Here is a 51309-nt window from a genome sequence, read left to right as displayed (position 1 = left end):
ACCAGCTTGTGCTTTAAGGGTATAGTTGCAGCAGAATATTTTGGAAATTTTCGCAATTATTTTATTGTATTTAAGCACTTATTTAGAAAAGTATGATGACAGATATTATGAGCAAGGGCCACAAGATAGTATTATTAATCTTATTTTGAATATTTCTAGTTCACTACGGGATCTGCTAATATATAAAGCAAAAATACAGCCAAAAATCGTGTTAGTCAACTGAAATCGCCATGGTCAAAATCATGTTTTTGCTCATAACTCAAGTTGCACACAAGCTCAAAAGTTAAAATTTCACGTGTAAAGTCTTCAAATGAACTCCTATCAAAAACACCTATCAATTAAAAAATAATTTGCCATTAAACGTTGTAAACATTTGCATAAATACAGGAAAATTACCGGTTTTAAACATTTCCCACCGTATGACCTTAAAGTCGCATGCATAACATATGTAGCGAGCGGATTTCCTTTTTAAGGTATCTGCATCTTTAATGATCGACTGCCGGTCAACGGTCAATCAACGTAATCAATGGGCAGTCAATATTGGCCGAAGAAAGAATATTTTTGCATAATCGGTTTTATCAGCTGAGCGAATACTACAGTTTTGTCAACAGACCATTCATAACTGAACATGGGTGTTGTTATAAACCCAAGTATCTTTTGTATGCAATAGAGACTGGACAAAACAGGGGTGTGATCTACTTGAAATTGCCGGTGATGAATAAAGGGATAACGGGACCGTGGAGTAACGAGATCAAATTTCAATTTTTGTAAAAACATATTTCGTCGTCTGCTGAAATCGTCTGCCGTGACTACGCCATAATTATAGACCTACTTTAATAAATGTGTACTATTGGAGAAAGGTGAGCTGGATTTAACAACATCAAACATTTTTGAATATTTGCAAATATTCAACCTTTTTGTCGGCTGCTGTGGTATTGTTTTACACGAAAGATCGACCAACCCAAATAATGGACTCATTTTCCGCCTATCTTCTTTATTATTTCATCATTTCCGATAAATGGTAAAAATTTTAATTACTCACTTCAAGTACACTTGACTTATTTACATGTTGGAGCAAGGAACGATAAATTCGATCTTGTATCGGAGATAACGCATGCAATTTTCTTCGAAATATTTTGCAAACGTCCAACATTTGTTTGTAGCCATTTCTTTCGGTTTCGGACCAAAATAATAGAATGGTTTGTACATGAATAGGACAGAGAAATTATTTCCTGGTTGAACATACGGTATTGGACTGTTGAAAAATATGCTAAATTGTGATTTGCGCATTAATGCATAAATGCTAGGTTGACTGAGAAGCAGATGGTACACTACATGCAGATTATTATTTTGTCTTCTTACACGCAGCGCAGATCATCATTATCATCAAGCTGCTGTTTTCAGGAATTAAGCGAAGAACAGATTATAATTAATAGTCTTGATCAATACTGGAGCTCTGGAACTGACCATGGACGTACTATTATAGTAAAACGTCCATGAACTGACTGTAATAAAAAAAAGTTTGCCGAAGACGACTATGTTGTATTAAATTCATCCTTTCAATGACATACAAATGATCTTCGTCGACACTACATCGCTTTTGAGAGTGAACATCGTAATAATACTGTTGAATATTCAACAAAATTGACAACATAATTTTTGAAAAAAATCAGCACAAATAAAACTCGAACAGATTTACTCACCCCGACATTTTGGACCCTGGTGTCAGCAGTTTAACTAATAGATCTTCGAACCAACATTTTCGTTGAACCGGTATTTCGGACCCTGTCTTCAGTTTTACTCATTGGAGAGTAACAAAAATGGTGAGATCTTACTTCGTTGAATATGAAATTGGTATGAGAGAACATAGGCCAGTGAAAAAACTGGAACGGTTACGGAAGCGCATCGCTTTCGACTGGGAATCTGAAGAAAAGGACAGACATTTGTCTTTATCTGAGGCACTTATGATGGCAATTCATTACGATCATATTGAGATGGTGGAATATTTGCTAAAACATAATATGGAACAAGCTACTGAAGTCTCAAAATGGTCTCGATCTCATCTTATTTGCGCTGTGGATAGAGACAAAACGGACATTGTTGAGAAGCTGTTGCAGTATACGATGACAAGTAAGGGAAAATGTGAGAGCAATGCGCTTGTGAACGAGATTAATAACTTCAATTCAGATAGAAGGTATGTTGATAGAAAAGGAGGATGTAGAAAGTTTGGTACCAGTAGATCCGCTATTCATGTAGCCTGTAAACTTGGTCGCATTCAGTGTTTAGAGCTGCTACTTCAATATGGAGCGGATCCGTCCGTTACCGACCATCTGGGCTTTACGGCACTCGGTTATACTATTATGAGACTATGTCACGGGCGCCAAATTCAAAACGTAGATGAACCGGTGTTCGACTGCATTGAATTGCTTGTTCGCGCTTTGCCAAATTTTAGATTATCACGTTATATTTTACCACGACTCTGGCAGTTTGCTGATGAAGATTTAGATGAGGAAAAAGAAAATGCGCAAGAAGAAGACGATGCAGATGATAGCGACTTGTCTACTGAAGAGGGGAAGAAAGAATTGAACAGAAAGAAGCAAGACACTGTTAGAAGGGTTCTCGGGAAAATGTCCAATGTGCGCAAACTCCAGCATTTGTGTAGACATAGCGTACGACGTCATGTTGTTGCCGCCCAAATTGGGCCAGAAATATATGACGATTTACCGCTACCAAAAATGCTGAATTCCTACGTTGAATCTGGTATAGGCTTATAACGAAGGTGACCGTGTAGAAAAGCTGTTCATCTCATATTGAATTTGAATTCCTGCAGTATACTTACCATGATTACAGGGTTGCTTTTGACGTGTCAGCCTAATGAAAAAGAAAATGACAACATTTTGGCATACAGGCTGTAGACCTATATCGTAAAAATTCGATAATAAGCAGATGTGCCTATTAACGAGTTGCTCGGACAAAAAAATTTAAGGTAGTTTTTTTTCTTTTTTTTTTCCTTTAATTTATAAATATCTGTACAGATATATGTAAATTAAAAGAAAAAAAAAATAAATAAACTATCCTAAAAATTCATTCCGACCAACTCGTTAATAGGCACATAATTTATGCTTATTATCAATTTTTTACGGTATGATGATTGTTCTTCATCGATCTGTTCTCCATCCGTTTTTAGTGTTTTTGAAATGGATCAAAAAACAAAAAAAGGAATAATTTTCATGTTATATATTATTATATATACGGTATTTGCAGCTTATTGCCAAAAATATATATGACGCTGAACCTATAATTCCCATGTCAGACGGGATAGATGCAATTTCAACGTTGTATCAACAACGCTCAATTAAACAAGGCTAACCTAATTTCAACCTAATGTTGCAAGATTGAAATAAGGTTGAAATTTCAACGCTGATGTGCCAGCTGGAGAAATACCATACATTTGTAACTTATGTTGTCATGAATACATAATTGAAGACAAAGAGATGGCATGAACAAAGAGGTTTTGAAATTGAAATAGGCCTAATGGGACTCAAACCCTTGAAAGAAACGGGCTTTGTTCCAACAATAATTTTCATTATATTTTATAGCTATATATAATCATGATAATAATGATAAGAAATGGTTTGAGATTTGAAAGCAACTGTCATGACTCATGAAAAAAGGTTTCTGGTTTAAAAAACGAAATAAGAAATAGGCCTACCATATTAATAGGCTACTGTAGGTTGTTGTGGAACGATATATGAAAATCTCTGCTTTTCCGCATGGTCAAAAGTATGTAGGTACAATAATAGCATAATAAATATAGAAAAAACAAAAAATAATATTATTTATTAATATACAGACTTGACATTTAATATGGAATACTTTTTCGCAAAATTCCAAGACTGGTCTGGTAGAGGTCTGCATAAACGGCACGGGCTAAATATTAATTGGGGTGTGTCGGGAGATGTAAAATAATTGTATGACAGTGAATGTGCTTTCCATTAGTTTACATTATGGCACTCATAATGTAGTGAATTGGCCTAAAATGGCGGATTTAAGCAGACTGGATTTGATTTTTGTGGGGGTAAAATTTCTGAATTTGACCAACATTATTCTGATATTATCAAATTCATTGGGGTTTGAGGCGATTTTACTGAACCTGAATACCAATAAGTGTTCGTCTGAACTGAAATGCACCTGTGATCTACCAGTTTTGAAAGTGGGAGGAGCTTTTAAAAATATGGCTCTTAAAAGTGATACGCACGCAGAAAGTTTGAATGGTCCCCTGGGACCAAAAGTTATACACTTACTGTACACAAAGAAACAACGTGAGTTCATTGGATAACCAGGAATCCACACAGTTGTTTTTGTACCGTAAGTTTATAACATTTGACCCCAGGGGGGCATTCAAACTTTCTGAGTACGTACAGCTTCTAAGAGCCCCGTTTTAAGCTCCTCCCCTGTTCAAAAACTTGGTACATTGTAAGTGTATTTCAGCTGTGATGAATGCCAGTTGCTGACGAAGTTTAAGAAATATTACCTCAAACCCCTAAAAATTTGATATAAACAGAACCATGTTGCATGAAGTCTGAAATTGTGTCCCCCACAAAGCTCAACTTCAGCCTCCCCAATTCCGCCATTCTAGGCAAATCCGCTACATTATGAGCACCATAATGTAAACATATGGAAAGCACATTTTCTATCAAACAATTATTTTACACCATCCCCCGATACACCCCAATTAATATTTAGCCCGTGCAGTCTATGCACACTCCGTCCAAACCAGTCTTGGAACTTTGCGAAAAATATTCCATATTAAATGTCAAGTCTGTATATACGAACATTGGATGATAACTATATTTTTGTAACAATTATATAATCGTGCCGTTTGATGAAAAGCGTATGACGTGACATGATCATGCATTAATCAATACTAATTAAGATGCAGAGAAAATGATGTTGCAACCCGATATGCATGCATGCAGTTGTAAAAACAGCCTCTGAGATTTGAAGATATTCTCGAAGAGAGACGTGTTGTTGTGCCAATAATTAATAATTAACCATGGAATGGTTAAGTGTACCGTAATTGTACTACGGAATAGTATAGTACTGAGTAATTTTTTACTCATTTGTTGAGTTCTGATCTATATGAGCTCAATGTTGAGTAATTTTTTACTCAACTGTTGAGCTGTGACCTTTTTACTCAGTGTTGAGTAAAATATTTTTTACAGTGTAAGAGTAAGAGTTAAATGTTTTACCGATGTATACAGTTTTGAGGAATCCTGAGAAAACCGTGATATTTTGAAATTCGCAGCATTACATTCTTAGTAAACACAAAAATGTTTTAATATGTTTAAAACGTTGTGAAAAAAAATATAAACATCTTTTTTATTTGGTCAAAAACGTTTAATAAACGAAAACGTTTTAAAAACGTTTTATAATGTAAAGTATGCACCGCACAAACATTTTAAAAATATTATTGTAAACCATTATTGGCAGACATTTTTGCAAAAATATTTTGTCAACATATTTAGCATAAAATTATGTTAGAATGTTTTAAAGCGAATTTTAAACAATGTTTTTAAGTGTTATTAAACGTTTTATACTCTTTTGCATGTAAATGCCTATATCAGATATATAACCCGATATTTAAACGTTTTCTACAAAACATTGTGCGTTTGTTGGGTTGTAGCTACTCAACAAATACTAAATCTTTTAAAAATGTTAACGTGTTATAAACGTGTTTTTTTTTTATCAAAACATTTTAATAACATTAAATGTCAGTTTATACAAAGGTCATGAAAACGTTTTTAAAACGTTTTATTTGAAAAAAACAAACCACTGCACCAACATTTTAAAAATGTTGTCAAAATGTTATAGTAAAATATTGTTGGCAGACACTTTTTCCAAATATTTGCCAACACTTTAATAACATTATGTTAAACTGTTTCACAGCAAGTTTTGTTTTAAATGTTATTAAAAACGTTTTATGTACCCTTTACACCCATTATATAGCGCGACATTTATAAGTTATCTGAAAACATTTTGCGTTTGCTGGTGGTCCATGCCTGCGTGTGATCACAGATATTGGAGTGTTCCAATATCTGTGATGTTATCTGTGATGTGATGCCCATGTAAGGGAATGATAGGCTGGGAACATGGACTGTAGAAATTCTCCAGTCCATGCTGGGAATATAGGCATCTCATCTGCTAGATTGGCCCTTGGTTCCCGATCTGTCAACCACAAAGAAGTATATAGTATGATTTTTGTGTAGAGGCCAAAGCCAAATTGGGTGTCGTCCCCATTTGTCAATTGTTTTTGTCCCATTTTTAGTCATTTTAAGTGCACTTTACTTTTTGCCGTCCCCATTTTATTGCTGAAAAATATCTGGGGGGGGGCAATGTTCCCCACCGGCTCCCCCTGGCCACGCCCCTGTTTTGGATCCGGCCAAAATGTAGATGAGCTGTATATGATAACGTCTGTACACACTTTAAAATATTTTACTCAACTGGAGTAAAAAGGTCACAACTCAACAAATTGAGTAAAATATTACTCAAATTGAGTAAATAATACCTAACATTGAGCTCATATTGATAATTAATATAACCTTAATGTTGGGTAATATTTATCAATATGAGCTCAATGTTTGGGTATTATTTACTCAATTTGAGTAATTTTTTTACTCAATTTGTTGAGTTGTGACCTTTTTATTACTCAATGTTGAGTAAAATATTTTTAAGAGTGTAGTATCACAAATCATGTAAATATAAATATAGATTACTTTTATGAAAGAATAATAATTATATAGCCTAAAGATTTAAGGGGGTACTACACCCCTGGCCAATTGTGCCTATTTTTGCATTTTTTTCCCAAAAATTATAGGACTTTGGTGACAAGTAAGATATATATATTATAGGGGCAAAGACTGCAACTACTGTACTGAAAATTCAGCAACTCAAAGCAAGTAGTTATTGATTTATTGATCAAATATTGGTTTCCCTCATTTTTGACTGTAACTCCACAACTGTTGTCTGTGCTGAAATAAAATTTCCAGTGCAGTAGTTGTAGTCCGTGCCCCTATAATATACATATCTTACTTGTCCCCAATGGGCTATAATTTTTGAGAAAAATGCAAAAATAGGCACAAAATTGGGCATGGGTACCCCCTTAACTAGAGCATTTTAAACTTGATCCTAACGTAAATTTTGAACCGATCTATATAGTTGCTATTCTTACAAATATTATATGTGATGTATTATAATAATTTATGATGCTTATAAAGTTTATTCATATCAATGCAATATAATAATATAATATAATTTACATAATGACATATAATAACTATCATATCGAGTGACAAAAATGTGTAATGCTTTGCCGGAAAATGTGATGAGTGGGAGTTAATGTTTATCCATATCGATGCAATATAATAATTATACATAATTATTTTAAACAAGTAATTATCATTAGTGATAAAAACATCACAGTGCTTTGTCGTCAAAGTCTGTGTGTGTGTGTGTGGGGGTGTGGGGGGGCGTGTTAGTGTGGTTTTTTTTTTAAATTCTAATTGTTAAATCTAATTTTTCATATTTGCTGTATGTACAGTTAATTTCAAGTAGAATTTCAAATAAAGTAGGTTTCAAATAAAGTTCTGAATATTGTAATAATGTAAATAACAATAGTTTTGTGATTTATTGAAAGTGTAGGCGCCTTTTCTTGTGAAATGAGAAATTTCAATGTGAGGATGGTCGGATCGGGGTGGAGGCTCATACCATAGACCCTGGAAACTTTTTCCAGTGTCTATGCGCATACCCTACAATTCATCAATTCGCCATACTCGGCAAATTACGCCCAGTTATAAATCTACTCCTATAGAACAACTTTCCATGCACATTATAAATAAATGGCAATAAATGAAGGAAATTTCGTGCATTCAAACTAACAGATTCTTTCACTTTTTCAATAATTTTGTGGGATTTCTTGAGCATGTTGAGGAAATGCCCGCTTTTGCCATTGTTACCTTTTTTTTTAACACCAAAGACGTTTAAAAAAATGGGTCTAAAACTGGTTCAAATCCACTGGGCTGTATATTTTTGCGGGGGTACCCCACAAGCAGAGGATGATTTAAGCACTTCCCACCACGCCACTGTGTTGACTTGCGGTTAGCACAGCTGAACATGACACTACTGCTCGCACATTGCATTGACGCACAGTGTCATCGACCCTATATCTTCATGGCAGAAATCGCCATGGTAGGTTGAATCCACAGCCACGATTGGCCATTTGGTTCAGACCTTTGAAGCTCTTTGAGACGAATAATTAGTCGAGGGACATGACTAAGGCTACTCACAATAGCCGGGTAATTGATCTTGGTTGTGCGTGAATAAGCTTGTATACCCCATTGAGGTCAATGGTCATCGACTTTTATACTGCCTAGTAGTGAGTGCAGCTGTACTACACGATGTAGTCCATACAGGACCAACGCAATATAAAATTAGAGTTTGGTCCGATTTTGAGTTCAAAGCGCACGGCCAATTTTCAAAGCGCATTCTAGCGACCATCATATCTGTTCAACACGCATTTTCAAGTGTATGAGACCACATCTGGTTTCTTGAGAAAAATTCATTTACGGGAGATATTCATCATTTTCTAACCCGGTATCCGAAGATTTTCGTCTGATATCAAAATCGTGCATAGCAATTCACGTGTATCGATCCCGTGTATTCATTATAGTGTCTCTGCTGCACCAAATAATTATTAGCCAGGCGGTGTCGGTGTGTGACGGGCATGGTTAAATTTGAATTTGGACTGATATATTTACAATAAAAACGCATTCACAATGCTGGTCGATTTCACATTTTATGTTACCTACACTGCAAAAACAAGTGTTTATATTTAAACACCATATTGTGTTTATTAGAGCAACACTTAATAAACACATAATTCTTGTTAATGGTCTAACACTAATGTTCATAAATTAACACTTGTTGTTATATTACAAACATTAGTGTTTGTAATATAACACCAAGTGTTAATTTATGAACATTAGTGTTAGAACCATTAACATTAGTGTTAGACCATTAACATGAATTATGTGTTTATTAAGTGTTGCTCTAATAAACACAATATGGTGTTTAAATATAAACACTTGTTTTTGCAGTGTACAGAAGGTGTGAATTATCCTTCATGCATACATCACTTTAGATCTGAAATCGACCAAATAATAATGACACACGCACAATTCTTAAACAACATCTTTTGCACAGAATTCAATGGGATTTGAAAAGTCAAGTGGCAGTTGAAACTCTGGTGATAACACGTTTGCAGTGCATGATGGGGCTTCCTTAAATCATCCTGCCCCACAAGTAACTATTAGACAAGATCTGCAACTCATTATTTGACAAGATTATCCATTTCATTCCTCGGAGAAAAGGTCTTTTTAACAGGAATCAGTGGCGTAGCGTCATAGTGCAACGGCGGCGAAACCGGCGGGGAGGGGCAGGGGACCACTGGCCCCTCCACTTTTTGACCAGCGGGGCCTGCCCCCCCCCCCCCTTTAACCCATAGTGTGCTGTGTGTAACATGCATCTGGGTGAACATAAATTAAATCAAATCTCTATTCTAGACCCTTAACATGCTTAAAGAAAGTTTTAAAAAAATGATGCACGAAATGGCTTCAATTGGACCTTCATTTTGCAAAATTTTCGAACTCCCCTGTGTTGGGTGTGTAGGCCTATGGAAAAACAAATTCCACTTTTCGCTTCTGCTTTGGACACCCAACACTACAAGCAATAATTTATACAATAATAGTGAAAACTTATCCACGAATGGCTTCAGTTTGGGTCTTCATTTAACCCAAGTTTTGGATTTTTCAAACTAAAATAGCCTAAAATTGTAATAATCATGCATGATAATAATGGTCCACCAAATGGCTTCAATTGGCATGATTGGGCCTTCAGTTTGCAAAAGTCTCTCACTTCTGAGGGGGCACAACCCCCCCTTAGACACCCCCCTGCTTTCGCCCCTTTTCTACTTTGGACACCCGACACTTAATGTTTACAGTAGGCCTAATAATTTATACATTTAATAATAGTGAGAACTTGTCCACGAATGGCTTTACTAGCTCATTTCACCAATTTTCGGCTTTTCAAATTCAAAATGTACACAATAATAGTACCAAAATGGCCTTCATTTTGCAAAAGTTCTGAGGGGCCATAATTTCGATTTTTTACATTACCCTGACTCCCCCCCCCCCCCCACTTTCAAAATCGTTCCGCCGCCACTGGTGTACCTTAGAAAAATATGCCATTCATAAAATGATTTGCTCAGAAACACAAAGTAACTCGTCTAGTTTGACCCAAAGATGGAAACGTAAGTTGGTATATTTGAAAAAAAAACCCATGAAAACCCCCATAGAATAAAGTAAATTTCAATATTCCTTGAGCATAAAACATTAATGAAGGTGTGAGAAGGCGATCCAAAATGTAGATCTTTTTTCCTTCCAAAAAAGTAACGAATTTGGCTAAAGTTCTGAGTATTTTTCTCTCCTGTTTTGGGTCATGCCCCTGTTTGCTTGGAATTAGGGGGCTATCATTTTCTTCCGGAGGGGATGGGTCATGAATATACTGGGGGGGGTCAATGGTCATAGACTCTAAGACCATTTTAACACCCAAGGTTATAGAATTATTAAGGGCTGGTGACTCAAAATTGTTGCATGCGCATTCTTGAACTTAACAATCAGAATGTGCGCACAATCTTTAATTATATAATGCTAAATTTAATAGTGCACGTTCCGCGCGCCATCGTTACACTTACGATCGAAATTTTAACGCACCGTCCGCACACTTTCTTCACTAAAAACTTCAAGTTTTGGCGCACTCCGAGCCTAGTGCCAGCAATGAATAATTTGTCTAGAGCTGAAAGGGGGGGGGGGGTGAAGAAGCACTGAGCCCGGCCCCCAACTCAACACAAAAGTTGACAACTATATGAGAGTTACCAAATCTTTCAAAAGCCCCCTTTGCAATGATTTTTCATCCAATTTACCCCCCCTTTTTTCATGCAAAATCGAGGACAAAATCAAGTTGGCCAAAAACAACCCCTTTTTGTGGTTTTCAATGACTAGAATTTCAAACACCTCTTATCAATGACACTAAATAATGGCCTACCCCTTTTTATCCAAATTTCGCAGACAGTGCAAATTTTAATTTAAAAATACACCCCTATTTTGCTGATTTCACTGTGTCAAATTTCACGGACAGTGGAAATTAAATACCCCTATTTTGCCAATTTCGAGGTCCTTGCTACTGGTAAAAAAATAACCCCTTTTCCACGCAATTTGGTAAATCTCATGGTTGTCAAATTTTGTGTTGAGTTGGGGGCCCGGGGCAATGACAAGATGACAGCTAAAATCAGTAAAATGACATCCCTTTAATTGCCCATGTATGTGACAATTCCCTTTTAAAGGGAGTTCTTATTTATTTACTTCAACGACTTATTGCGCTTGCGTGCTGACCTTACCAAAGCTCATCTCGTGACCTTATCGTCCATCTTCCAAAAACACCGAACTAATCATGTCGGGAGGTAAAGATAAAATACCGGTTTTCCCTTCAAGAATGTAAGTATTTATAAAGATAATTGATAATAAATTAATACCAGGGATCTAATAGAGAACATCAGGAATGTGTAGAGGTGTTTAGCTTGCCAAGCAGATGTTTTGAAGGACGAAAACATCAACCGATTCCCTGGGCCGAATCCTATGCCTGTCATGCCTGTATACCTAGTCACTGTTATCGGTTTTCCCTATAGCCGTGTACTCCGAGCGGACTCCCTAAAGTCCTAGTGAGTAGATTTTCTTGCAATATTTGGCCTATTTACCTTCAAATGTGATCCCTACATGTACTTTGATTCCAGTAGAATATGCAGCGTAGTAAAAAATCAATTTTTGGCGTTTCTGATCGTCAAGATGAAACAATTTTCAGGACAAAATCCGTCGTCCCGTTCTCGGTCGCATTTGTTTAGTCGTCGGTAAGATGGGAGGAGCTTACGGTGTACTTAATTGATGGGAATGTTCTATTATGCGTGGGGAGAAAGATTTATATTGTTGTGTTTCGCAAACATGGCTTATTTTTTAATGTGCTATGTGCATATGTATATATAAAGAAATACAGAACTGTATAAATTATTCTTGAAGGAATCTGAAAACACTTTATATCTCTGAAATGTGTATATCTGTTTTGTATTTTTCCCCTATGGTTACGATATCGTTGATGCTGGCATATGCTATCCATTATGCTATTTTCGTGACACAAGTATGTCAACAATGACATGAATTAGCCAAGTGACTTGCAATCTAGAAGATATAGAAATAGTAATGCTAAAAGATTTTATTTAATTATAATAATATTATTGATATTTTTGGTGGTACCGATTAATAATGATATTGGTGTGTTTTCGATATGTGAAAATTAGGTGGCCATCAATTTTAGCGTTTATATTTTCAATGCGTGACCTTGTTGTTAATCTAATTACCAGTCGTTCAAATCCGTATTTATTGCTGGCATTTTGGGCTTATTTATTGTTGCATTGGCAACCCTGGATATTCCTTGTTGTCGTCTCACTCCCTATGCCGTTAACGCACTGTATGTGTGATCTTCCCGCATCACGTATGTCACCCACTGAATTATGAAGTGTTGCTAGTTTATCTCACCATTTTGGGCGCTGACCTCAATGCTTACCAATTAGTGCGACTGGTAAATGCAGGCTACAGCGCATGCGCAATAGCATTTGTTACATTTCACTGATTTCAGTTCGTGATCATTTTTGTGGGGCAGGGTGAGAGAGACGGCGTCAGTAAATCATCTTTATTTGCGAAATTGAAATGATATTGCGTTTCAAGAAGTAGGTAAGAATACCTCCAATGGTTAGATCCCAGTATGAGTACAGTTTTATATGCATAGTCCAAATTTCAAAGAAATTTTTAAAATGGAATAGCGTAAGCAAAGTCTAAAAGCGTATTTCTCCATAGAGATAGCGTGTAAATCAAATTTACACACAAAATGGGAAATACGAGGCCATGGACATAGGAACGGCGTCCATGAGCCTCAGCGAGTCTATGTATACCTGATCTCATGTACCAATACCTTGTGTATTGGTACATGATTCGGCGGGTATACTTCAGCAATAGCGAATAAGTGGTCGTTTTTTACTCTTTTCAAAACGTCACATGTACACCAAATACAGCCCCCGAAATGGTCTACTTTTAGCGTGCCTTAACTCCGAAACAGTTTAGTCAAAGTTAAAAATGCGATCCCCAACCCTTTGCTAGGTATGTGAGCATTCCTCACCTGAGCATGCGCAATATTCAGCCTCTCTCAGCATAGGGAAATCGCGCACCCGGCGCCATTTTGGAAATTCATTACCGGTAGTAAATTTTACGGCGATGTTTTTGAAAATATTTTTGGGGGAATTAGATCGAGTTAGAAACAGTTCCAAAGCTTACAAGGCCAAGTCAAAAGGTTAAACTTGATCATAACCCGGAAGAGGTCAGATGATTCATGCACGTGGTCGCGGCAAATTTTGGCGACTTTCTAGTGGGTTTGAAAGTGACGATTTCGATCTAATTTTTTCGAAATTACTCTCCAAATATCTAAATAACGGAATTGAGCGGTAAGTTAAATGGAGCACACGGTGAATAAAGGTATCTTTTTGTACATAAAAATGTTTGGTTTGATGAGATTTGATGGATGCCTTGCGCAAAAAGTGAGTGAACTGGGGACTTTGTGTAGTACAATTCGGCGACTTTTGCCAGTGAGTGAACATGTTTAACCCGGCATGGTTTGCGTATACTAATTGAATGGGCTCAATGCTGTGAATGCTGGGATAGATTCTCATTCTGTGCCGACTATGAGTCGGGGGAAGAAGCAAATTTGGACCTTTCCTATTCCTATCCCATCATGCATAGCGCTAGCAGATTTTTGCTATGATAGATGTTGAATGACTGGGGTGGGCACATCGGGTATGATGGCGGGGGACCACAGGCCGCTTTTTTTGGCAATTTTCCTATTTGATTTTCTAAATGTTCAAATTGATGGGGGCGTACTCCTATGATGCTACGTCATGGGGGGGGGGGTAACTTGAGCAGGAGTGACCCCATTCTGATGATCAAGTGAACTGGCCCTCGAGTTTCCGCACTGTGATCTTCGGAATAGGGAGCATGCGCCAGCCAGTGCTCCAAAGGGTGCCTGCTCAAAGACAAAACTTAAAGCTGGGGGAAGGGGCAGGGGGGTTCATACTTGAGCAGGAGTGACCCCATTCTGATGATCAAGTGAACTGGCCCTCGAGTTTCCATAATGATCTTCGGAATAGGGAGCATGCACCAGCCAGTGCTCCAAAGGGTGCCTGCTCAAAGACAAAACTTAAGCTGGGGGAAGGGGGCAATGGGGTTCATACTTGAGCAGGAGTGACCTCATTCTGATGATCAAGTGAACTGGCCCTTGAGTTTCCGCAATGATCTTCGGAATAGGGAGCATGCGCCAGCCAGTGCTCCAAAGGGTGCCTGCTCAAAGACAAAACTTAAGCTGGGGGAAGGGGGCAATGGGGTTCATACTTGAGCAGGAGTGACCCCATTCTGATGATCAAGTGAACTGGCCCTCGAGTTTCCATAATGATCTTCGGAATAGGGAGCATGCGCCAGCCAGTGCTCCAAAGGGTGCCTGCTCAAAGACAAAACTTAAGCTGGGGGAAGGGGGCAATGGGGTTCATACTTGAGCAGGATTACCCCATTCTGATGATCAAGTGAACTGGCCCTTGAGTTTCCGCAATGGTCTTCGGAATAGGGAGCATGCGCCAGCCAGTGCTCCAAAGGGTGCCTGCTCAAAACATTTTCCTGGGGAGGGGGGGGGGGGTGAATGCATCAGCTAGTGCTTATAATAATTAATTACCCCCCTTGTATCAGTGAAAAGGTGTACTCGGGTGGGTATACCGTGAGTTTTTCAATGACAAAACAAAAACAAAATAAGACACTTGAACACAAATTTCAGTTTTTCTTTATTTTTGCATGATGTTGGCCCTCTCTGTGGTTTCCCAGGGACTGCCTTTTGAGGAGAGGGAGAGCAATCGCTCTCTACTGCTCTTTTAATTTAATGCTCTCCTGCAAATTCCAAAAGACAGTCCCTGGTTACCATCCTCTGTCAAAGCTGGAATCTGCATCAGAAAACAGAAATAAAACAAAATGTTACTCATACATGTTCATTTGTATATTAGGGGGATATCATTTTCTGCGGAAGGGGGCTCCCAAATTTACGAAAAGTCAGCATCAATAAAATTGCGACCCCCCTTTCGGCAACACCTTAGGGCCTATGTACCCCATGAAGAGGCTAAAATTGTATTCAGTCTTTTTGAATAAGATAAACACACTATCTGTTATCATCTTGAGACTCCTACATTTTGGTCATCAAAAATTGTATGACCCCCCTATTTTTCTTTCAAAAAAAAAGGACCCCGACCCCCCGTGTATATTTGGGACCCCCCCCCCTTCCAAAGAAAATGATCCAGGCCCTTATGTTCACATCAATACAAATTCAATCAATCTAGGATTACATTTACAGTTCAGTACCGGTAAATGACAAGTGCTTGTTTCTTAAACTTGTGTACTCACAATGCACAGTATAGGCCTATAAGCATTTTAATATGTGCATGCACAAAAAGTTTGTACAGGAAATTGGCTGAAAAATTGAGACATTCAAATTAGCATATCTCCGCAACCACATGTCGTATGACATTCATTTATGCCTCATCAGTTTTCTTTCATTTAGCTCTTTAATATGAGATTACTTTGATGAGAATCAAAAAAAGTTCAAATTTTTTTGTATTGTACCTACCTTTGCTTACCTTGGACGAATTTGCAGTATTTTCCGCTAGCTCCGTGTTGAAAAATGTCCGGTACTTGCCCGGTACAAACATAGAAATGGCCACATTTGCTTCAGTCCTGGTATGAATATTTCTTCCGTAATCCAATGGTTCCAACGTGGGCATCACGATGATACTCTCCTACACAACCAGATGTTTTCGGCCTGCCGCTCGTCGATCCTAAAAGTGAGGACAGCGTGAGCTCTTACCTGCGTAAAAGTCTGTTCGACAAAGGCAATAAGGATGATTGACAGCGCCGTTCATTGGGCGGAGCCATTATATTACGTCATGACAGCAGACAGGTTGCGCTGTTCTCTGACCTTGACTGTTCGTCACGTAGACATACCGTGACCTGGGAACACGTGCAAAGCTGGGGGGATGCGACTGCGGCCGCCATTTTGACACGCGGTATCTACTCTTCAGAAAAATTACTTTTGGTGACGTTTTATATCAAACAATTTTCGATAACGGATTTCTACTAGGATTTCAATTTTTTATTAATGAAGGTGCATGTAGTTTTGAGGAATAACACGGGATGTTTCGAGTTTTATTTCAACTGGTGGTGTAGGAAGGGGTCATTATTTCTCAATTCACCCAATGGAAAACACCTCACCCCCTTCAAATTTGTTCAAAATTGGTATACAGGGTGATTTTGGCTGGCAAAGCTCAAATTTCAAATTTCAGTTTAATCGGACGTCACGGTTTTTTGCGCTATGCCCGCCCATTTTTTGCAATTTCGGTGAAAAATGGGCGCATATCAATATTATGCGACCATATCTCGTAACTGTAGGTCCTACTGAGCTGAAATTGGTGTCATTATTTAGCTAATCTCTCAAAGAATCCGAATCTGCTATCATTTAGTATGTAGGAGTACAAGAAAATTTGTGACCTTTTTTTCTGTACTTTGACCTTGAATTTGACCTTGTTGCCCACGTGACCGCGAAGCGAATTTACATTGGAATTATACCCCCATATGTTGTCTACAAAATATCAAAAAATTGGAGGGGTAATATTTTTTTTTTTTTTGCTAGGCTTGTACAAAGCAAGCATGCAGGTGAAAACATATGTATTTAATGCATGTACATATAGGCCTATATACAATTGGCCTATATTATAATAGTATCATGTGTACAATATAATGAGCCTACATACAAAATTACAGTTTTTCAACCACATGCTTGCTTTATGAAAGCCTAGCAAGAAAACAAAAAATATTACCCCTCCAATTTTTTGATATTATGTAGACAACATATGGAGGTGTAATTCCAACGCAAATTCGCCTCGGGTCACGTGGGCAACAAGGTCAAATTCAAGGTCAAAGTACAGAAAAAAAAGTCATATTTTTTCTCTTCCTCCTACACACTAAATGATAGTAGATTTGGATTCTTTGAGAGATTAGCTAAAAAATGACACCAATTTCAGCTCAGTAGGACCTACGGTTACGGAGATATGGTCGCGACAATATTGGTGGCGCGCCATTTTTCGCCGAAATCGCGAAAAATGGGCGGGGCATAGCGCGAAAACCGTACGTCCGATTAAGCTAAAATTTGAAATTTGAGCTTTGCCAGCCAAAATCACCCTGTATACCAATTTTGAACAAATTTGAAGGGGGTGAGGTGTAAAATCATATTTTTTTTGGGTGATTTGAGAAATAATGACCCGAAGGTGAGTGAATTCGTGAATGAGGCCGGGATTGAGGTTTCGTTGCTTCAGCGATCCGATAGTAGGATCTAAACGTAGGCTAAAATGTCTAATGACGCCATGTTTACATGAAAACATTAGCTGTTGCGAGGTCAGTGTCGTTGAATTCGTTACCTAAATTCCTTTCAGGATATTCTGATTTCACTTATTTATGATGTGTACAAAAATTCACCATATAAACTCAAAAGTGTGAATGCAAGCTGTTATTGCTGACAATAGAAACATTGTTGCAAAGTCATTAAAAACAGGTATGTATTACAGACGTACTTTGGCCAAAACGAGATACAGGCCAGTTAGGCAGTCTACTATGCCTGCCACTTCCACATACTTGTGCATAATACGGAAGGTCGATTTGTGCCCATAAATGTTTAGGCCTATGTTAAACTGTATGTTATACAAATTGTACAGCTATCATTTCTACCCTATGACGAACCGACATACCTGTAAATCCAATAGCCCACAAAAAACTGGTCATCGCTGGTATTTTTCATGAAGAAAAACGACACTTTTTTACGCCGGAACATGTCCAAAACACGTCAGCTGATGTACAAGCCTCCCCACGCATGTACATAAACAAGCCGTGTTCATTGTTTAATTGTCACCTGCAGCTGTTCGCAAGAAAACTTTCTGCATAAAATTACCTGGGGTCGTTATCAGGCCTGAGACACACTGGCGCTAGTTTGAGGACAGTCACTATGAGTTACTAATGTCGGCACATGCAGAAAATGCGTGATGGGTCGCCATTTTGTGACTCGTGCAAACTAACACAAACAAATTATTGGACTTAATAATCTTTTCAAGTTTTAATAAGACGGGCATCTATCATGATAATATTACATTTTATTATTTTATTATTTGAATTACATAAGCTATGTCAATGTTGTGTCCATGTTAATTTTTATATGGATTTACCTGTGTTGATTTTAAACTGTTGTGAGCGTGGAGCTACATAAATTGGCAGGCGATTACCCACCATGCAATGCGAATACACGGAAGCGATCCAGTTTAGGATGCATCGCAGTTCCTGTTGTGTAAACCAGGCGTAAACCGCCCATCCAACCTGATCGTGTGCACAGGATTTGTGCTGGAGGCTAGTTAATGCGCACAACCAATGCGCAGAAGAAGACCTTGATACTAGGCGGAGCTTACGTTTCACAAGAATGATTGACAGCTGTGAGTAAGTGAAATTCTGTTCTGTGATTGGTACAAAATATGGTTCTCGTATAAATGAATATATTATCCATGGCTTCAAAATTAGGAACCGTTTCTTCCACAGAGCCCTATATAGGGCTCTATGGTCTCTACTCATCATACACGACCGTAGAAGATCTGGCCAGCGGCTTACGCTTGCCAATCAGGCTAACTATTTGTGCGGCGTGGCCTCTCATCCTTTTTATTATCTCTGGTCTTGTCACGCTGGTAGATTAAGCCCACCTGTGATTACTGACCTGGATCTGACAGAAGATTGTGGAATTTACGATTTTCAGCAGCAGGATTTTATGAAACTGCCAATATTTGCAAGTATTCTGAAGGATCGGTAATAATTAAAATATTTTTCATGGTGTCGGTAGTGCAAGTTGAAGTTAGTGAATTTGTGGTTTTGTATGTTATGTGCAAGAGTGTTTTCAGGAAGCGTAAATAGGCAGGCCGTTATGCTAAGCTCTCCATGTTATATGCAAGTTCGGCGACGAACTGGACACATCACACGGTAGTGTGATGTGTCCAGCCTGGATATAGCCGAATCCCGGGGCCGAATCTAACTAATATAATCTTCTTCTTCTTCTTCCGGTACTGTGCAAAACCTCAAAAGAGTATCGACGCACATTGGTTGATTTGCAGACATACAGGTGCAAAACATGACATGATTCGAGTTTCAACCCCGGGTTTCAACTTCAACTCAGCTCAACTGCTCAAGCAATCATCATTTGATTTTACAGTGCCGTACTATTACGCTGACTTTCGTATTCGGCGAGGAGGACGATTTCGACCTCCTGGTTTGTTTACAAACAGAGAGGTAGATAAAAGACCGTTCCGCTTGTCCAAAATACTCAAGTATCAGAAGGATGGTCCACAACAGCGTGATTCACGTAACCTGAATAGGGATTAAAAAGCTGTCACATAGAACCATGTGCTTCTATTGTCCAATTTGCCATCAAGATTTCATATATGGAAACAGTTCAGACCCAGTACAGGATCATGTCAGAAATTATAATTTTGTTCTGGGTCTGATTATTCGGACTAATCATTTTAGGGGTTCATTCATGCATTCATGAGCCGTGAGTTCCAATTATTGGAAAGTTCTGGGATGCACTGTACGTTTAAGAAATACAAATCAGTATGGGTTTTGTCGGCAGGACTAGGACAGGATCGCTCTCTCACACTGCATTTCACCAACTTCCGCACAAAGTCAAAGCAAAAATGCAAAGTAAGGGGTTGTGCAATAATTATGTACAAAATGGTCTGCCAAAAACCATGGATGAAAGTTATTTCGATGAGTCAACTGTATCTTTTGAGCAAGATTTGTCTATATTGGGCAGTCTATAATTTTGCTGAAGTGTAATTTTAGCAACATTTTTGATGCAATCGCCTGTCGTGATCGGCTGTGTTTACTTCTGAACTTCCATTGCTTTACACGTTGTCATGCTTCAGCGAATCCGACTACATTTTGAATGCTACGGTCTCTAGCCTAGAAAGTGAAGCTATCGGTGAGCAAATTCTTGGCTAGACTTCTCGAGCAAGTGTATCCCAACCCAGACGCCCAAGCATTGTTGTTACACTGCTGTATCTATTGAAGTCACTGCAGCAAAACATCACTGCTCTCCTTTGTATCAGTTCAATCTTCTGCTTCTGGATGTTTGAGTGGGGATCCCACACCTCCCCAGCATATTCGAGTATGGGGCGAACAAGCATGTTATATGTACATGTATAGGTCTTCATTACAGAGGTGTCTGAGATAATTCTTCCATTATTCGTTCCCAAAGGGATGAAAAAGAAGGAAATCAACAGGATTCAAATAAGATTCAAATAAAATTATTTGGGGGAAAAGTCTAACTGAAGTATGTATTATGTTTTGTGGCTATTTTGGGGGATGAAATAGGTGGACACTTGCTGGCAGTGACTGCCCTACAGGGTAGGTGAATTCATCAAGTGCCATTTAGGGAAGAATTATAATGGGTATTATATACTAGCATTAGCACTTTGATAACACATACGGTAGTGCTCCTTCATCACTAAACAACTCGCATATCATGTTGATGACTATAATAACTCTTTGTTTTTCAGGGTCCTGACCATTATGAAGGCTCGTCGGAAGGGAGACCAAAAGGGTCACAGTTTGCTGAAGAAGAAAGCTGGGGGTGTACTTCACATGTAGTGCTCCTCCTTCATCACTAAACAACTCACATATCATGTTGATGACTATAATAACTCTTTGTTTTTCAGGGTCCTGACCATTATGAAGGCTCGTCGGAAGGGAGACCAAAAGGGTCACAGTTTGCTGAAGAAGAAAGCTGGGGGTGTACTTCACATGTAGTGCTCCTCCTTCATCACTAAACAACTCACATATTCATGTTGATTACTATAATAACTCTTTGTTTTTCAGGGCTCTGACCATTATGAAGGCTCGTCTGAAGGGAGCCCAAAAGGGTCACAGTTTGCTGAAGAAGAAAGCTGATGCCCTCACCCTGAGATTTAGGCTAATCCTGGGCAAAATTATTGAGGTAAGCACTTTTGACAGCACTGTATTAAATGTATTGTATTTAGAGAATAAAGGTATTGTTTTTAGCCGCTGTAGTGCATCTATCGTCTCATATAACACGGGCGACATCATTATTTTGAGTAAAACAACGAGGCGAAGCCGAGTTGTTTTTCGCTAAAAATAATGATGCCGCGTGTTATATGAGAAATAGATGCACTCCAGCAGCTAAAAACAATACCTTTATTCTCATTCTTAAACACTTCAATTCAAATATTAATCATAAGTATACCAAATTTGAATCAAATTAAATCCTACATTTTACAAGGAATTACCTAGTGCTTAGAATCGACCAGTCCTGTTGTTGCTATGCACCTCCAATTGGTTCAAATAGCGTGTGCGTCTATCACGTCGACACGCACACGCTAATGTGTGTGATATCGTGTCATATCACACAGGTAAGAACCAGTAAGATTGCAAGAACATTCTCAAGTGTTTAAGAATGCACTGTATTGAAATGTTAAAAGAAATACTCAAACCAAAATAGTGTACCCCAAGCATGTTTTAGCAAAGGCCAGAAATCAGACAATAATACAGATTCTGACCCCATCAATGGCCAAAAAGTGTCAATTATAGGAATGCTCTATAAATAGAGACTGTATCCATGAAAAAGTTTATTTCCAAAATTTCATTTGATTCAGACATTGAATATTGTGAGTTAATACATCAAATTTTGCATACATTGCATTTTTCATTGGCCACTGTGTAGTATAATTTGAGCATGACAATGGTGTGTGCGTGTAGCACATTGTGCATGTTATATAGCCATAGCATGTTCCACTCAGAATTCAAACAACCAGGCACATACATGTAGTAAATACAAATAATAAGGTTTGCCCTCCATTTGGGCTATTCCATTTAGAATCCACACTCCTGCTGTGGAAGATTTAGCTAAAATCTTCCAGAGGGAGTATGGGTTTCAAATAGAATAAACAATTGCGCAACTTCCATTTGAAATACTCAGTCCAATTGTGGAAGATATACCCTAGCCAATTTTTACAGGGGTATTGCACATTTCAAATGGAATGGTCCATTATTGACTTGCAAACATGGACTACATGTAGTTGAGGCTCTTAACCTCTGTATGTAATCATATTTCTGTCATTTGTGGTACAATGTACATTGCTTTACTGACAAGTCCAATCTTTATTGCAGACAAAGACACTCATGGGAGAGGTGATGAAGCAGGCATCGCTATCATTAGCTGAGGCCAAATTTGCCACTGGTGATTTCAAGTAAGTTTCAACTAAAACAATCAAAATTATTAAAATAATTAGTACTGTAGGGCAGGAAGTTTTTGCCTGTGAAAATATTTATTTAGCCACAGGCTTGATGGAATTGGATAGCACAGCATTTTTGTGGGACATGAGAGTACATCCATCAGACACATCAAATTGCATTCTGAATACAAGGAACGTCCTTCAGATATCAAATAATTTTGAAATTTGCGATATAATACAAATATTTTTGAAAAATTGTTAATAATTGATATTTTTTATATTTAACAGTCCTTGAAGTAAATTTTACTAATCTAATGATATGTACTTAAAGTACATGTTGCTGGGAGGAAAAGCTGTCCATCATTTGAAAATTTTGACCTTTCGTATTGAAGATATATATTTTTAGGTCTTTAACCAAACATTGGCCTTAAAATTGTGTAAAAAAGTAGTTTTATTAACCATTTATTTGCTGTACTTTCCAGTCACATAGTACTACAAAATGTAACCAAAGCACAGACCAAAGTAAGGAACAAGAGGGACAACGTAGCAGGTAAGTTTTTCAAAATTAAGCTAACAAAAAGTAACTGTTGGATAAGTGAAATTGGTAATTCAGAACAGAGTGCATTATGGGTAATATTCAGACATCGAAAGTAGGATATCTATCTCTTCCACTGACGGGCTGTGGGATGAACTGCGACTCGTTGGGAATTCCCGTAATTTTGAGGCAAGGTCAAGGTTCAGCCATGTAGGTTGTGCGATTGTGTTATTCCGTGAAAAGTACGCTGACGTAACAGTACACAAAACAGAAGGTATGTCCTCTCATGATCGAGAATTAGATATTTTGCCTATAGGTGACCCCGGAATTACGTCACAAGCTGTTGACCTCCGTTAAGTCAAATTTGTAGTTTTCTGTGGTTTGTCCCTTTTCAAATCGGCCAAAATACTACCATTTCTATAACTTCTCGAATGGGGCCTCCAGCCAACAACAAAAATAAAGACTCTCCTCTACATGTTCATGTGTTCAGCTTCACATAAAATGCAATTATCGACAAGTATTACCGAAATCGGCCAGAAATTTGCTCGATTCGAGGTCAAAACAGAATGTAAACAAACTGAGTCAGCTCTGCTACATGTACAAGTCTTCAACTAGTCGCTCCGCTCCACGATCTGTTGTGGGTTGAAAAGCGTAAGTGTAGCGTCATGTAAAATAAGTACCCGAATGGCCGGGGTCACCTATAGTCAGTCGATAGGACAACAAAGGAGCTCTACTTAAAGAGGATATCACACTGTGGATCAGATTAATGTTATTCTCAACTGATGTTTACATAGCGAAATGTTGCAGGTTAAATAACATTTACATAAACATTATGTAGCCAGAGGTTTCCAGTGGTATAATAATCGCAATTTTTTTCGATAAAAGTCGGGGGATGATCACGAAATGCCCTTTTAAAATCATCCTCTGTCAAAATGTGTAACATGTAAGCCAAATGGGTTAGGATTGGGGTTAGGGTTAGGGACCGTTCATTATTTCTACCGGAGGGGGGGCCGGGAGCAGACAAAGTCACTGCCGAAAACTATATGACCCCCTTCTCCGATAATAAAACCATATGACCCCCCCTCCAAGCTACATGAAAATCATATGACCCCCCCCCCCCCACCAACCAAAATAGAAAGTATTGCTGCGGAGGAGTGGGGTCTTTGTAATTTTGCTTACAGGGATGTGCCACACAGACCTTTGAATGCGGACTTTCTCGCATCTGTACCATTTTTCATCACCATGTAGCAGCAGTGATGTCAGTGTGCATTTCATTTATAGGCACAGCTTCAAGTAGCTAGTGGACACTTAAAGCGCAGAAGTATGCACATGCGCAATGACGCGTAATAGATGCGCGCCTGGATCAGCTGCCTCAACGCATTACGTCCCGGCCACATATCAGGCTGAAAAATTATGCCTTTACTGTTTTTGCCACCTGGCTATCAGTACACCAATTTTTCACAAAAAGCACCTAAATTTACCCTAATTGCAGTAATTGGGCACTTTTATCCAAATATTGGTCTTTACTGAATAGCCACCCATCAATATACCAAAATCGCTGAAAAGGACCCCAAAATCGTGGCACATCCTCATATACCTTCAACTAGGTAGAACCCACAGGGTATTTTAACTTGTTTTATTTATTTTTTACAATATTATTTATTTCACATGCATGTGCATGTACACAGTTTTTGGTTCAAACTGCCACCCTGTGCTCCAGCTAGTACATGTATGTGTACTTCAATACCACAGGTCCCTGAACAAACCACAGTGATATTATCCATACATTTTTTTTGCACCAAGAACAATCTTTCATGTGGCAGGTTTGGAAACTTGGGGTCAAAATTATTAAAATTCATTAGTTATATGTAATTAGGCTAAAATGGCTATAAAACGAATTTATTTCATTTTTTAAGTTGTCATACAGAATATATAAAATCAAATGAGTTTAATAAACTATCAAGCTGATTTATTAATTTTCAATCTCTTAAATTGTAAGTATGCATCAACTTCTCATACATGTTGATACTGGGTGCAGCCCCCTTTGGTGTAAAATGAATGAGTTGCAAAATCTTCTCCATCAGTATATTTTAGGAATAAAAATTAGTTTGTGACATCTTACCATAAATCAGTGATGTAGAGTGGCATAGATTTCTTTTTGACATGGGGGGGTGGGTTGGAAACAAATTCTTGAAGTATAGTGAATCCAGCACCTTTTGGTGACAAAATAAGTTTATGGTTCAAATGCACGCGAAGCGCGCAAAATTTTTTGATATTTTGAAGCTAAACTGATGAAATATGGTGCAAAAGTGGAATAAATGCGCGCGAAGCGAGCAGAAATTTGCACTTTTGGGGCTAAAATGGGCAAATATGTGGCCAGAAACCTATATTCAGGCGTCAACATTGGGGGGGATGATTGTATGGAGCATCCCCTGGCAAAATATTGGGGGATCTCGCCTATGTTGATGTATCGATCGGACTCAAGTCCACTTTTGCGGACTCGGACACAAACAGACTCGGTTCGGCTCAAAGTTCTACACAGAAAGGTCCAATTAGATCCATGTAAAATGTGAAATGATTATCTAAAAATGTCAAAATAGATCTCAAATTTGATTCAAAATTTGTTGTCATAATATCCAACATATCCACAAAATTAGATTTAGCTGTCACTTCCCAGAATCATTACTGTTATCGTTAATGAAATAATTGATAATTATTTATACATATTTTAATTAATATTTTGACTATATAAAAGTATCTAAAATTTCTTTCATGGAACTAAAGAGAGAAAACATGCACACAGACATGTACACCCCATCCATAGGGCTAGGGTGGCTGTGGTTTGTGTGTGTTCACTACTCAGTGGCAGTCACTGCACATTTGTCCGGAACATTTGTCCATCACACAACCATAATATAATTTCTGAAAAGGTGAATTTCTATTAGTATTATTAGTATGATGATGATGATGATGATGATGATGATGATGATGATGTTATTTTTCTATAATGTAGAATACATTGCCTAAGTTTACTGTCATGGTGCTTTGGGCGAGTCTTTGTAGTTAACTAGGGTATGGAAATGACACCTGTGTGGGGTGGGGTTTGATAGTAAAAGCAGCAGCTTGATTATTCTTAATTCTCTATTACGAAAATGGCAGTGTACATGTATATTTATGAAATATGGTTCAAAATTCTCTTATTTCAGCAAATTTGTATTGTACATTTGGCAAATTAGAAGCAAAATCTAGAATTTTTCTTCATTTTTTGGCATGTTTTACCCAATGACCCATTTTTTCAAAATGTTATAATAAACTACTTACTTTTGGTGCAAATTTATGTCAATTCACACCGTGGCAGGTGAAAAACAGGTGAGGCTCGCTTAATTCCGGACTAGGACCAAAGTGTCGGCCGACATGCAAAGCGCAAATCTAATGGTCAGGGGTCATGGGGCAATGTTCCAGATGGGGTCCAGGGCGAAGCCCCGAAGCTCAGGATTTTTGAGATGCAAAACCATCTGACCCCCCTTTCAATAACTAAAAAACCATCTGACCCCCCCTTTTTGCCTGACAAAAACAATCTGACCCCCCCCCATGTATTCTCCCGGCCCCCCCTCCGGTGGAAATAATGAACGGTCCCTTACACAATTTGATATGCGACCACCCTCTGAAATAGAAAACAGTGTACAAATCATTAAGTGTAAAAATCTAATGGCTATTTTTTTGTTACTCTTTATTTCAGGTGTAATTCTTCCAATTTTTGAGCACTATACAGATGGAACAGACAGTAAGTTCATTATGTTTGTAACTGTGCAAGCAAGCATAGTCTTTGTAAAAATCATTTTGGGGGTCCAAGTATCCGGCTGAGTTGTTTGAGGGGGCAAAATTTTGGTCCTTTGTTACCCTGATGATTGAGTGCAATTATACACACTATAGCCTAATTTCAATTTTACAGGGGGGAGGTTAGGGGTTGAAATTTTTCTTTTTGGGAGGGGGACTTGGTTGATTTTGGGGGGGGGTGAAATTTTCTATTGGGGGTTGAGTTAGCAAACCAACTCATTTGGGTGTTTAACTCCCTCCTCCCCTGGCAAAGACCACACTGACTATACAGGATGTAGGTACTAAAAGGATTGTTTTGTGTGCATTAGGAAATGCTTGATTTCCTGGACAAAAACACCAATGATCATGATTCCACACAGCTTTACTCATCTGCTTGTTTTTTATTTTTTACCCCCTTAGCATATGAGTTAACTGGTCTGTCGAAAGGGGGTCAGCAGATCAATAGATTGAAGAAAAACTATGCCAAGGCAGTGGAATTACTAGTAGAGTTGGCTTCATTGCAGACATCTTTCATCACGTTGGATGAAGTCATTAAGATCACCAACAGGAGGGTCAATGCTATTGAACATGGTAAGTTGTCCGCCAACATGTCGTCGTTAGGATGGAAAAACCATATCTTAGGCATGATTTGAAGGTTTGGGTGTGTAAATGCAAAAAAAAAAGGTGTGTAAAGATTTATGTACACAGTATAGGCCATGTGGGCAAAAACTTGGCGTGTATTTACAAATTTAGTGTGTAAAACACTCCCTACACGGCTGGCTGCCTAAGCCCTTGTATGTGTCATTGACCCCTGAACATGCTTGAAGCAAAACCTCTTTTGTAACTGGTTGGCAGTTCAGGGGCTACAAACACATAGGAGGTTTTTCCTGCCCAACAATGATGTGCTGTACTTATTTGACAGTACTTTCATCATTGTCAAACATTAGACCCATCCACTTAAGGTGGCTGTGTACTCTCAGACATGCATGTAGTAAAAGTGCAATAACTTTGTAATTATTCAGCATAAAACATATAAAAGTATACATTTTTATGAAGGCAAGACATCAATAAATCTTAATATAAATACAGATTTAGGGTAAAAACAACAATATTGAAGAAAATCACAAAAAAGTGAGTTTTTGGCAATATTTGTTAGGTACATCATAACAAAAAACACTCTTTCCAAAATATTTTATTTTTTGTTTTAGCTCAATCTTGAGGCTCCATTCCAAAAACGTTTTTTTATTTTTTTGATATTGGCCTTATTTTTTGAGATATTGACCATATAAGGCATCAAAATGAACTTTTTAAAATTCAAAAAGGCCTATTTGCACAAAATGATGCCCAAAATCGGAAATAGACCAAAATATAAAAAAATGAGAAAACTGTTTCTTGAGTCGATCATGCTTTTTACGATGATCATATTTGCTTACCTGATGCTGTATTTATTGAGTTATCGTGTACCTAAATCGTCATTTTACCGAGAAAATGAACATTGAAATAATGGCCGTTGAAGTTTAAAGTGGTCACATTTTGCACTTTCATCGAATCTCACAGGAGAATGCGACAGTTTTCGTTTTTGTAACTTATATTACGTGAACATCGGGTAAATCCACAGCCCCTTGAGAAGTTTGAGCGAAATCCATTCATAACTTGATATTTAAATCGGGGAAAGAACTTGAAAAACCCACATTTTATCAGCTAAAACGGAGCCATTTGACCACTAGGTTTTTGTGAAATCAGTGCTTCCGTGGTGTTTCCATAAGATGCGCCGCAAGCATGCAGATAAGCGTCGGCGTGTCGTCAGCGTATTTGTGCGTTAACAAATTGCGCGATACGCAACGCGATGAGTTGTTGCTTGGCGTGTGTACCTTGCTGGTACAACAAATATTTTCTTTCCTTTTCAATTTCAAACACGAGTGGAATAGTGAAATAAAATCCTTAAAATATTGCAGTTGGAGTTTACAAATCTGGATTTTCATTCCTTGTATTTATAAAAAACATAACAAGGTACAAACATATCATAAAAACTAAATTTTGAGAAAGAAACAATGGCTAGAGTACACAGCCGCGTTAAATAGAGGAGAATCCGGACTCCATATACCACCCTGTATATTGGCACTGTCAGCTATGGAGGAATAATTGGGGTATTATTATGCGGGTCCTTGCCGACAGCACACAGAAAGAAAAAAAAAATGTTGCATCAAATCTGATGATCGATATGTACTTGTGCGGCTCTTTCGACGCATTGAATGTGTTGCGTCATGAAGCATTTCAAATTGCGCTTATTGACTGCTCAGTGCCAGAAGTGGGTAAGTGCAATAGCTGCCATGTGTAACTGCCATGTGTAGATGAGTACAGTATAGCAGCTATTGCATTTATCCACTTCTGGCACTGAGCAGTCGTAATGATCATGCGATCGTTGTGCACAAGCACCAATTAGTTCCAGATGCACTCTGGGCAAAATGTGAATACCCCCAATTTATTTCCTCATGCCTAATTAAAATTATGTTGAGTCCAGATTCTTCTCTGTTTCAGTAGACCCATTACATCAAAACATAGCAGTTGTCTTCGAAAATGTACATTTTGATCAATTTATTAAACAAGTGTGCTGAAGAAATGATAATTGCCTCCAAAACAGTCTCACCATATCATGTAGCTGAGAGTACACTCATAATTTCCTTCATTGTTGTGGCTAACAAAATATGTTGTACTTAATTCTATTCAAAATATTATTCTGCAGTAATCATTCCACGTATTGAGAACACCATCTCGCACATCATCACCGAGTTAGATGAACAGGAACGTGAGGAATTCTATCGTCTCAAAAAAATCCAAGGCAAGAAGAAGATAATGCGTGCCAAGGCAGAAGCGGAAAAACAAAAGCGTGCATTGGAAGGTCAGGATGACGATGTCCCCAATCTTATAGATGATGACGTTGATGAAGATTTATTGTTTGAATCATAGGAATCAATCTAGAGGTATATAATTTTGAATTCATAGCTGTGTGAGTCAGTATTTTACTGGTTGGTTTTGGTGGCTGTAGTGCAACCAGTAATTAGGCTGTTCCAGTTGAAATCCATACACCCCAGGGAAGACATGACCTTTATCTATGTGCATGATTAAGGTCATGTCTTTCATATGAGGGTATGGATTACAAATGGAATAGCCCATTACTTCCAAAGAGCAACCAGTAATTAGGCTATTCCAATTAAAAATCTACACCCCTATGGATGACATGACCTTAATCTTCCACACAGGAAGTGAGAATTTCAAATGTGGGTACCTGACTGGGTGATTCCATTTAAAATCTACACCTCGGTGTGGATGATTAAGGTCATGTCTTTCATAGGGAGGCATGGATTTCAACTGGAATAGTCCATTACTTCCAAGGAGCAACTTAAGAATAATTGTCGCCACCCCAACCATAAAAAGTAACCCGTACCTTAAAATTAACCTTAAACCTAACCCTAAACCAAAAAGTGTAACCCTAATCATATTCTCTTTGGTGTGGTGGCAGTTATTCTGAAGTCTTTCGGCTTACGATCCCATTATATTGTTGGTGATTCCTGAAGCTGTAACGTAGCATTGGAACGTTTTGGAAATGAACTTCTTGTTGAGTCTGTGAAATGATATGAATCAGCCAGAGATGAGACTTCCATTTTGAGAATGGTAAAACAATTAATTTCCTTATTAGGCAACAACAAAAAATTCACCCTGTTTTATGGGCGGATGGACTTTTCAAGTAGGGTCAGTCGGTTAGGATATTTTTTCCTGGAGGCTAAAATGCCCCCTAAATATCACCGAAAGCTTGAAAATTTGGCCAAAAATTTGATGATTTTTTTGCAAACATATATATTTAAGATGTTCTGAATTTTTTTCAAAAAAATTCAATCAAAATAAATGAATTTTGGCCAAAAAATGGCTGATTTTATATGATTTTTACTTAGTCGTAGTACTTTACTTTACTACGACAAAACAAAGTTTAAACCTGTGGACAAGTATTGACTCACACAGTTATGGTAGGTATAGGTAATTGATAATTGTATTATTTTTTTCTTGAATGGTCAAATCTTGTATTTATTTTATTTCAATCCAAAGACCAATTTTACAACCATGACTGTGTCCAGCCACCAAATATTTGTATTTACTCTATGATGTAATTAAAATAACTTGAATGATTGGTATTGAAGTAAAGAGAGGAAAACAAAGCCGGGCATGGATAATATTTTAGGTAAATGTGTATGTATATATTGAATGTATATTACAGAGTGTTATAAATGTGAAGAAATTTGAATGACTAGGGGTGGTTTTATTTGCAATAGGGGTATCAAAATAAGCTGGACTCAAAAGGAAACTTTTTAATTTTTGGCATTGTCATATCTTGAAAATCTGTCCATCAAAATGAACCAAAATTACACAGGATTACTTCAGTACTCTACTCTAATGACATGTTAATATCCAAATGGTTACCTTACTGACACAACTGAAAAATGCACTGGCATGGATATTTGTCAGGTCGCACGGGGGCGTATATGTCCATGTTCACTTATGTCGAGGTGTGTTTATGTTCCTTGGGTACACATGTTATTTTTGTGAAAAACAGTCCTGAGACAGGAGAGTCCAAATTGCTGTTACAATTACTTTACACACATCAAATGGGCTGTGGCATATGGTCCAGGAAGCTGTCCCATGTCAGTGCATTTTTCTGTTGTGTCTGTTGGCCAACTGCTTGGTTAGTGACATGTGTTAAGAGTTAAGTATTGAAATAATCCTGTGTGTAATTTTGGTTCATGTTGATGGACAGGATTTTAAGATATGACCTTGTGAAAAATTATAAATTTCTTTTTTAGCTCAGTTTATCAGTTAGGGATGGCTTCAAACCCCAACCACCTGTTGACCACCTGCACCCCGGTAGAACCGATGATTGGACCTGGTTTCTATTGTTCAGAACAATAGAACATGGTTAAACCACTGGTTCTGCCATGGTGTCTGCGGTCAACCAGGGGTTGGGCTTTGATGCCATCCCTTACCATTAATACCAACTGAATGATCAAGATAATGGATAATAATATTTTGCAGATTTCTAACCATCCAGCGCGTATTATTTTGCATAAGGTCCTATGCACACGCTTGATTTTGTGCGTGTATACGCAATGGTCAACGTTTACAAGGAACAAAAGATTCCAATTGTCATCATATTAACTATAATGTGGCACCTTTCTGCTTTGAAATGGGATGAAGTGGCCATGGAGTTGGATATTATACATGTTGCACCATTTTCCACCCGGATGTGGCAGTGACGTCAGTGCGAATTTCAGCGGGCGCAGCTTCAAACACTAGCGTTTGCTCGAAGCTCTGGTGTGAACATATGGCAATTTACACACAATATATTGTACTCATCTACACATGGCGCACAGGCTTAAAGACACTGCTTAGGTGCAAGTGTGAAACAGCCAGCTGCCTTATTGCGTTGACATCACAGCCACATGAGAGTGAAAAATGGTATAGTTAGTGATAGCAATTTTACAGTACATGTATGTAAAGATTTCAGGCATTCTATATTGATTTATAATGTTCCAAGCAATAATGTATGACACTTGCTTTCATTAAAGGCAACACTTCATATAAATTGAAAACCATTTGTATCTCGTAAATTTTGCATTAAGCAGTGATATTCAACTCAAATGTATGTCTTATTTGTTTGTTATTAGCAGAGTAATGTCTAATTGAGTTATTTTATGAAAGCCAAAATTTCTAGTGTACACCTATACTTTGATCAGCTCGTAATCGGCGGGCCTTATAACATCGCGGATCAAAATATTTTATTTTGAGAACTGTCTTGTGACATCTCGCCAGAAGCATCACAAATTATTAATTTAAGTCCATACTTTGTCTACATTCTTTAATACACAAAATATAGACCAGACAGGTTAACTAATCGCACTCTTAACGTGGGTCTACTTTTCGGCATAGTCGTAAAAGCCTAACATTTCCCGCCTAATAAAGAGCTGATCAAACTATATAGTTTTATGACACAGTAGGAGTTCAAACACAACTTTCGTGTATATCAATCATTTGGATATAAATAGTACTGATGACTTCATAAATTTCGACTGCTCAGTGCTAGAAGTGTGTAAGTGCAATAGCGGCCATGTGTAGATGAGTACAATATACTGTGCGTAAATTGCCAAATGTTCACAAGGCAGCTATTACACTTACTCACTTGTGGCACTGAGCAGTCAAAGTCTATATTACTCATGGTAAATTTGGTCAAGCGTTGCAAATATCTTTTGAACAGACTTAACCCCATGAGAACGACCTACCGATCGGCCAAAAGAAGTTTTCATTATCAATTGGCCCAATCAGCAACATTGTTAGAATAATTTCACCACACAAAAAATTGGGGTGAATTATTTGCAAAGCTCCATTCGATTGGTGATTAAAGTGAAGATATCATGTAATTGACCAATCAGAGGCAATGTTAGATCGACAGGTAGTGCTCAGGGGTTAAGCTGCTATGACTTGGGGGGAAAAGCCAAATAGATCAAGCAGGAGCTGTGTAATCAGCTCAGTCACACACACAATCCACCAAAAAACTACAGCCCAGTGTTAGGTACAATTACTTGTTGATTGTTGGTAAAAATTGAATGTCAGTTCAACATTTGTCTTCTCTTTTATTTCTTATCTATAATCAATTGTGTTATTTTATCTTGTTGGTTTGAAAGTCATTATGAATGGATCACTGTTGACTTGTTGAGGGTAATTTGGAAGCAGTTATGTAAATGGTGGTGGGTTTCACTCCCTTGTAGGCCTAATCCCTCATCAACTGTATAGAGGAAACTAGCCTATTGGGCTCTTCAGAGGAACTGAAACACAGTTTAAACACTACTTAAATAAACATTTATTTGCTATTCTTGCATGTGACATCAAAGTGAATGATTACTTGGATCTGAAAAAGAAACTTTTCTACTGGAATGAACTATGAACGATCCTGATGAATTGTTTTCAAGAGTTAAATATCTGTGTACTTTTACAGCTCAAGTGAGGCTGTCTAATTTAAAAATCATGGTTATCCTACGCATTCTGGATAGCCATTTACACTTACAGAGGGCATTATTTGCAATGAATATGAAATATTAATTAGATTTTATGTTATAATTTTTGATTGTCCGATGGTGCAATTAGACAAAGAAAATATTTGATAATCCCCCGTAAGTGTACAAAATGAACCCCTATACATTTTTTCTCAGCTTACGTCAACTGTGTGATTTCCCCCATTGATTAGCGGCGCTGTTATCAATTTTGTCAGAACAGGTGATTTTCTTCAATTTGTTGTCTTTTAAAACTAGAGGTATTGTGTTTGGCAGTTAACCTAGTATCAAGACAGGGATTAAACAGCTTACGGAATAAAGTTGTCCGATTCCTGAATGAAGTCTTGACAATACGCTAATATGGTGTATGTTTGCATGAAGGATAGACCCAAACTGAATGGTAAATAATTTTGTAAGTTATAATATTATTATAAAATCATTGATGATATTGATAACAGTGCTTGTATTTTATGATGAGTAGGAAAATATATCATGTATACCTATTGAATAATGTATCTATACAAAGATGTATATTGTTATAATGTGAAATTGTCAGTCCAAATATATATAGTAACAAATTTAAAGAAGCTTGTCACTTTGTTTCTCATTTATAAGACTGATTTGATAGTTATTATTAGGTTATTTCTTTTGAAATCCATACTCCCTGTGGAAGATATGGCCTTAACTTTTTACACAGGGAGCATAGACTTCAAATGGAGTCACCCATTCATCAGGTATGCCTGATTTGAAATGCATACTCCCTGTGTGGGAGATTAAGGTCATGTCTTCCATGGGGGGTGTATGGACTTCAAGTGAAATAGCCTATTTGAGGATGACTGTATATCAGTTGTTTGAAAGTATTGTGAAAAATCTGAATATTTTAGACTTGGATCAAGGAATTTCCTGAATAGTGTAGCCCGGATGAAAATTCAGAAGTTCAGGAGTAAAATGTGACCCCGTATGTGACCCATCACATACAAATACAGCAGTGCAGCAGAAACCCTCATTTAAAGAACATTTTAAATATTATATATGGAAAAAGTAATAAGGAATTTGTATTATGTCACATAAAATCAATATTCTACATTAGATGTCATTTTGCAGGAAAAAAGCAGCTCATTTAATTTGGTTTAGAAGTCTTCATTAAAGTCATAATGTATGATTTCCATCTGAACCAATTTCATATTATAAGATCGTGCCCCTGTGTTTCATGCGATGGGTCTCAAATGTTCAAATTGTTCACAATTCCTTAAATAAAACCAATGCAGTCATTAAACCCTAACCTCGCTGAATCTTACAAAACCATACAGGCTGAGTGTCTCCCCGCAGCGGGGAGGGCAACACATAAGGCACCAGGGATGTAGCTACGGCGGGTGGAAGAGCCCGGCAATCAGATTTAGAGCCCACCACTGATGCACAATTTAAGCTCTAGCACCCAGCACTTGTGTCAAAAATTGAACAAAACACATAGAATTTGGCAAAATTTAGGCAATTTTCAATAAAATGGTCAATTTCACGAAAAATTCCCTCAAATACAACCGGCACTAAAAATTCTCTAGCTACAACACTGTAGGGCACCTCCCCTCAGGTCAATAGGGCTAACCTCATTTTGTAATCATCACTTTCTTAGTAATTTTAACTGTTCCATAATCCTCTCTTTTCTTTTTAACTAAATTTTATTTTCCTGTAAATAAAAATTGCCCTTTTAAAGCGACCAATTGCAATAATGCTGAATTAAATTTGCAACCTGCCAAAGTGACATTAACTTCCCCCATTTATGTATTGCAATGTTGGTTAAATTAACCCCCTCATTGAAAGAAATGGAGAAAGAAAATATATTCACTAGTACACAGTTGTAAAAATCTCATTCTGGAAGAACATTACAGTTTATTTAACTGTTAACAACATGCATAATAATATGTGTTACTATCAATGTTAAACTACGCATTATAAGAAATAAATAACGTAAAATATAACAACATTAAAGTAATCCAAGTTAACAATTTGACGTAACTGTAACAGCCTTTGGCCCCTTTCTATGAATGTTTGAGTTTACATGGTAGATAGAATTAGGTTCAAAAGGTATATACAATTATTCCAACAATTTTACAAGTAAAATACTGTGTGGCCCAAAAAATGACTCATTTTCAATTTTGTATGCTTTTGTTGTGCAAGAGCTACACACTTCAAAAATGAAGTTTTGGCTTGAATTTGAGACCAAAGTTTGCAACATCTCAACAACAAAGTTTACACAAAATAATATGTTTTTTTTCCTTAGGATTGGGCACCCCTATATATACCATATGTTTTGGTGTTTAGGTTACTTGAATAAAAAACAAATACATTTCAGAATTTACTAAAAAACAAATATATTTCAGAATTTACTAAAAAATAAAGATGCAAAATAACAACAAAATTGCAGGAACAACAGTACTTCAAATGTTGGAGTTGTTAAGAACCATCTACACCTCTAAGTATTTCATATTTTCATATGTGACACTAACTTCATATTAGACTAGATGCGTGTCAGTCCTGCAAACAATGCAGAGAATAACTTGTGGTACCACAGCCTCAGTGCAAAATATGTGTAAGGTACTGTAATTAAAATAACCCCTGGCCAATTTTGTGCCTATTTTTGCATTTTTCTCAAAAATTATAGTGCATAGGTGACAAGTAAGATATGTATATTATAGGGGCAAGGACTACTGCACTGACAATTCAGCAACTCGAGGCAAGTAGTTATTGATTTATTGATCAAATATTGGTTTCCCTCATTTTTTTTGACTGTACCACAACTGTTGTCTGTGCTGAAATAAAAGTTCCAGTGCAGTAGTTGTAGTCCTTGCCCCTATAATATACATATCTTACTTGTCATCAATGCGCTATAATTTTGAGAAAAATGCAAAAATAGGCACAAAATTGGGCAGGGGTGTAGTACCCCCTTAATTAAAAGTAACCTTTCACATAATTATAAATATGTGTATGAAACTAAAAAAATAAAAGTATAATTAATATTACGATAATACTAGCACTACTAATACCACAGAATTAGAGAAGGAACTGGAATTAGAACTGGGATTCAACCGCCATCTTGATACCGGTATGGAGCAAAATTTTGGGGTATTCGGTTTCCCTCGGAATGCTCTCCATTCGTTGTCGTGCAAGCGTGACGTCCCATACTAAGCGTAATTTGACACGCTTCATAGTGAAACCTGTCGATTGCAAGATGCTAAAGATAAGACGCATAATTGTTTTTGTTCGTCTTGGCGCACTGTTGGCAAAGACCCGAATACCCTCAACTTTCTCCCCATAGCTGACAGCGCGATAGTATGGTGGTATAGAGAGTCCCGGTTCTCCTCCTCTAATCCTGTGAGTAATATAAATATAAAGTTACATTAAAAATAGCAATGTCTTGGTAGCCACTTGGCCATCTGAGTTTGCTCATGGGATGGTAAAATGATTGTTTTTAACAGATAACCATCATTATCAACACGTTTTCAAATAGCTGTGAAATGAAAAGATCAAATAACTCCTAAATCAAGAGTTTCAAATCACTGAAACACCTGGATTGGAGTTTTAGGCTATAGTCCTTATATACCTTCCTTGAGTTATTAAAGTAAAATCTAATTTAATCTAATATTTGCTCAAAAAACTGTTAATCTGTTATGCTAGTTGGATTCCTTGCACCATTTCCTTCTTGAAAATATATACTTTTATACACTTCTCATCATTACATTTAGAGATGCAATAAAAAACAATACCTAAATTACTGACTCAAGGAAGCACTGTTATTGCATATATACATACATACTCTCAGTAATATCAAAAGATATGAATTGATTAATGATTCAACAACTCTCCCTATACCTTTGTACAGGAGTCGGACGTTGTTAATCCGTGATGAATCCACACTTGTACAGTAGCGAGCGCGTACATTCGTCATGCCTGGAACCTGTGTGCGGTACGCACTTACAAGTTGGATTCAGTATTTTTTGGAGGTAGGAGCTAAACATTGTCGTTTTATCCTGTAGTTTTATTGCTGATATCAACAGAGAAATCAACGATAGCTGAGTGGCAATAATTATCTGACATTCCTCATGAAATACTGAATCCTGTGAATTATACCATCTTTAGCTTCTTTTCGTTGTTGAAAGGGATTCAATCATGTTTTACTGTTGTTCCTCACCGTTTAACAACTCGCGTCCGTCGCGTCTGCGTGGTTTAATTTGCTCGCGAAGTAAATCATGCAGACGACATGGCCGCATCATTGTTAAACGGTGATGAACAACGGTGAAACATGATTGAATCCCTAAATATTTCATAGTATACAAACATTTTGAGGATATCTGTTGTTGTCAGGCACACTGGAATATTGGGAATGTAGGCACAGGTCATCAATCATCCTGGATGGAAGAACAGATGAGAGATACAGATTAGTATTATTATATTAAACATAATGTAGTGTAATACAAGCTGTATCAAAATGATTGGCACCCATCAGTTTTCATTGATAATGCATGAGTCTGATGTATCAAAATTTAACATAAGATCCAAATTTTTGTACATTAATAAACTATACTTTCTGGACATTCCAAGAGTATCCAATGCTGAACCTGGAAGAGACAGGCTATTCAATAAACATTGTAACTGATGGGTAGCAATCATTTTGATACAGCCTGTAGTTTGCAAGGATATTAAACTTTACTTCTGCCAGTGTCTACCACATTCTATTGGGCTATTATAGTTGAAATCCATACACCCCCTATGGAAGACATGACCTTAATCTTCCACACAGGGAGTGTGCATTTCAATGGGGTTATGTGGTGTTGACTGTGGCGTGGTCGGAAATACCAGAAATTGATTTGTTGAACTTGTTTTGATGGTCAGTGTTTTTCTTAAGGGTCCTGAAAAGGACTATAGAATGGCATACAGGCTGTATCAAAATGATTGGTACCTATCAGTTTCCAGTGATAATATGGACATCGACTGCCACATCAAATATCATAAACAGTCATATAACAATAAATTATGGTCATTTCAAGAGGATCCAAGCAGGCGTATCAATAACCATCAAAACTGATCGGTACCAAACATTTTGATACAGCTTGTAGTTGGGCATAGCACCTATGCAAAGAACACTTCACATACCGTAAAACCCCGTCTACAAGCATATAGAGTGCTTCTGATGAAAGGCACATTAATCCAGGCGCCATTATGGAGTATAAGCAAATAAATTACAGATCCAAGCATATACAAACAAGTATTATTTTAAGACCAATTTATTGTATTGGTATATTTACGCTGGCTTCAAATTAATTTAGCTTTCATAATAAACACTATGTATGCTTGTAGACAGGGTTTTACGGTATTCTGTGACTGACACTGGTTTGCAGGGTCAGAATTTTATTTTACAATGTGAGAATCAATCTTGATTCTTGCAGAATAAATTTGCGGGAATCATTTAATTCTCGCAAATCAACTTCTGTGTAAACTACAAACGTTTGCGGGAATCAACTTGGATTCACGCTAATCTGTTTACGAGATTCTTTGAGAGAATCGATTCTCTGATTTACGCCAAAATTCAGACCCTGGTTTGTGAATTTTTTATATTTTTATGTGAACATAACAAAAACTGAACAATACTGACATATTACAAGTTAAAGTATATAGCAGCTCTACTCCGTTCCCCAAAGGCAGGGAAAGGGGACATGACCCACACAAGCTACTCACCCATTCATCTTCATCAGCTCTCATTCCTTCTGACTAGTAGATTGCTGAGGCGAGTCTCTGTCCTTAGCACTTTAGCAGCAAACACTTTGTCTGTCTATGCACATGTACCACCTACCTACTACACCACCTTAGCCTTAGGGAGAGGGGACAATGGACCCACACAAGCTACTCACCCATTCATCCTCATCAGCTCCCATTCCTTCTTGACTAGTAGATTGTTGTGGTGAGTCTCTGTCCTTAGCAGCAAACACTTTATCTGTCCATGTAGCACCAACTTCTTCACCACCCGCATAGTTACCCACTGTGTGTGATTGCAAGTCTAATTTGGCAACAGAAACTGAAAAATAGATATGAACCAGATGGGCTAATTAATGTATCTAGACTAGTAGTCATCTCAAGATATGCTCACACACTCTTAAAAGATTTTTAATCTACAAAATATCCAGAAGCTGATTAGTTGATGCTGTTCTTTTGTGATTCATATGAATATTGTAATAAATGTTATAATGTCAGTGTATCATGCTTATCATGTAGAAGCAAACAAGCAACCTTTGGCAATTCTAATAAATGAACACCAAAATCCTCAAATGTGCAAACACCAGGGGTTTAGAGGATCGAGAAATAATATGCGCACACTAAACATGAGATATACGTTTCCTTGAAACATGATGAAATAAAGTGTTGGATTAGCTTAGTGTATTGGCTTGGCAAATTTGAGCGGACTGGCCCTAGCAGAAATCTAAATCAAAATATATCTTAGCACTACATTTACTACATTTGTAGTTCAGCTAAAAAAACCCATTTATACCATCTTCAAATCGCACTTCTGTCCATTTTGAAAGCATTTTGCTCACTTGTCATCTAGAAACTGAAACTGTCTGACTCAAAGGTGCCATAACCCATCAGCAAATTTGTCAAAGCTCCAGTGATGGCCAGTCAAACTATGAATGATTACATTATAATTAGCTTTAGTCTAGTCAATCTAAACAAATTAGTGGTGTCACCCATCACTAATTGCAACAGAATTTTTTTCACTTTAATACATTTTAGAGATGTCCACTGAACATCATACCAAAAATATACTAAAATATACTTGGTGGAAAGGTAGTTTTTGGCAGAAAAAGGTCATACAGGGGTCAAATTTCCAAATTGCTTTAATCTTTTTAAAAACTATACCAAAGCATTCCTCTAGTCTTAAGGATTCAGAAACAGTATAGTTTGTCATATCTGTGATGTACCATTCTCAAGTTATAAGCAAAAAGTTCAAAGGTCAAATTTTTGGCTCCACGTGGGTCAACTTCGAAAAAATGCTCCGATCTCCTTGAAAATGGTCTCAATGTGTTCGTCCTTTAAAAACACTCCAAAATAAGAATAGTTTGCCATATCTTGGATGTTTCGTTACCTAGGTAGCAGGGTAAAAGAGGTCATTGACCATTGAACTCTATTGACCTCGACCTAGTTTTCGATGTTACGCATGTAATTAAACAACCTAAACAGTGCAAATATTCTTTAAATGAATTATGTTTGCAAGCCGAACAATTTGAGACCATTTTGGTTAAAATCAGACAATTTTTAGTTTTTTGACCTCAGTTGAACTCAACATTTGACCTTTTTTTGGTTATAACTCAAGAACCTTACATCACAGATATGGCAAACTATCCTTTTTCTGAATCCTTATGACTAGAGGAATAATTTAGTATAGTTTTTAAAATGATTGAAGCGATTTTGAAATTTGACCCCTGTATGACACTATCAAGACAAAAACTACCTTTCCACCAAGTACATTTTAGTATACTTTTTTTTTTTTTTTCATGGGACATCTCTGACATTCATAGGAGTGAAAAAAATTCTGTTGCAATTAGTGGTGAGTCAAAACCCACTTTGACTGGACTACTTGATTTGAATATGTATGCAACGTGCACTCTTACACCCAGTGATCAATAATTAGTATCATCACAAAATGTGGGTTCATTGCCTACCAAATTTAACATACAATATACAGGGTGTATCAAAATGATTGGTACCATCAGTTTTGTTGTCTAATGAAACCTCTGCTTCTTCCAAATTTAACATTAGATCCACTTGATATGACTACAATTTATATTGTTATGACCTTTTGTAACATAAATCTACAAATAAGGTGAATGCTTGACTGCATTTGCAGTCCTGGCCATACTCAATGATTGGTACTAATCATTTTGATACACCCTGTAAATCAGATTGGATACTAATTTTAGTGCATACTGCTAGATGAAAAGGGATAGGACTTACAAAGGAAAGGTCCATCTCCTTGAGTCTTTATCCTGATAACATCTTCATTCTCAAGTTCAATTTTATCCATTTCTTTTTCTTCTACCCAGAATGTCAAACAATTAGCCGGTCTGTGTTTAGCTGTTAATTCTAGTAGTGCTGGCTTGTTGACTATAGCTTCTACCTCTGATTTTTGAAGTTTGTCAGTCTTTCCCTTAGCTTCAGTCTCTGAAATGATAATTATGAAAAATATGTCATATGTCAGGTATCGATATATTGTGCTGGCTGACAGCTAGGCAAGCTATTTGTCATAATTGCGAGCAGAATAGAACAATGTTTTTGTTTTGGGTGTTTGTACATAACTATCATGCAGTTCTGTAATAGATGATACTGAATGTACCAATCATCTTTAATGTTTTAAAATTTCAATGTGGCTGTAACAAGGTTACTGACATCATGACCAAGATTTTTTCATGGTGCACATTTTCCAAATGCAGCAAACCTTTTTAGGAGAAATTTTCATTTAAGCAAAAAGCAGACCTTTATCCTCCCCTTGTAAAATTGATTTTTGGAGCCCATATTTTGGTACAAATACCGAATAGGGTGCAACTTGCTAGACTTGAGTCCAGTCCTCGTTTACGGAGTTTAGGGTTAGGGTTTAGGGTTGGGGTAGGGCAGTCTTGTAATAAGACTAGTAGAGTTGCACCCTATTCGGCAATCGCTCCCATATTTTAGACAAATTTCATAAAAAGTTCATGATTTGTGAAAGAACTTTTTCTGTGTAAATAACTTACTGTAAGAAGACATAAGATATCCAGTGTTGACTTTTTGTGTTTCACTGAAATTGGGTTCAATCTCCACGCCTTTGCTGTCAAATTTTCTCTTGTGTGCTTGGTTTACCTTGATGTGAAGAGCATAATACCTGCACTGGGGTTACAAAAGTACAGAGGTGTGTTTAAAATGGTGCAATGTTTCAGGGACAGGGGATTGGAAGGGGGAAAAGTGAATTTATGGTGAATTTGGGATATTATACCTTAGGCAATGAATGGGCCCAACTGACTCAGATTTCCTCTTTCGGAATTTTAACAAAATCACTGAGCCATTTTTGGTGGATTGAGTTTGATGGAAATTGCTGTTTGGACCAAAAAGTATATTTATTTTGACTAAAAAAACATGAGCGAAGGGAGGGAAAAATTGCAAAAAGAATTGCAATTTATTTTGGTGAAAGGGCCATCCACTTGTAGTGGAAATGTTATTGATTTCTAATTTAGACAGTTGGAAGAGGCCAAGATGGGGTGGAGGAGGGATGTTGTAAAACATCTACATACACTGGTTTCAAATATTGTAAACCAAGCAGACACATGTATACACTCTAAAATTACAGGGGCCTACCTTATTGTTGGTTGAATCTGTTATTACATGCCTGGATCTACCCATAAGAACTCCTTCCAACAACACACCATTTCCACTGAAATCAAAGCAAAAAACAATCCAACTTAATCCATCATTAATTCATTATAAATATATTTACATGACAGAGCAATTTTGTGGTGTCACAAATTTGTATGCATACATGTGTTCTTGCTGAATTGGTTGAATAAACGAATTGGTTCATTGGCCTGGAGTTTTGATGTAAAACATTTAAATCTACTCATTCAGGAAAACTTTCATCATCAAATTAGGCTAATGAAAGTTGAAGTTGAGTTTCCTGTCTCACATATTTTTTGCCAAGTGATGAGGAGACTTTTTTTTAGTTATATTCTTAACATTATTGAACACATATCAGGCTTTAATATTAGTAACCAAACATCGCAGGCAAGCCAATGTAGAATACTATACTTATTTAGTATATTGACCTCTATGCACTATTTGTAGTAGGTATTATTTTTACACAACATCGTTTGGCAGGAAAAACCTTCTATGTACTTATATGGCCTTAGTCCTGCCAGCAAGACTTATCATAAACTTTATCATAAACATAATGACATCTACTGAACGACGAGTTACAGTTACTGGAACTACTTATGGCCTTTGAACATGTTCAAAACAAAGCTGCCAATAAGTTACATCTAGGAGGTTTTGTTTTAAAAAAACATGTGTAGGAGCCAATTTTTAAATCCTTGCAAGTTGCAATGTGTGTAACCAAATGTATTGTAATTTAGTGGGAGGTATTTTTATTTGTGTGAACCCTTTCTGTTACTAGTCTATGCATTGGTGTGACTGATGTGTTATGTGTAAGCTTAGGGGTCTGTGCAATAATTTTGAGCCCTGGGCCTGGGGAGGGCTCAAAAAAAGCTTGCTACACTCGCAACATGTATCTAGACCATTTAAGGTTTGTAAATGGGGATCCCAAAAATTTGGCATGTGTGGGGGGGGCAAATAATTTTTGGCAGGCCGGGGGCAAGCGATTTTTGGCGGGCGAGGGGGGGGCAAGCGATTTTTGGCGGGCCGAGGGGGGTTCCCCCCCTGCCCCGGGGCTCAGCAATTTTTGGCGAGCCATTTGGAAATGTTACCCCTGGGTGGAGGGGCTCATAATTATTGCACAGCCCCTAATATCATACTAGTTAAATGTGATTCAACTCAACTTTATTTTTAAATTTAAGCTTTCCTGCAAGTTTTTACCCCGGTTTTTACTCACGTTTGCCACTGTGATTTTGGATCCCATCGCCCGTTCCATTGCTGATTCAGCACAGGTATGGTCTGCAGACTCCGGTTATCATATATTCGTGACATTGTATCCAAAATTTTGATCTATAACACTTTATTTTCTACTCCACCACACACTGCACACAAAGCTGCTTTCCAGAACTGTCAGATTCGGATGTCAACATCACCTTTGACCCCGCCAAACCCGGAAGTGATATTGACAAGCCAACGCCCCCTTGTCCTTAAATATGATTGGTCAATTTCTCTCAATTTTAACTAGGGAGCCAATCACCGATAGCGTCTCTTGTTGCCAAGAAACTTACCACCATCTTTAAATGGACTGCATGAAAAGCCGGAAGAGAGACCGAAAGCGGAACGTTTTTAATCAATATCGTTAGAATTAAGACACGGATTTTGGTAGCACTATGATAGAAATGTAAAAGTGATTACTAAGAATCGACCAGAATCAAAATTTGATATCAAATATGTACACATTTGCCGTCAGAGACGAAGGAAGTAGTGTTTACAATGCGTTGACGAAATTGATTGAAGCAGACGCCAATTGGAAAAGATTAAAGAAGGGCAATCCAAAAGCCAATCTGATATTCCTTGAACGTAATAATCAACCATTCTGGAAATTTGGTAAATCTTTAAATGAATGTTGTGGTTGAGGCTAATACCTATTTAGTCTCAGTTTATTGTGATACTTTGAAAGTTTACTTCAATATAAGGCCAAGTAAAATAAAAAACATGTTTCACGTCCGGGTTTTTGAAAAAAAAGGAGGAAGAGGGGACTTTTTATTTTCTATTTTTTATCGCAAAATTGGTGTAAATGTCCATAAATAGAGCTGATTTAGCGTATACAATAATGTCTGGTCTGAAAGTGGAAAAAGGAGGAGGCCTAGCTCTTTTTATTTGTTGTTCTGAGTCTGAGAGATAGGCCCCTCTAACTATCACAAAACCTTATAAAAGTGTTTCTTGTATATTAGCAAGGCTATAGAAAGCATCTCTACTTCCTAGACATATTTTTTGTAAAGTTATAACTGAATTTCAAAAAATGAAAATAAAATTGAAGAAACCTCAAAAAAGGAAGCGGGAGGGGATGTGAAACATGTTTATTTTTTTATTTGGCCTAAAATGAAGTAAAAGAAACTGATGTGATTTTTTTTTTTTCATTTTTTGTAAATTAGCTTTTCAGTCAAGTCATTTTTTCCAGCCAGAGGTAGGGTAGAGGGGTATGCATCAAATGCATCTTTTATGGGGAGAACTCACAAATTGTAGCAAGTTTAGATTTCACCTGGTCTCTGAAAAAAAGGGATTTGTTTTTAGTCCATGTAGTCATTAGAAATTGTTTAATGAATGAGTTTTTGTTGTTGTTCTTTTGTTTGTTAAATGCTACAGAAAGTGCATTCCTGTGAAATCTAGCTAGCAAGTGGACATTGTTTACCAATATAAAATGAACTTTGTATTTCAGGCCATCAACCAGGACTAAAACAACTGACAAATTATTACAGAGGTTCGGAAGTTATATGTCGGAAAGTAAAGCTGGTGTCAGTTCTAGCGCATCATTTTGCCTTAAAAAACCAAGATATCTTCCAGTGGCTGCCAGAGTCTTTCATTATCCGTCCAATTCAAAATCTTGAGAAGTATGCTGCTATGAAGAGTAAGAAACCAAGGGCTTTGGAAAAAGTTACAGATGAGAGAGGGGAGTTTATGAAAGCTTTTGAAAGACATAGGAACAGTGGTAGAGGTGAAGCTTGGATTGCAAAGTCCTCAACTGGAGCAAAAGGTAGGCCTACACAGTTTATATTACAAACTGAAGCAGGTACGGGCTCAGTGCAGCAAAGCCTTATCTCCATTAGGGGCTATCATTTTCTTTGCAAGGGGGGTCCCAAATTTACAAAAAAGTCGGCGTCAATAAAATTGTGACACCCCCCTTTCCAAAAATTTATGACCCCCTTTATTATTTTGGGGCCCCTTTGAAGAAAATGATAGCCCCCTTAGCTCCCGTAAGTAATTCATTATGTATGTTATTTATTCATAAGCATAATTCCATATTTGTATATGCAACATTACACAGAGGAGCTAATGGAGATGAGTCTTTGTTGCACTGATTCATCAATATATTGACATATATATAGTAACATGTGACAGATTTCCTGTAAACATCTTGTGTGATACTTGCTACCATCACTCTGTTTCCTTAAATTGTATTATAATCTTCTTTTTGCAGGTGAAGGCATCATAATATCCCGTTCTCCTGATGACCTAATATCAGCAATTGAAAATCAACCGGAACCTCACATTGTACAAAAATATATTGAAAAACCTCTACTTTTATCTGGACAAAGAAAATTTGATGTTAGGTAAGGTTGTCAAAATTATCATTAGTATTATTTTAATAGGAAAAAACATCAAACCTGTCCTCTGTGTAGTACACTACGAAAAATGATGAGCTTCTGTTTTGCAGGATTAATATTGTGATCAATTGTGTGATTTCTTTGCTGAAATGTTCAAGATCTTTGATTTCAATTGCGCTAATCCAGTTGAAATCCATGATACATCCTCTATTAAAGGCATGACCTTAATCTCACACATGGGTAGAAATTGATCAGTTGCGCGCTGAGATGAGAAGAGGCGCATAGCACCGACTACGAGGCCGAAGGCAGTACGTGCCTCAGATTGTGGATATAGTTAGTAGAAGTACACCTTGTAATATTTGCTTGTGTATTTATGGGTAGTGGCAGATGCTCTATACTAGAGCTAACACAGGGGGTGGAGATTTCAAATGGAGTCACCCATTCAAGAAACCCCATTTGAAATCCCTGTGTGGAATATTAAAGTCATGCCTTCCATAGGGGTGTATGGATTTCAACTGGACTACCGGGTACCCCATTTGACAAACTACCAGGGACTTCCTTTTGAGGAGAGTGAGAGCAATCACTCTCTACTGCTCTCCTTAAATCTAAAATAGGAGAGTGATTTTTAAGTCTCCTCAGTTAACCATTCTCTCCTTACATTTGATTGTAAATTGCTCTAAACAGCTCTCCTCAAGGCTCCAGAAGAGCAATTTAATGCTCTCCTGCTAATTCCAAAAGACAGTCCCTAAACTACTGTGTCTAATCTATTATTATTTTCATTTGACAGATGTTGGGTTGTGTTAGATCATGAATATAATATTCACCTGATGAAAGAAGGAGTGCTAAGAACATCATCTGATGCTTATGATGAAGACAATCTAACAAGAATCACCAGTCACCTAACCAATCACTGTATTCAGGTAGGAGAGGCATCATCATCTCTCTATATCTCTCCTCTTTCTGTCTCATGTTTTTTGAGCCCTTTAGTTCCGATATTCTTTATACACGATCTGGTCCATGGGGTCCAAAGGAGGCATTTTTTTAAATTGAGCTACTGTCATTATTATTTATACATACAATAGGCTGTCATTTACTGAAAACACCAAAGGCCTAGAATACTTGGTTCTAATGTTTTGATGTCTATTTTCTTTCGTATTTTATTGTTTTTAACTACATATTTTTACCTTTATCTCCGTTTCAAATTTGCCACCTTTGGCCCCATGGACCAGATTGTGTCACATTTGTTCCATAATGTTCTTTTGTTTATGTTTATCGGGTATGGATGACATTAATTTATTTGTCTGTGTGCAAATAATGTTCTTTTATTTACTACAACACAGGAAGAACAATCGGCAAATTTTGGAAAGTATGAAGAAGGCAACGAAATGTTCTTTGCGGAGTTTGATGGGCAAGTCTTGATTTATATAATATAAATATTGCCAATAAGGGATGTAATTTTCTTCAGAAGGGGGTCATGAATATGTCAATGCAGTGACCAGAGTCAAATTTTATGACCCCCCTATCTTGGGTTGAAATATTTAACCCCCCCCCCAATCTTAGTTTGAAATATTTTATGACCCCTCTTCTGCACACACAAACCCGAAACAAATTATTCCAAAAAGGTCAATAACTATTCCCCGACTGCTCCTTGTTATGAAAGAAAATGTGTGCTTAGTGCTTGGAAATTTTGATTGTAACAGGAACTGCAAAGAATTTTCAGTCACAAGCCAAATGATAATTTTATGCCCCCTATTGGTAACTTAAAAAAAGTTCATTGAAACATTTGCGAGGGCAGCCAGGCAATTCTGCTAAGGCCTGCTGCTAGGGCAGCAAGGCAATCACATGCTAAAGAATAGGCCTACATCCAAAGTTTCACATTTTGAGGAGCACCAAGGCAAAGGCATGGGGCACCCAAAGCAATTGCCTTGGGTGCTTCTGGTTTTTCCCTGAGACTTTTAGAATTATCTCAACTTGAAACTTTTTACAGGTAACTTTCAAAGTGAAATGAATTATTATCTAGAAAACAAATCGATACAATTGGCATTTTTTTACAATTTGCCATGTTTTAAACACACACTGTTTTAATTAAACATTTTTATGCTGATTTGGTACTTTACCATTCTTTCAAAAAAATTTCTAGTTATTGTAAAAAAAAATCCCAGAAGGGCTTGCTTTTAGAACTCTGTTTACAAAGTTTTGAAAACCCTTTCCTCATCAAAAATTCTTGCCTACAGAATTAATTCTAAACTTTCATTGTTCTTCTTTGCAGGTTTTTAAAAAAGAAGTATGGAACCTCAATGGTCGATAAAATCCTTCCTCAGATAAGAATGATTGTAAAAGAATGTTTGTTGGCAATTAAAGAGGTAATTATAATTTAAGTGTGGGCTGAAAATTCTGACTGATGCATGGCCCATTTGGGGTTCCAAACTTTCATTCTTAAAGCTTCATTCCCACAGACATACTTGAGGTCAAATTAGTCTTAAGCAAATAATATGTATTACATAGCATGCTGACAATTGAGAAATGATGGAAGATTGATGATGGGAAAAAAAAAATGCACATCAAAACGTTAGTCGCAAAGAAAGTCCTGCGTATGTCGCTCATTAACAGGGTGCTTGCATCAATCTGAGCAAGGGACTGCCGTTCTTCTCTGCGTATTGAAACAGAAAACAATTACAATCGATAAATGATCAATCAATTTTTCACTTTTGACAGGATATCAACACGGACCATTTGTCGTACCAAAGTTTCCAGGTATTTGGTTTTGATTTCATGATAGATGCTGCATTCAAGGTCTGGCTTATTGAAATCAATGGAGCACCAGCATGTGCCAAGTAAGTAGCTTAAAGAGGAAGCCCCACCAGAGCAGTTTTTCTGGGGTGAAACAAACCTGCCTGGTTATCTAATTAATCAAATACATCAAGTAAATATTGATTGATTACTAAAATCTGCTTTTACATAAGCATGTTTTATATGAACACTGCTGTTTTCAGTAGATAAGACTATTGGCTTCATAGTCATATATCAATGGTGTTATATTTGTACTGCTATCTCCAGTAGATAGCAATTTTATAAGAAAACTGTAATGATCTACTTAGCCAACCTGACATTTTTATAGGCTTTTCTCATGTATGTATTAAAGTATGTTGATTTGATGGGTAAAAAACAAACTTTAACTATTCAGTCAAGGACCCGGTGTAACACGGCCTCGTCTTCATTTTAATTGGGTCAAATGATAATTGTATTCAAAGAATTCTGCCCTCATAGGCCTTCATATTTAAGGCTGAGTTTCACTCACTGTGGGTTCACTGGTCTGTGGCTATATTTTGGGTTGGAAATGGATGGACATAAGTCTTTGTGTTACTGGAAAGCTCATTATTTTCTGACAAAAACCGGATTCTCAATCAATATCACCTTGGTATCACATACTAAAAACAACGAAGCAGAAAGATTTAGATGTGCCCATATTATTCTTTCTTATCATCCTGTTTTTCTCTTTTTATACAGACGCCTTCTACCTCAGCTCACATCAGGCATCTTTAACATGGTAATAAAGCAAGTTTTCCCTTCAGACATCGCATGTGATGAACAAGCTGGCGACTGTACAGAAGAGTGTGCATTTGAAACATTGTAATCAGTGGTTATTCTGATGCAACCTTTCGCTGTTTCTGTACGTAGTTTCTGCCAAAGAAGAACGGCAATTGTTTACATTTTCAGAGTGTGCAGAGCGTAAACACTGAAGTGGGGTTCTGATTGGCTGAATCAATCGTCTGACAATCATAGCAACAGACCGATTAATCTGATTGGCCGATTACATGTCAAAATGTTGGTCGGTGCAGATCGGCGCCCTTGAAGGACAGGCAAACTCTGCATATGTCCCTGATTATCAGGGTGCTAGCATCAATCCGAGCAAGGGAGTGTCATTCTCTGATAGTCGCAAGCAATTTCACTAGTGTAGGTTCATCAGAAATGGACTGTGTCCCTGCAGCAAAAGACTACAAGATGCTGTATGGATATATGCGACACAATCTGGTCCATGGAGGCCAAGGTTGCAAATTTGAAATTGAGATATTAAAGGCAAAAAATAAGCGAGTCAAAAACAATAAAATACATTTAAAAGAAAATAGATATCACAAAACTTCATTAACTTAAGAACCATATGCTAGACCTTTGGTGTTTTCAGTACGATACCCTTATGTTTGTATTTAAGGTAAATTATAGTAACTCAATTTTCAAAATGCCTCCTTTGGCCTCCATGGACCATCACATTATGACAAACAATGATCGGCAAAGCAGTGGATG

At 37.3% G+C, this 51309-nt stretch overlaps 4 protein-coding genes across 5 annotated transcripts; 3 read left to right on the top strand and 1 right to left on the bottom strand.

Moving 5' to 3' along the window:
• Window positions 1-1752: 1752 nt before the first annotated feature.
• LOC140165729 (ankyrin repeat domain-containing protein 9-like) lies at window positions 1753-2985 on the top strand. Its single transcript, XM_072189040.1, has one exon. The coding sequence runs from the start codon at window positions 1821-1823 to the stop codon at window positions 2772-2774; it is 954 nt and encodes a 317-aa protein (XP_072045141.1). The 5' UTR covers window positions 1753-1820; the 3' UTR covers window positions 2775-2985.
• Window positions 2986-11517: 8532 nt separating this feature from the next.
• On the top strand, window positions 11518-30806 carry LOC140167836 (V-type proton ATPase subunit D-like). The gene is made up of 7 exons (XM_072191158.1): window positions 11518-11609; window positions 21204-21321; window positions 22512-22591; window positions 23059-23126; window positions 26851-26895; window positions 27348-27518; window positions 29671-30806. The coding sequence occupies exons 1-7, from the start codon at window positions 11566-11568 to the stop codon at window positions 29892-29894; spliced, it is 750 nt and encodes a 249-aa protein (XP_072047259.1). The 5' UTR covers window positions 11518-11565; the 3' UTR covers window positions 29895-30806.
• Window positions 30807-37090: 6284 nt separating this feature from the next.
• On the bottom strand, window positions 37091-44808 carry LOC140167627 (arpin-like). Of its 2 annotated transcripts, XR_011861070.1 has the most exons (7): window positions 44640-44808; window positions 43394-43469; window positions 42796-42928; window positions 42023-42229; window positions 39925-40088; window positions 38355-38424; window positions 37091-37388 (listed from the first exon to the last, which is right to left on the bottom strand). XR_011861070.1 is itself a non-coding variant. In XM_072190959.1 (6 exons), exons 1-6 carry the CDS (start codon window positions 44732-44734, stop codon window positions 38416-38418), a joined length of 684 nt encoding a protein of 227 aa, XP_072047060.1. In that variant the 5' UTR covers window positions 44735-44808; the 3' UTR covers window positions 37810-38415. The 2 variants fall into 2 exon arrangements, 1 of the variants encoding a protein (XP_072047060.1); XM_072190959.1 differs by lacking the exon at window positions 37091-37388 and having other exon boundaries at window positions 37810-38424.
• An 81-nt stretch (window positions 44809-44889) lies between these two features.
• Window positions 44890-51072, top strand: LOC140167751 (tubulin--tyrosine ligase-like). The gene is made up of 8 exons (XM_072191070.1): window positions 44890-45289; window positions 46122-46436; window positions 46881-47013; window positions 47795-47927; window positions 48348-48415; window positions 49277-49370; window positions 49723-49841; window positions 50515-51072. Exons 1-8 carry the CDS (start codon window positions 45133-45135, stop codon window positions 50639-50641), a joined length of 1146 nt encoding a protein of 381 aa, XP_072047171.1. The 5' UTR covers window positions 44890-45132; the 3' UTR covers window positions 50642-51072.
• Window positions 51073-51309: the final 237 nt, after the last annotated feature.

The sequence above is a fragment of the Amphiura filiformis genome, chromosome 1, assembly GCF_039555335.1.
Source record: "Amphiura filiformis chromosome 1, Afil_fr2py, whole genome shotgun sequence".
NCBI lineage: Eukaryota > Metazoa > Echinodermata > Ophiuroidea > Amphilepidida > Amphiuridae > Amphiura > Amphiura filiformis.
The sequence above is the reverse complement of the archived record's forward strand: the minus strand, read 5'-3'. Positions and strand labels throughout refer to the sequence as shown.

Excerpts from the sequence above, each read along its gene's own strand:
- LOC140167836 (XM_072191158.1), top strand. The coding sequence starts at position 11,566 with ATGTCGGGAGGTAAAGATAAAATACCGGTTTTCCCTTCAAGAAT. Across the intron at positions 21,322-22,511 it reads TCCTGGGCAAAATTATTGAG|ACAAAGACACTCATGGGAGA; the intron begins GTAAGCACTTTT and ends TCTTTATTGCAG. Across the intron at positions 27,519-29,670 it reads GGTCAATGCTATTGAACATG|TAATCATTCCACGTATTGAG; the intron begins GTAAGTTGTCCG and ends ATTATTCTGCAG.
- LOC140167751 (XM_072191070.1), top strand. The coding sequence starts at position 45,133 with ATGTACACATTTGCCGTCAGAGACGAAGGAAGTAGTGTTTACAATGCG. Across the intron at positions 47,928-48,347 it reads TAACCAATCACTGTATTCAG|GAAGAACAATCGGCAAATTT; the intron begins GTAGGAGAGGCA and ends ACTACAACACAG. Across the intron at positions 49,371-49,722 it reads GTTTGTTGGCAATTAAAGAG|GATATCAACACGGACCATTT; the intron begins GTAATTATAATT and ends CACTTTTGACAG.
- LOC140167627 (XM_072190959.1), bottom strand. The coding sequence starts at position 44,734 with ATGTCACGAATATATGATAACCGGAGTCTGCAGACCATACCTGTGCTG. Across the intron at positions 42,929-43,393 it reads CAGATTCAACCAACAATAAG|TGCAGGTATTATGCTCTTCA; the intron begins GTAGGCCCCTGT and ends TTGTAACCCCAG. Across the intron at positions 42,230-42,795 it reads ATATCTTATGTCTTCTTACA|AGACTGAAGCTAAGGGAAAG; the intron begins GTAAGTTATTTA and ends TTATCATTTCAG.
- LOC140165729 (XM_072189040.1), top strand. The coding sequence starts at position 1,821 with ATGGTGAGATCTTACTTCGTTGAATATGAAATTGGTATGAGAGAACAT.